The 65,195-nt window shown below is 51.0% G+C and overlaps 1 protein-coding gene across 1 annotated transcript; it reads right to left on the bottom strand.

Moving 5' to 3' along the window:
* Positions 1–9,747: 9,747 nt before the first annotated feature.
* Positions 9,748–55,133, bottom strand: LOC122382319 (rho GTPase-activating protein 100F-like). The gene is made up of 13 exons (XM_043367495.1): positions 55,076–55,133; positions 32,949–33,085; positions 24,114–24,284; positions 20,146–20,328; positions 18,629–19,907; positions 16,785–16,984; positions 15,471–15,696; positions 14,094–14,786; positions 13,689–13,849; positions 11,545–11,743; positions 10,649–10,829; positions 10,075–10,543; positions 9,748–9,987 (listed from the first exon to the last, which is right to left on the bottom strand). The coding sequence occupies exons 2-13, from the start codon at positions 33,033–33,035 to the stop codon at positions 9,748–9,750; spliced, it is 4,089 nt and encodes a 1,362-aa protein (XP_043223430.1). The 5' UTR covers positions 33,036–33,085; positions 55,076–55,133.
* Between the last annotated feature and the right edge of the window lie 10,062 nt (positions 55,134–65,195).

Genomic DNA, 65,195 nt, shown 5'->3' with positions numbered 1-65,195 from the left:
CTGCGTGCTGAGCCGCTGCGTGGCCCATCGCCCGGGGCGCTGGTCACGTGACCTCTCACCCGAGCCGGGCTGTCGAGACTGGGCGGCCGCACTCGCGAGCATCATCAGTTGACAGTGAACCACCGGACTTAGTGGGTGGTGCTTAGGCTTCCGCTAAAGGTAAGCAAACCGGTGGACGTCAATCACCTTTATTTTTTCGTTTTTGAATTTTGTTGTTCATTTTTTTTTTCAAGATAAGAATGAACGGCAACAGAAACATGGAGAGCATCGTCGTGGGCAACGCCGCCAAGTTCAAAAGGTAACTATACTTTGCTTTCGAGCATGTATACGGCCGACGTTCAGTGTCTGTTTCTCGGCGATATAATTTCCCATCTGTGCTCTCTGCGAGCATATGTAAGTATTGCGACGGCACTGAATCCCGTAGGCTCTGCTGGAGGTCACTATCTTTTTATTAGAGACGCGGAGAGCCGGAGCTAAGGCCAGCTCCTCCGTATAGTCTTGATCCCGACATCCGTGTTGGGCGTATATCCGATGGTACCGACTGTGTGATTGAAGACTCAATATCCGGCGGATAGCGCCGCGGCAGAGCCTCAGTAGATTTGTAGCGGCGTATCGGACGCTACGCAGGCTGACCTCGCGGCTGTAGCTGTACCATCCTCCATTACGATAAGCCGAAACAAAGTCTGGTCACCACATCTGAAGAACAACACTACACACGCGTTACGTAACTCTTCTATTGTTTTTATTTCAATGTTAGGCAATTTTGTGCAACTTGTCCGATAGTTGTTTTTCCTTAATTCCAGCAGACATCAATGTCAATGTTGGTCTTCATCTGAGGCCATCGTACCAACATTCAAACTTGTTTTGCAAAAAAAAGCAAGCCAAAGCTCTTGATAAGAGTTGGATCAAAGATAAAGGAAGTGGAAAAAGAACGAGGTCCGCTCACTGATCTACGTTCAATTCGTGTTTACAGAATCTCATATTGCTCCGGTTGTAACTGCCTGAGGACTCGCGTATGTCAAGATATCTTGTCTATTGGTGCTGTGTTTCGCTATACGCAGAAGAACGGTCCGTCCAAGTAGGTAAGCACTTACAGGTAACGGAAGAAGCTGTAGTTATATACCTCTTGCCGGAGCATCTGGCCGAGGTGGCTGCGGCGACGAACGGCGACCACCGTTGCCAGAGCGGGTCGGCGCCCGTCAGACGCGGCAGGACTGACACGGCCAGATTAGCCGTGTCAGCTCACAGCCGGCTGTCCTGCCCGGGGCAGTCGGCCGCGCCGACGGCACACAGATTTGTCACGATAATTCGATCACGCCGACTCGCTGCGTCGATCGGCCGATTTCGACGACTTGGACACCGCTCCGGCTCGGCGGAAACGATTGTTAGGAGATCGAATGGCCGGACAGGCCTGAAAACGCGCACCGGAAGAAGCTGCTAAATTATAATCTGGCGGTGGAACTGCAGGAAGCTGTCGGATCTGTGATAAATGGCGGACGCAGACGGCGATGGGAGACCGGCCTGCGCCGATCGGAGGCAATCAGCTGATCTGTGACGTCACTGAGGTAAGTTCCTTCCCGCCTAGCTGTGTCCGACGTGCTATTTGCGGGGCGGCTGCTCGACAGTTGATGCGCAGCTACGCGCCCTAATCCAACAAGAACAAGAAGACAGTTGATGCGCCAACTATGGCGCCTGGGGAATGTTGAGGAAGACATTGTGTTCTGTTGTTGAACAATACGAGTACCTCTCGCACAGTGTGGTTAGTGGCTACCTTTAGTTACGGTCATACTCGAGTCGTAGATACTACCTTAGTGACGCCATAGCATTGTCAAAGTCAGACGTGTTTGGAGTGGGGAACTTGTCCTTTTGAACCTAAAGCGGAGCTGAGATCAGCAATTCACGAATTCCCGCACCCTTCCTATTTCAGGATATATCTAACTCTTCTCCTGTTGGGGTTGGGGGTGAGGCACGTCCTACATCGTGTTACAAAAATAGCCTCCGTGAGAATGGCCTATTTGAACAGTTTTAAAAACTTGTTATGGAAGCGGAGCTGTTGTCCTGAGGTTTGTTGACTAGACTTCGACGATAAGACCACAGAAGAGCTTGCAGATATTTATGGATTATTTTTTGGCTATGCGGAAACATCATCTGTACCTATGGGACTTGAGAGTTCTGCCCATTAAAAAAATATCAAATTTGATAAATTTAGCTTCGATGATTACTCTTCACTTATGATCTACACTGAAAAAACTTACTCCCCATTTTCTAATCTTAGAATGCCAAAAAGCACTCCTGCAATCGAATAATTTTATGACCTGGCATAAGCGCCTAAAATGGGGAGTTTTGGGGAATAAAACTAGCATATAGAATATATTTAGTATCCAAACGCTTATATTATTCGTGCTAGGGAGTAATTTTATGGCGGAGGATAAAAGTATGCTATCTTTGGATAAAATTACACCAGATGATAATTTTATTAACTTAACACTAAAATTACTCTCATTCTGGGAATAATATTGCCATGCCAAAAAGCACTCCTTTTTTTGATAATTTTACCCCGGAGTAACTCCCCGGTAAAATCAAGCCCCGGTGTAAAAGTACCACCCCTGATAATGCGGGGTGATGTGATAATATTATGACCAATTGTAAAATAAGGAATGCATTTAAACAATGTATTGAAACACCAACAATTGATGAACGAATGGTACCTGAGCATCAGCAGGTACATCTTAGTTTGGACGCACTTCCAGTGATGGCGCATTGCGGCCGACAGGGACGTAATTTTGCTTCCTAGTTGAGAAGTGGCGTCTCAACTGGGAGGCAAAACTTCGTCTCTGCCGGCCGCAATGCGAAATCACTGGAAGGACGTTCAAGGTCACAACTCACAAGGGCGTTATGGTTAACACTGAGGCTAACGAATAACATCTGCGCACAGAACCACCGCCACGGATGGCAGATAAAACGAGCGTGTATGGTTAACACTGAGGCTAACGAATAACATCTGCGCACAGAACCACCGCCACGGATGGGGTATAAAACGAACGTGATCTGGGCTATGAAAGACGTACTGAGACTCATTGGCGTACTGAGACCGCCGCAGCTGAATTAGTCATAATACAGAGGCTCCAGTAGTGTGAGCCACACGTTGCGAAACACTTGAGCCACAGGTGAGCCACAAGTCACGAGTCACTTGAACCACAGGTGAGCCACAGGTCGCCAGTCATTCGAAGTGGGCATCTCCGATGCTGGTTCTACACTACCTGGGTAGCCTACCACACCTTCTGTGATAAGCCAGATAGGTTTACATCGAATCCCACACTCCGGTAAAGAATCTCGAACAGGGCCCTGCAGGGCCCCGTGAACTTTGTGTAGAAGACAGCGTGGGCGGCCGTCATTAGGGCCACGGTCTCCAACCTGGTGGCCGGCAGTTGGCAGACCACCACACCGTCCACCGATAGTTCCTCACCTGCCTGACGAACCCCGTTTCTCGGATCCGCCAAGGTGCCAATGGTTGTTCCACAACCATAGGCAAGTAGAGCTAGCAGCTCGTCGTCTGCCGTGAAAAAGAATATTGCAGTCAGTTGGCATCAATGCATATCGTACAAATAAACGTAAAGAAAACCTAGGAGAGAAACAAGGAACCGCGTTCGTACAGTAGCTGGCTATGCCATCTACAGTATCTGGAGACGATTCTTCGCTTCTTCCTGATTTCTTTTCACTCTCAAAATCGTAGTACGATGCGTAGTACGTTTGCGTAGTACGATACACTCTTACACCTAAACGTGGTGCATAATTACAAAATAATTATACGTCGTTAAAATATTTCAGTGAAATAAGAAATTAGTACCCGATGTTCCGCTGTCATGGTTAAGTATGGAGTGCAAGTATAGGTATCAAACTGCATGTAACTGTGGTATATTTGGATACAATGAAGACAACCATGAATGGAGACAACCTGAATGGAGACAACCATGACTTTTCAATATCACTAGAGTTAAACAACACTTTTTGACTAATAGCAAAACCAACGACGATTGCCTGTCCAAAGGTGAGGTACAACATGTTGTCCCGCCCGTCGTTAAAGTGCCACCTTTTTACGGTTTTCGGTTTAAAACGGTTTTCAGTAGACCTGACCCACCTATGACCTACCCTGAAGTCTGTTTCCCGAAATTCGTCCTAGTTTTCGAGATATCCGCATTCGAACTTCACATTGATGCCATCACAAAAAGTGTGGGAGATGGGATTCTAACATGGTAATGTTACATTCCCATATTCCACACATTTATGATGGCTTCAATCTGAAGTCCAATTGCGGATATCTTGAAAACTAGGCCGAATTTCGGGAAACAGACTTCAGGGTAGGTCATAGGTGGGTTAGGTCTAGTGAAAACCGTTTTGTGTAAAAAAGGTGGCAGTCTTCCTTTAAGCCAAAAAAAAATCATCAAGAAAATAAACAGTTGTCCTGCCCTCTGCTATTAATGTATTACGCCATTGGGATATGTGAAACGTCATTTCTCCATCGTGCAGGAAGAAGCATGCGTGGGAAATACCTTCCTACACTTGGTCTTGGCTAATGTTTTGGCCTGACCTCGTATTTATCGAAAATACCTCGGGCCTAACTTTAGATTCGCTAAAAAAAAATCAGTCGGATCTAAACATTATTCCAGCCCTGGCCAGGAATATATTGTCTACGATTATCGACTCGAGCCCAGTTACATAGAAGAAGAGTATCCCCCCCCCCCCGGCACGATGTGTTGCTAGCGGAACACCTCATCCGAAAAGGTGTGCTTGTGCCCGTTCAAAACTCACCGTCTTTGTCGGCCGGCTCCACGTTTATCATCGTCTGGGCATACTTCTTCGCGGTATGTCTGATTTTGTGCAGGACATGCTCCTTCACGTCCTCCTCGAGCCCGGAGCCCCATGATCATTCCCAAGTCAGTCCACACCTGGAAACATCGCAAAATCACATTAATGAATGGAATTAACATCAAGCAACATCAAGTGAACATTATATCATTGTGGAAGGTCAGGTCAGATAAGTTACTCCAGCTCACAAAAAGTTTGAAAGCGCGCCACGTCAAGTGTCAACCTCTGGTGATCTTTTACCTGATAAAAATGACTGGAATGCTTTCGTCATGGTTTGTGACAAGATTCCCAACTCCGCCTTGAGCGTTTCGTTACGGTTACGTTGCTTAGGACCCGCCAAGTTAGATGGGAGAGGGGGGAGTGACTTCCCAGCAGGCGGTAGAAAAACCAGAGGGAGTGGGTTAAAAATTATACAAATTTTCCAGATGTTTTCCTATCCAATTTTGTTCCCTGATAGCGCGGATATAAAATGGTGCCACTAATTATATAGTTAGTTCAGTTCAACCATCCCCCGTTAACGAGTTTCAAAATTCCTTTACCGTTACATCACGCTGCCGCGCTGGCGGGAAAAAAAGTTCCCACACATTCATAATACATAGGAACATGGTGATCATCTGGGTCAACTGGCCAGCTTATAATTGGGAAGTTTATAAAAAACACGTTTACATGAATGTTTGAAGCCCCGTTTCTCGATAATTCACCCTTAAAAGGCACAGATGTCAAATGTGACATTTTAACTACACCACGCTTACGCAAAGCCACTGTGACGTCACCGTGGCGGTCAAATTTTCCTACTGAACTACCCTGTTAGTAAAGGAATCTCGAGTTCAATCACACATAATATAAGACAAGACTTTTAAATACCTAATAAAGCAACACTTACGGCAGCTTCGCTGTACATATCCGGGAATATCTCCTTCATCTCCTCGCCAGTCTTCCGGTTTCGGTTGCTCGTGAGGCATATCCGCCGAGCCTCGAAGGATTCTTTGAGAACAGATGTCTTGTGAGTGACATCGGCGTGCTTTAGCTTGGCACTGAACTTGGCGGTTTCGGTGCAGATGTCTAGCTTCGACTTCTTCGTTTTGGGAAACATCCCCGGCATCCCCTCTTCAGCTGCCGCACGCTTTTTCACAACGATGCCCCTGGCTCGTCTTTCCGTGTCGATGACGGCGTTGCTCAGTGGCTTTCGACAGTTCTTGAATCTGTTCCAAAGTTTCTGTCGGAAGCTGTTCTTCCGCAGAGTCACGTTTGAGAAAGAAAAGAACCGTTTTTTTTAAATTTCATGGACAGCTTTATCAGGCAGTGAACACTGAACAAGATATAAATACGTTCATTTAACGTGTTTTCTTCTATCGTGATATTGGGAGGATAGAAACAACAAAAAGTAGATGTCCGGATATGACCGTTTTAATACGATAGGCAATGGGTACTGGACGACTATGGGTAACATCGACCACAAGACAGGAAACATCAAAGTGACACAGGAGGAAGCTCGGAGGACCCAATACGTAGCGGCCATGGGTGACAATTTGTCTTCCAGAATTTCATCATCGCGGAAATCTTCGTCCGCAAATCTACGTCAACGCATTTCTTGGATTGTATGGTCATACTACGGATTACTGTAAAGTCATACTAACAAAACACAAAGTATACAGTAATTTCAGCTTACCTTCGAGGACTGGGATGCTTGCTCGGTTCTCTGACAGAAGGCCTTGGTTCTGACGACTTGAGCACAATGGCGGTCGCGAATGGTCGCGAACTGCAGAGACATTCCGAAAATATTATTCTTGGAATAATACTGTGCTGGACGAATAGATTCATCACTTTTAGATTAGTTATGTCACAACGGAATAGGATTATCAAGAAAGTGATACAGTATTGCTTGAAATACGCTCCAGAATACTCCCGAAGAATAATGTTAGTAATGCTACCACATAATATTACTCCATGGTTATAAAATTATTGTCCGGACATGATAATTTTATCACGAAGGAAGTAATTTTTACCCCTACATGAGAATAGTTTTATTCTGTCGCGTCAATTTATCAGCCGTAATGGAGTATAAAAATTACCCTAATTACTCCACAGCGGTTTATTTTTATGCAGTTTTGATAAAAGTACTCTAGCTGTCAATTTTATTACCATCTTATGGGAGTTAAGCACAAATATATTCCAATGACCTTGTTTATCACTGTGAAATAAGCTAAAATTACCCCATGCCTCTTTGAGACTGATGTAAATTTATAACCCGAAAGAATAAAAAGGACACGTGATAAAATTAGAAGATAAAATTAGCACTTGCTAAAACACAAAAGAGATGATTATAGTACCAGGTTTAAGAATAACTTTCAAAAACGCCCTTAATGCAATGCAGAGAGTAACAATACGCTACAAAACATAATCATTATATGCCATTGGTGCGTGATTATTCGCCAAACTGGAGTGGAAAAACTCCAAAAATAACTCTCTAGGTGTAAGTTTTTTTCAGTGTACAATGACCCCAGCTATTATATACTGCTTGTGGCTTTATGACCCGAAAGACCGGATAGGGGGGCCGGGGGGGGGGGGCGTGAAAACGCCGAGGTCAACGCCTCGAAGTGTTGCGATTGGACCACCGTCACAACTGCGGTTAAACATTTCATTTAACAATTTCGACGCGTCGCTTTCTTTCGAAACAAATATGAAAATATCGTGATGCTCATTTCTTCATCATATTGGTTTTCTTGAACCCTTCTATCGGTTGTGACCCCGGTAAAGCAGGACGTCGAATTGCAGCAACTTTACCTACAGCCGGACTAAACCTTACATATGAAAAAGAAAAACTTAAAGCGATTGCTTACAGTGGGTTGTGACGTATGCTACCAGTTTTCCTACTGCCGGAAAACGGGTAAGGCAAATGTTTTTTCTTAAAGTCTTTGGGACTTTGATGGCAATAATTGTTTCAGTAAGATATTGAATGTCTTAGGCAATAGTAAATAACTTCCTTATAGGCAGTTGTGACATTCGAAGTGCGGCGATTCGATCCATCTTACAGCGATCAAAGTTCAAACTGAAAGCAGACGGGTCGCACGATCGTCTTCCTCCAAACGGTCAGGATTACCAAAGAACACATCTCATCAAACCAGCTAGATCACTTATGTTGCTCTATTTTACATACATCCACTCTTGTCAACCGGCCTTGGCATATATACGATCTTCGCCAACAACAAAACTAAGGTATATGAGCTGCCACGGTATAAAGCCAGTCATGGGATGCAACCGATGGATGGGTAACTACTGAGCTGATTCTGCACAGAGCATACCAAATAAACTGATTACAGCGTCCGAACAGAGCGGCAGATCCTCAGTGGCGTTTGGACATTATTTGTAGACATCATCACACATCGAACTCATCGCGACGCGCGCTTCAGAAAGTCGAGACGGCGAACGACGTTACAAAATAGTACAGAAGGCAGCATCACCATCCATGGATATGTCAAAGCACATGGCGTCGGCGGCGGAGAGCGGGGCCGCCCATTGAGTTACCCTGCGGCGGACGCTCCCTGCAGGGTGTCGAACGGCGAACCCTGCCGGCAGGCCGCCGAGCACCGGCCGCACGGCGCATAGCGGCCGGAACCCACGCGGTTGGCGGCTTCAAGATAGTACATACACAGTAAACGAGCACTGGCCAACACGCCGTGATGTGAAACTGGGCGGCAAGAGTTGTCACCACGTGGAGCCGGTAACAAAGTGACAAAAACGCGGACATTTTTCATCCGTCGGTTACGTACGCACATTTGATACCGGTGTGGTGCAGCCTGAGGTCTCTCTCGTATAAAGCAATCACTTTGCTCCGTTTTGCGACATTACAATTCAGCTAATTTCTGGATCGCCTTTGTCACTTTGTACCTGTGCTGCGACATTTGTCAGAAATTGACAGCTGATCAGCGCATCCCCGCCGGCGACGACCCCGGGTCACACTCACTCGGCAACACACCACCACAGACCCACACTCGCCAACAGCAGGCGCAGCTCGAGAGAAGGGCTTACAAAACGCTATAAAAACCGGCCAGCACGCTACCGTAACAGAACTACAAAAGAGCAAAAGATCGACGCGCGTACGACGCCGAACACACGCCTCTACCGGGCTCTGAGGAAAGGTATGCGGCACCTGACACTTGCCCGTGAACACTGCCCAGGCCTCTGAGGCTGGTCACCCAGCGGGGCCGCCTGGCCACGGCGCTGGACCCACCCACTGACCGGCAGTTGAATCCCCGTCCCTACCTAACGAAGCGGCCGGCCGACCGAGACCGACCGCCTCTCTGGCTACATCGTAACAACAAGGCAGTGCGTGCACGACATGGACTATACGGGCGCCGACACTGAGTATTTGGCAGTTGTGACGGTGGATGGAGGTGCTGCGCCGCTCAAGGGGAACACAACCGAAATTTACCAGTACTCTGCTCTGACCGCAGCGAACTTCCTACAGTTATCTGAAATGCGGGACAAATTTGGACAATGTTCGGTGCATGATGCGATAAAAGTTCCATTTATCGATACGAAATGCATCCAAGAGATATTTCGCCTCTAACATAGGCGCTATCAACACGAAGTGAGGTCGGAGAGGCGCTCTGCGGTACCTCTGGCGGCCGGGTACCGAACTACAGTTTCGGCTGTCAGCCACCAGGCGGCGCGCCGCTCCCAGAGGCGCCCCAGGAACTGATACTCTGGAAGTCGCGTCGCGCCACCTCGGACCGCACACAATTGGCAGTGGGATGCATACTGGGCGCCAGCTGCGCCTGTCTCCGGTGGCCCAGCGCTCGCCGTCGAGCAGCCGGGCCCCCGTTACCCTGTAGTTGGAATCGCGTTATTGCTAGGCGCCGGCGGCGGCTCGGCTCGGCCTCACGTGAGATCTAACCGCTCCTCCTCCTCCTCCTCCTCCTCCTCTTGCTCCTCCTCCTGCTCGCGGCGCTGGTCGCGGTCGGCCGGCGCGCCGTCGCCGTCCAGGCTGCGCGCCGAGAGCCGCTTGCTCTGGAGCTCTGAGATGACGCCCTTCATGAGCTCCTCGTGCGTCTCGCGGCCGCCGATGGTCGGCTCGGAGCCGGACGGTGGCCGGGGCCGGGCCTCCTGACCGCGCCCGTACTGCGGCGGCGTGCTCCGTCCGTACGGGTCGCCGGAGCCGGGGTACGCGGGCGGTGGCGGCCGGGTGTAGCCGCTCTCCGCCGGCGCGGCCCGGGTGTAACCACCCTCCGCCGGCGTGGCCCGTCCCTCGCGGGTGTAACCACTCTCCGCCGGCGTGGCCCGTCCCTCGCGGGTGTAACCACCCTCCGCCGGCGTGGCCCGTCCCTCGCGGGTGTAACCACCCTCCGCCGGCGTGGCCCGTCCCTCGCGGGTGTAACCACCCTCCGCCGGCGTGGCCCGTCCCTCGCGGGTGTAACCACCCTCCGCCGGCGTGGCCCGTCCCTCGCGGGTGTAACCACCCTCCGCCGGCGTGGCCCGTCCCTCGCGGGTGTAGCCACCCTCCGCCGGCGTGGCTCGGCCGTCCCGACCACCGCCGACCTCCACGTCCGACTTTGGCCGCATGTAGCTGGGGGCGGCGGGCGGGCCGGGGAAGGGCTGGCTGGGCGCGCCGGCCGGCCCCGCTCCCGAGCCAGGTCCGGGCCGTGGTCCCGCGCTGGAGCCTAGGTCGGGCTCCTCGCTGCGGGAGGGGTGCCGGGAGCGGACCCGACCCGGAGGCCGTGGTGGGAGCGCCGGCCGCTGACCGGGCGGCGGCGGCGCCGGCGGCCGGCCGGCCGGCGGGCACGTGTCAGCAGGTTGATTCGGGGAGGAATCGCGACTCTCTGAGCCACTGTCTGTGGCGGTAGTAGCTGGGTCGGAGCGGTGCGCCGGCTGCTGCGCCGCGTCCCGCCGCGCCGACGAAGGGGGGCGTGGTGAGAGACGAGAGCGACGAGCTGGTCCGGCTGTCGCTGCCGCTGCTTCCCGAACTGTCTGGAAAACGGCCCAGTAAAAGAATCAAGAAGCACCTTTGGGGGCGCTCTCTGTGCTTTGCGGTGAGGAGAGCGCCTCCCAGGCGTGGAAGCGGTGATACGTGATACAGCGCACAGTACGGACGTCTCCCTGCTACATATATTGCAGGAAAGGACACGGTGAGTGCATCAGACAATGCCAGTAATGCAGCGACTATCCAAATGCAGGCGGTGACTGTGCAATAGTGAGCGTGCAGACACTGGCAAAGAGTGGTGATTCTATCGAACTGGTTTTGCTATGAATGAGAAACGGTACCTTCAGAACGAGAAGGGCATACACATAAGAAAAGCAGCACATTTAAACCCATAATAATTGTATTTTCTCAATAAAGTCATAAGAATCGCACTCCGTAACCTTAGACGTGACTGGCTTAGGTAAAGAATCCCACTTGTGTTTTTATGAAGCAATGATGCAAGAAAATTGGTGCTGAAAATATCAGAAGAAATAACATTGCAGCAATGAGCAAAGCAAGGGAAGCACGACAATGAAACAGTTCGGCGGTGCGCTTTGGCAGCTGGTAACAATCAAAGCGGGATCTTGTCTTCCTGATATCGATCGATATGTTTTATAATGATTTATGTTTCTTTCTCTGACCCTGACATTCACTCACACCTACTGCACTGTTCGGGCTGCCCAGGGCCACTTCGCTACGGCCAGCGTCGCAAACATTACCTGACTTTGAGGGCCAGATGGTGAGCAGGTACTTGAGCACCGAGATGGGCTTGTGGAAGTCAATGTCGGTGCGGCCGATCTCCGAGTGTAGCATCAGCACCGGGCCGAAGCAGATGGCGACGTTCTGTGGCGTCATCTTGTTACACTCGGACTGAGAGGCCACCAGCCGCAGGTGGTCCATCAGAAAAAGCAGCGTGCACTGAAAGAGAGCGCCGGCTTACAGTCACTAAAGACTAGTGGTGTCAATCGGAACTTGAATCTTCGGAATTCCGATTTTGTCTAACGTCCAATTCGGAATTCGGTTGGACAATGACAGCAGGCTTTGGACAACTTTGGACAATCGCTTGCTACACCTCAACATTTTTATAAAGTAATCGTGTTTAACATTGATTGACTATTAAAAAGCCAAGCTTTCGATATGATCAACACTTTTGAGCTGGTAACGATACATTAACCCGCGCCCCGTAGGGCTACCGGCGGACCCTACCACCCGTAGGGGGGGGGGCGTTTCGGCCCCCCCCTAAGATCTCGGAAAGTTACCGGCCGATTTTCAAAATTCAAACGGCGTTTGATAGCCCTACCCGGGAACTACCTTGTGACCAAATTTCATTGACCTAGGTCAAATCGATGACGTCACAGGTCAGGTCAAAGGTCAGATTTTCACCGTTCACAGGCAATTCAAGAAATGTGCTGTGAAATCGAGTAAATTTGTAATTTATTGAAAACCATCGATGGTATATTGTTCGTCAAACACATACTTTGCTATCTGAGGCCACTGATACCAGGTCAGGTCACAGCGAGGTCAGGTCACCGGGGGTCACAATATGAATGTGTCGTGTGATACATGTTTTATGGTCCATTTTACATGACAAATGCGATTATGTGGGTTAGGCAGCCTTTGGGGCCAGCCTAGGTCACGTTTTGGTGAAGGTCAGGTCAAGGTCAGGTCAAATTAGGTCAAATTTCAAAGTTGATATTTTTGCATAAAATGGGTATCCATTCGATGCAGCTCATCACGGGGAGTCTAATGGTGGTCTTTGTTTTGCTCTACGAGTTCTAGAATTGCCAAAAATTGAGTTGGAAAATTTGACGTCATCATTTTTGAACAGTTTTTTCGCTATAACTTGGCCAAAAAACGAGGTATCGATCTGAAATTTGGTATGTAGATAGAAGACGGTAGGTACTATCACATATATTCCGGTTTTTTCGAAACTCAAAAAACTTTTTGGATTTTTTTGGCTAATATATCCAAAAAATGCTTTTTTGATTTTTGGGGATCAAAACTCAAAAATTTCACAAATCCGAGATAGCAGTTTTGTAGCCCTGTCAATTCTACATCTTTTATATCTGATCATTTTTCTGTATCTTCAAAGCTGTAGGCCTGACAGGTCTTCTCGCGAAGGTCTTTTTTCGGTCGAAAATGACAGAACATGACGTCACTCTGACGTCATTTATGGCCAACCTATCTTAGCCTCTGGAAAAATTTTTGGTCACAATGTGTAAAATTGATGCCCGGAGGGGTCCTGAAAGTTTGGTGGCGATATCTCCAGCCGTTTAGGAGATATCGACCAAAAAGGACAGGGGGGGGCCGTTTCGGCCCCCCCTACGGGGCGCGGGTTAACAGCAAATTAAATAACGGTGTTGAGTGTAAACTATTGCGTAGATGTCGGACATCTTTGGACAAATGGCTGGCTTGGACATTTTTGGACGGACAGTCGACGCCAGCATTGGGCATTGGGCGGACATTGGACACATGTTTTCTGAAATTGACATCACTACTAAAGACAAACACTACCATGCTCTTCACTGAAAAGCGGACGCTGATGCTGCTCTTTCAGTTGAATGCTTTGTTCAAGGTTCTGTCGGCTTGTTTCATCCATGCTTATATGTAGATGATATTTGTAAAAAAAACCGCAGGATCTATTGAAGTGAGGCGAATCTGCCGCGCTGTTGTGTTTTTACTATTAGTTCCTAGATGGCGTTGGCGACAAACGCCTGACATGTTATACTGTGCCGCAACGCACGAAAAGCTCTGCGCGGTCCGTGCAGTGTGAAACTTGGCAATGCTGTCATGCGGACAATGCAGGATGAAAATTCCACCTAAATGATTTGAACCACCCTTTTCTGCACATTGTGCGTCTTACCCTGTTGATTTTTGGCAGACAGTCGAGTATGGAGAACATGAGTTTGGCGTTGCCCTCAGGGTCGTCGGGCAGACAGACGGAGAGGGCGTCACAAAGCATCTGATACAGACATTTGGTGAACAGCGGCTCGGGTAGCTCGCGGAGGTAGTCCTTCAGAACACCTGCAGAGAGAAGCAGAAAATAGTCGGCCGGGGTCTAACGACGCAATGCGGTCTAATTAGATGCTAGCCGTGATCTAGCGGGTGATTATAAATTGATGATAAAAATGTATCAAAACATGCAAACGTTGATGTCTCCTATGAAACCCCGTATATTTTGCTTTCGCTTTGACAAGCGGTTAGGCATGAATCAATGACTTGCAACGTAAAAAATATGGTCAAATAAATAACAATCCTTTTCACTTACCGGTGATGACGTTGATGTCCGGCACGTTGTCGGGTGACAGGTCCACGGAGCGCGGGCTCTTCTCGAACGCCTCTCGGAGCAGCAGTTTTTTGGTGGCCGAGCCGCAGAGTCGGTACAGGCCGATGATGTCCAGGCCGCGCCGCTCCACCTCGTCCACACAGCGTTTGACGATCAGCGGCACGCTGAGACCCGAGTTCTCCCGCGCCACCACCGTCTCCAGGTCGACGCCGAACAGCGCCGAGCGGCGCGGGTTGGGCGCCCGCTCGAAGCACCGCTTGGGCTCCGTGTAGCGCAGCTTGACGTACAGTGTGCCGTGCGGTTCCACCTTGAGCGCCAGCTGGTAGACGCTGCTCTCTCGCAGCAGCGTGGCCACGCACACGGAGCCCTTGTAGCAGAGCTTGTGCCGGAACTGCGGGTCCCACGAGTAGATGAGGAAGTCCAGCTCGCGCGTGTTGATGAGGTCCAGCTCGAACGTCTCGTCCCAGTCAAACACCAGGTCGCCGGTGCGGATCACCGTGCGCGCCTTGTGCACGTGGTCACACTCGAGCACGCAGTAGAGGTCGCGCAGGTGCTGCATGCGTCCGGCCGGCTTCAGACCGCGCCCGGAGAGCAGGTGCACCCAGAGCATCCCCGAGGGCCCCTCCTCGGCACTGCTCGACATGGACGGGCGCTCCGACTTGTACCGCAGGAACTCTGCGGGGGGGGGGGGGGCACAACGTGAGTCAGAGATTGACTGGGCATTAGGCATTGCAGTCAGAATTATAAGAGTTGTAAGAGGAGGGTCACAAAATTGCAAATGGAGTCCAGCGACTGCTCTGAGAACTTAATGCGTTTGAAACCTTCTTGTACGGTGCCGATTAGAGGTGCCCTTTTTCGAACCACCAGCCCGCAATGAGCGGGTAGACAAAACTCGCATGGGTTTACGCGGGTTGCATCAGCAGGAAATACCCTGGTGTGGGTTTCATGCGGGTAGCAAAAATATCAGAAACTTCAATACTAAAACAAAACAAAATTTCCCCTTTAAAATGGAAAACAAATTTACTGGAGCATGGCCTAGAATGCTTCACATAGCAGTAAGATGTCCTGGAAAAATATGTCTAGAAAGTGGAAAAGCTTTTTGCCTGCATGTGCGGGTTGTTGCGGGCTGCTACCACTGAAGTTCCCCATGCGGGTAGTTGTGGGTACCTGGAGAAGGGTTGCGGGGCGGGGCCCGGCGGGTTACCTGGATCCCCAAAAAGGACACCTAGTGCCGATGCATGCCTAAAAGTATCCCAAAGTAAGGACAGTGTCAGGCCCTTTTCCTCCTCCCTCTTCCTCTCTGCCTCTCCCTTCCACTCGTCTCTTTATCCCCTCTCTTTGACCTCAATCAGTCCCCACCTGCCGGGTTGATGTTGAGCACGGAGAACCGGGACGCCTGGCCCGGCTGCGGGGTCGGCGTGATGCTGCGCTCCTCCAGCAGTGACCGCAGCCTCTGTGACAGCGGCGGTCCGGCGGCGTCCGCCGGCGCTCCGGCGGCCACCGGCGGCCGGCGGGGCTGCACCATACCGGGCGCCTGGGCCCGCAGCGTGCTCAGCTGGGGGCGGTACGAGTAGTACGGCGACTCCTGCGGGGAGGCGAGGGGAGTCAGAGACGGGTACAGTGACTCAGTCAGTAGTGCGGCGACTCCTGCAGGGAGGCGAGGGGAGTCAGAGACGGGTAGGGTGTCTCGGTCAGTAGTACGGCGACTCCTGCAGGGAGGTGAGGGAGCGTTACTGCGACCACGGGGAGGCGCGGAGACAGAGTTGTTACTGGGAGATGCTGCTCATTTATACTCGTATCTTCGTGTTCTTTTCACTTCCGTGTTGAGACGCATCCGCGGCTTATTAATCGATGGTTGGCTGCAAGATGAGCTCATGAGATTGACAATAAATAGTGGCCAGACGACTGAGAGCTTTTCTCAACGAACATAAATGCACACTTGAAGAACTCGTAAATGACTATTCGTTCAGCTCTGGGGAAGTGGGAAGTCGACTTTTCGTTTCCCGGCCCGCAGCTCCGTTAATACGGCCAACTGCATTAGCGACAATTGAATTGCTCTATAAGGGCCCCAATGGTGTCGACTAACAGCGCTTTTATCATCATTGAATAACGTTTGCCGACAGATTTAGAGCGTTTGTCATTGTTGACGCCAACAGCGACAATGTTTGAATGGTGGCGCCGACTGCGGTGATTGAGGAGCGCTGTTGGAAGGCAGCCACGCGAACAAACTCCGTAATGTAGGTGATTCGTCCTCTTTGACGAGGTTTGCTTTTTGCTGACAAGGCCAAATGTATCAAAACTGTATTTTTAATGTAGTTTCTAGCACTCTGAATATATCGTTAACCGCAACACAGATTCAACGCTGTTGGAAGTCCTCCTGATTTTAGTGAGGTCAGCATCAGACAGATCTGACCAAGTCTGAGAGATAAACTGTTAGATGGCAGCTCGGCCGAAAACTCGTGACTCACCTCCACTCCTCCGTGAAGTTAACTCCGGGACCTCTGCGGAAAAGTGGCCACTCATCTCCACTCCCGTGCGCGGTGACTCTACGGAGATCCTCTACTTACATCCACTTCTCCATGAAGTTAGCCCCGGTAACTCTGCGAAAGACTCGCCTCCACTCCCCCGTGCATTTGACCCCGGTAGCTCTACGGAAGACTCGGCCTTACTCACCTCCACTCCCCCGTGCAGGTTCTCGGCGCTGAAGGTGAACCGAACCCCGCGGTGGCTGGGCGGCAGGCCGGCCGCGTCCCGCTGCGACCGGATCCTCTCGTAGATGGCACTGGTGGAGGGCGCTCGCGAGAGCCACTGGCTGGCGTCGGCCGGACCTCCGCCGTACGCGGCTCCCGCCTGACGCATACTGGGCGGTCCGGCTGTGGACAGGGGCGTACATTATTAAAAATCTCCTGCAGGTTTACCCAAGGACCCCGCGCTTCAGACGGGCATCCTCTCGGGCGCAGGCGACTGAGACACTGCAAGTTCTGGAAGTCGTTTAATTAATTCGGCCGGCATGATCTGTCCCTGGGGTGGGAGCGGCGCGCGTCAGCTCGGAGCCCGGCCGGGCCGCCGCTCCAGCTCCTCCCGCCCTGGCGCCGCAGCTGCACCCGGCCCCGGAACTGAGCTCAACTCGGCCGGAGAGCGCCGGCCGGCCGCAGCCCGTTTGAATTATTCCCGACATCAATCTGACGGTGGCTATGTGTGGCTGCTGACATTCGAGAGCGCCAGGCGATATGTCGGACGTATGCGCCAGAGCACAGGCGATTGCTCATGAATTTTAATAACACAACGTCCGCAGTTTCCGAGTTTCTGAGTTACGAAACTAGAGCCAGTCGTCGAAACGTGTTTTGGGATTGAGGCTGCCACAAGCATAAGGAGAAAAAGAACAAAAGGTTAACGTTTGGGGTAGCTTTTGTCAAGGGTAGGTACTGACTTACATGAATTCAATCAATTGAGAAGTGAAGTTAATGGGCTGCGTTAATAACTGCAAAAGTTGATGGAACTCAGCTGCTGACGCCTGACTCACAAAGTCAGTCCACATGTTAACCCTCGCATGTGTAGGGGGGGGGTCGGATGGACCCCCCCCCCCATGGTTTTTCGCGAATAACTCGCGTAAAAAGCGGCCGATCGCGACGAAACTTTCAGTACCCTCACATTGATCAATTTTACACCTACCCTGAAAATTTCATGACCCTGACCCAAATGACCTTTGACCTGTGACCTCTTTTCCGAGACCATGTTTGGCCGGAATCGTGATTCTGCGTATGTCGGCTCGCATTAGCCGCGCGTTTGCAAGCTTTTCGTGGTTTCAAACGTTCAAACATGTGATTTGATGTTGCTTCCATGCATTAGGGTGGGTGTCAAGGTCACCTGAAGGTCAGGTCAGGTCATTGACCTTTGGTGACCTCGGGTGACCTCGGTTCACTTTTTCGAGCTGTACATGTTTCTAGGCTAGTTTTTGGAGCTGAATTCGAATTTAGCAACCATTTGAACATTTACGAAGTAGTTTTGGTGCCTTCGTAACATGTTACGAAGCTGTCAGAGGCGGTTGACACGTACTACGAATACCCGTCACGACGCCTACTGGTTGACCTGACCTGACCTGACCCGACCTGGTCTAAATGCTTAAAGACATCATCTGTGATCAAAACTAACACGATATTCGTGATCAGCACCCCGAAAAACCCCTCAGCAGCCACGTTTTACGACTTTCTAACAGGTCCCGATTTTCCCGACTTTGGGTCATTGACCTGACCTGGAAGGTCAACCAATGACCTAGGACCTTAAAATTGGGTATCATCGGCTTCCTCTCGTCACGGGCAACACGCTCGTTTTTTCTGCGAAGCTCTAGCTCGATCAGGGGCCAAACGGCAAGGGGGGGGTCCAACCGACCCCCCCCCCTACACATTAGAAGCTGGCAAACGCCGCACACATGCGAGGGTTAAATCCCCATTCAGTGAAAAAGAGCCCTCCCCCGCCATCCTCCTCGCTGCCCTCTGTTCCCGTCCGCCCGGACCCACCTCTCCTGGTGAGCAGCTCGGGCGCGCTGACGGCCCCGTCGCTCTCGTCCTGGCTGTCGGCCGTGCCCGCCGAGCCGTAGCCGGAGACGTAGCGCGGCCGTCCGCGGAGCACGGCGCGCCCGTCCCGGGGCAGAGAGTTGCTGCGCGGCCCGCCGGCAGCGGCCAGCTGCTGCGGCCGCGTGCGGTGCGCCAGCGGCGGCCGGCCCGGCGCCACCGCCTCAGAGTCCGAGGCGTAGTCGAGCGAGGCCGTCCGGCGGCGCATGGCGCTCAGCCGCTTCATGGTGTCCGTGTAGCGCAGCGGGTACTGCAGCGAGGAGGTCTTGAAGTTGGGCCGCATGGCCGGCGGCACGGAGAGCTCGGCCGGCTCGGTGTCGGTCATGGGCAGCCGCTGGTCGCTGTAGGTGCGCGTCACCCCTCGGCCTCTCTCGGCGCCTCGGCCCCGGCCCCGGTAGTGGCCGCCGCCGCGCGGCAGGCTGCCGTAGCCGCCGCGACGCGCCGCCGCCGCGTACAGAGACTCCACGTTACCGGCCAGAGAGTCGAGCGGGCCGCCGTGCACGCGCTCCGCCAGCGACTCGAGCGTCTTCGGGTGCGGGCCGCCGCGCTCGTAGGGCGCGAAGAGGGGCGCCGAGCCGCGCGGCTGGTCGGTGACCACCGGTGGCGGCGGCTGGTACGAGGTCACGGAGCTGGCGTCGCTGTGCCACGAGTCGCTGGGCGGCAGGCTGCGGCTGGCGGCGCCGGCGAACTGGGAGCGCCGCGCGCGGCTGTACGGGTCCGGGTAGGCAGCCGCCGCCGACGGGTCCCGGTGCACCATCGAGCGCGTGTAGCCGTACGGCGAGTCGTCGGCGCTGCGCTGCCGGCGCGGCGGCAGCGGCGGCGGCGCCGTCGACGGCGGCGGCGGCGCGCGCTCCGGCTCCTCCTCCTCGAGCTCCTTCTTGATGACGACCACGGGCGGCGGCTTGGGCTCGATCCGGGCCATCGGCGGGCTCTCGGCGCCCTGGTGGAACCGGCGCTGCCTCGTGGTGAGCACCAGCCGGCGCGGAATCGACATGATGATGACCACGTCGTCGAGGCCCATGCGCGTCACATCCACCAGGTTGACGGCGAGCACCTCGTCACCCACCCGCAGGCAGCCCGAGTTGTACACGGCCGACTCGAGCGCAATCCGGGAGACAAACACGCCGTCGGAGCGGTCGGCGCCGTTCCCCTCGCGGATGTAGAGGCCCAGCGTCTGGCCGGGACGCTTCACAATCTCCACAAACTGGATCGTGTGCCGTCCGTCCTGGGGGAGCAAACAGAGCGATTGACGAGCGAGTCGAATGAGATATTGAGTATAACTAAGGTGTAGGTATGTTGCTTACATTCAGTGCACATTTATTATCGTGCTTCATTAGATCAAGGTGTAAATAGTTGGCGGCTAAGTGCTTCGTAAAACTGGTTGCCGGGGCACAGAAAATTAAAAAATTATTATCGATAAACCTAACTGATAGACGGAGCATAACAGGGCTTCGACGGCTCACCTGCAGGGAGAGGAAGCGCTTGGCGCTCTCGAAGGCCTTCTTGGAGAGCCGGTTGGGGTCGAGGATGCGCACGAGCATCTCGCCGCGCTTCTCGACGGCCTGCAGTGCCGCCGCCGTCGACGCGTCCATGTCGTTCTCGATGGTCTCGATCTGGCGGAAGATCTCGGTCGAGATCCCGCTGACCTGGTGAAGAAGGGAACGGATCTGTCAGTCAGGCTGGGATTTGGGAAGCGGGATGTTGCCAGAAATATAAAACAGTGGTCTTGATGGTCTAGCTTGCAATGGTTGAACTAGTTGAACTCTGAACTTTGGTGGCTGAATTACAATGATTGTTGAGTTTACGACGACGAATTACAAGCGCTACGACGGCTTCTCATGCGACGATATTGTATACCATTGCATAGATTGCATTTCTGCATGCTTTCCCACACCACAACATGTCTGTGAGCTTCTCAGAATAATATCTTCTACGGTTGTTTTCAGCTGGCTGGTTTGACAGTGTCCCAGGCCATGACTTCGTGACCTTATTTGATACAGCTGAAATTCTCTGCAGAGTTTTTCATTGCAACCCGTCTATGAACATAGACGTAGTGGCAAAGTTTCTGTCCAATTTAACTGCTCAGTGGTCTGACGGAAGCTCTCATATCGCGGCCCAAATCTGCGTCCCAAACAGCTGCTCCTGCCTTTGTGGCATCGGCATGTTCCGGGAGATTTATCTTCCGAATATTACATGCATACCTACGTACAATATCTCTCCATGCTGCATCAGCACTCAGCAGTCATATATTCTTCACGATCAAACACAGTACGCATATAATCACTATCCCATGTTAACGTATCACCAGTATAACGCCTTTTGGGGCGACTAACGGAGCGAGCGAGAGAGTGGGCCTTGCACGTGCGAAATTGCGAGGGGTACCTCCAATTGACTTGTGCAAGGCACCCTACAAACCGGTCTCTAGCGATGTGCCAAATTTGAGCACAATCGGCCCAGCCGTTCTCGAGATCTGGAAGCGACACCCTGCACGTGCGCACGTGCAAAATGGGTCCCGACTGACTTTTGCACGGCACCCTACTAACCGGTCCCTAACTGTGTACCAAATTTGAGCGCAACCGGTCGAGCCGTTCTCGAGATCTGGAAACGACCCCTGCACGTGCGCACGTGCAGCAGCACCCCAACTCTGGCACGTGCATATGCATTGCCTAGTGGGTGCCTACCTACATGCCAACTTTCAGCGCAATCGGCTCAGTAGCTACCGAGATATTGCAACAATTGCAAAACTGACACCTCTTCGTTTTGCACGTGGCACGCGCATAAGGGGTCACCCACATGCATCGGGAATAGTCTAATACTTGGTAGAAGGAATGAAGCTACCCTACAAAAATTACCGCGTGTAAATCGGTCAAGTGGTTGCTGAGATATAAGCCTCGCAAAAGCGTGACCACGGCCGGCCGGCCGGCCGGCCGCTCATACTCAGAATTAATCTAAGGAAAGGCTACGCTCGCTTCGCTCGCTCCGTAATAAAATCTGTGAATTATTTTCCTTGACACGTTTTTTTTTTGGCGATTGTGCACCCGACGGTTTGTGAATTGCTAGTCGATAGTCGATAAGATATTTATTATGAATAACATATGATAAAAACACGAAACCGAAAAGACGATGTGCACACACGAAATCAACCGTAACCTCAAGAGCATCGGCCATTCATTATCAATCCATGAAAGCTGTAAAGCAATCGTTACGAATTGATAGAAATGAGAGCATTTACTCTTAGAGGTGAGGTCACTATGTGACCTGGTGACCTCATGATTTTTTTTTTAACGTGTGCAAAAAATGCCTCCCATTTAGTTATTTTCTCGCCACCTAAACATGACGTGCGAGCTGGATGTATTTATCATCGTCAAACGGGAGCGCCCCGTTAATTACTATAAACTAAACCGACAGTCCCATTCGCCGCACTGCACGGTGACCTATAGCGAGCAGCAAACTCAAGTCCCAGTAATCCCCCGGGAAAAAGATTACGACATATTTCAGGCACCCGGAAGGGTAGCTAATTTGACGCCCTGCCAGACCTGTGCAAATTGTACGTAGATCGTAAGAATTTTACCGGGGTAGTTGGGGTCGGGATACGAATGAAATGACAGAAGCGTCAGAGGTACGGGAAAGGTACGGGATCTTGGGAAAATGCTCTCATATCGCCTTTTTACTTTTGGCTAGAAATTCAATTCAGTATTTTTTATCAAAGGTTTGTAGGAATGTATTGCATTGCATATATATGTATTTAATATTATATGTAATGTAGGAATGTGGGCATGTATTGCCCCCAAGCGGCGTCCTACTCACACTGATTCCTTTTGTTTGCTTATTCGGTTTGTTTCCGAAGGGAAAGACGTGCATGTCGATAGCTTGAAATTTGAATCATTGAACACTCTACAAATATTTGTGGTATTTTTGGATGCTTATAATGGTCTATGATTGCTTTTATACCTCTAACACTGACATAAGATATCATGCAATTTTATTAGCATTTCAATTTACTTTCCAAACGTTAAGATCGAATGACAGTCTTCATAGTTATGCTTTATTATCAAAAGCGCATTTCGCAATTTATATTGTGAAGTGCTAAAAGTCAAGTTTGCTGTCTGGATTTCATTCGTTAACCATTCATCACAGTTTTATGCACTTCATGCAAGTACAGGCAAATTAATGACTTGGGCGGTTGCAGAAGGATGATGAATGGCTTTCGACTGGTTTATCGGTAGACCCTCGGAGTATACTTTATCAGTTTTATAGCATCGGACTTGCATTGTGTAGTATTCTGCTTGACTATTTTATGCAATGGTGTGCCGTTTGTGTCTACAATTTTTTTGGAGTTAAAATAAGCTTTAAAAACTATACTATTCATGTGATTATTTAGCTTGGTTAACCCTCGCCCGCACATGCCATTTTCCCATCCTAGAACGCACATGGGGGGGGGGGGTGGTTGCCACCCCCCCCGCGCCATTTCGTTCCTGTTGGAGATAGAGCTTAGCAGTAAAGACCAAAAAGATTCTTTGGGAAGAGACGAATCCAATGATACCCAGTTTTACCTTCTCAGGTCAGTCATTGACCTTCCAGGTCAGGTCAAACTAAAAAATGTTGCTGTTTTGGGTCACCGTTGGATATCAAGTGTGCTGCTTATCAAATACCGATGACGATGCTGTTTTCTGGTGCCAAGCCAGCTAGAATCTCTTTTTCACACTACCCGACCAGAATTTTGCTGCTGAGGTCATTTCAGGTCAAGTTAGGTCAAGGTCAATTATATGTGTTTGTATGTCTGTGTGTGTCTGTGTGTATACTGATGTGTGCACCGATTGTTTTTGGGTCCATATTACATGAAATCATGATCTGAGAAGCTTTTACCAAAAATGCAGTCAAAAAACTTCAAAAAAAAAGTAAATTCAGCTTGCCTAAAACGCAATTATCTTAGGTGACCTAGGTTGACCTTGACCCTGACCTTGACCCCTGTACATCGTCGAACAACATGTTCCATAATAGGTAGGAGGTAAGACTGGCAAAAAAGGCCGAAATCAGGGTGTCAAAAGCTCATAAGGCCCATGGCAAACGCAAAATGATGAGAATTGGCCATTTGGGTCATGACATGACCTGAAAAACAAGGTCATATCTCCGAAACCAAAAATCACAGAAACTTGAAATTTTCAGTGGACATCAAGAAAGGATAGAGGAGCAGCTATACGAAAAATCAGCCTTCTAGCTCTAAAAATGTTGAGTGCAGAGCAGAAAGACTACCTGGGGGGGTGGCAACCACCCCCCCCCCCCATGTGCGGGCGAGGGTTAAACCTCGTCAGCCCAATTCCCTTTCGGTGCTATGAACACTGATTCTTTGGAGTTTAGATTGCACTATCATGTAGCACATTTGCCAACCTAACCACTTGGCCATTGAACGGTTCGACAGCGTGGGACCCACCTTCCTGAAATCCTTTTGGACGACCATCTGCGGCATTCCGCTGGGGCCGGGCTGTGGCCCGCCCTGCTGCTGCTGCTGCTGCTGCTGCTGTTGTTGTTGCTGCTGCTGCTGCTCCTGCTGGTGGTTGTGCCGAGGAGATCGTCCCATGTCCACAGGCTGATCATTGCCATCCTGCGAAGAAGCCGAGTCTGGGTCATGTTCCACATAAAGTGCGATTAGATCAATCGTGTCTCGCACTTTGGGACGAGTCGTGCTTTGAACCACGGCGTTAGAACCTTTTGTGATCAGTAATGGTTCGGGGTGTCTTACCAGAAGCTGATTGTAACTAGGTTGGTACCCACCAAAAGACTCGTGTTTTGGAAAAAGCTCATGGAGCGTTGTCTTGTACATAAACTACTATAGCTGATTTCGGAAACAAACAACAAGCGAAAGCAATTTAACATTGTATTATCCCCCTTTACAACTATTTATCCCACGGCATTCTGTCTCTGTTTCTCTGAGTGCACAGGCCATCCTGCCAGTGTGTGTCTGTGTGTCTGTCTGTCGGGTCGGCCACATTGTCTGCGCTCCACGTCACACCGCGGCCGCATTGTCCGCGCTCCGCGGCCTCCACCGGCCGACAAATAGCCAGCATCAGTCGGCGGCCCGGCCCACCAGCCATTGATCACATCGACTGGACGGCCGGAGCGAGCAGCTCACCCGGCGCGGTCCGTCCGACACCGGCCCGGCAGCCCGCGCGGCGCCCGGCGTGCGTGAGCGTGAGCGTGTAGTGGGCCGGTGGCAGAGCGGGCAGAGAGCGGGAGCGCCGGACCGCCGAGCGCCGTCGGAGCGAACGACCGACGCGACGACCGACGTCCTTACGCGAGGTGCTGGAGTGGTGTGAGGTCGAGGGCCGGCTCCTGAGTCATGGCGATAGTAAGGACCGGCCATTGAGTCAGCGAGGGGTCGAGGGACGTCCCCCGAGTCAGGAGGACGTAAGGAGTCAGGAGGACGTCCCTTGAGTCAGAAGAACGATCAGAGGCCGGGCCGATGACACGACACGGCCGTCCCGGCGGACAGCGGCCGTCGGACGATGCCCGCGGGTATGTCGGGTCACCCGGCTGGGCATCGAGCGTCGCTGCTCGCCGCCGATGCGCCGCTGCTCGCCACCGGTGCGCCATCGATCGCCGCGGCGCGCCGCGTCCGCCGCGCGTCCCGTCGCTACGCACACTAATCTTGTGTTCGGGCGCCGGCAGAGAGGACCGGCCAACAACGCCTGATTAGCGGCTGGCGCCGGCGGTCATTTGCGCCGCCCCCGGCTGCACGCTGCTGGTTCCCCTTCCCGCCCCGTGCTCCTCTCCGGTCCCACAGAGCTCGCGTGTTCCTCCGTCGGCCGCCGGTGAGTCTAACGGTGTCTGCCGCCGGTCAGACATTGCCGCCGCCGACTCCGGGGCCGCCGTCACCGTCAGGACGTCATCATCGCCGCCGACGGCTGGCGCGACGGGGGGAGGGCTAATGATGCGCCTCGGACGGAAAGTGTGCCGAGAGACGGACGGAGCGCGGCCGGGGCAGGCAGGTCGAACTCAGAAACACAGCAGCCATAACACATAGCCGGCAGGCGGGGTCAGAGCTGGCGTGTGTAGTTGGGATATAGTATATAGCAGACTGCAGAGGTCGGGCAGCGGCGGCTATAAGAACTTACGGGACTGACAGAGGATGAAAAAGGAATTTGTTAGACTGGAGGCGGAGAATTACGGGCGTCGGACGGACGCCCGTCCGTCTGTTTGGAGACAGACGGACCACAGAGGACGGGTGTCGGACGGACGAAGGTCTGTTTGGAGACAGACGGACGCATGGAGGACGGACGCCCGTCCGTTTGGAGACAGACGGAACACAGAAGACGGGCGAAAGACGTACGGAGGACGGACACCCTTCCGTCTGTTTTGAGACAGACGGAACACAGAGAACGGACGAAAGACAAGACGTACGGAGGACGAACACCCTTCCGTCTGTTTTGAGACAGACGGAACTCAGAGGACGGGTGAAAGACGTACGGAGGACGGACGGAGGTGGACTAACAGAAAACAGGAAAACAAGCTCCGTAGGAAGATAGCTGGCAAGTGGGCACTGCTTTAAACTCCGCACGTTGCCAGGATGATATGCGCACTAAAGACGGCTACTGATCATATGGCGTTTTTTCCCGCCAGCTTTGTTGGAAGCCAATCCCGAACCCCCAGCACGAAACCAATGAGGCGTGGCTGCCACATATGGCTGGGATGAAGTTCACTGTTGCAGAAATAAGCGACTGCATGGATGTGTGTAAATTAGATTTGGGGAAATTATGAATGCATTAAGAGGTGAAAATGGATATTATCTCCTGACTGACGGAATGTATTGTCTTTATAGTTTTTCTTGCATTATCCACCGAATCACATGCTCCATATATTGGCTTTCTGTCGAGAAACGCGGCAATATCTCTGATCCCGGGGCCGCATATATCAACATTATTGCTCAGCCTCCTTCCACATACAGAAAGGCAATATAGGGTGGCTCCTCCTTATCCTATGGTGGCGAGAAACTGGTGAGTGCCTCGAGAGCGAGAGCTGACCCCTGACCCACTGGCGGATGATAGTTGAAAGGGATGTCCAGAAGTCAGAACCAAAGATCAAATTTCACAGTTTCGCGTGATCAGCAAAACTTTAATCAAGCGAAGAACTAAAACAGTCCTGCCTGAAAGGGTTCTCATGTCAAATCAGTCACACACTATTATCCTCCACCCACAACCCATGCACCCGTTCCAGTTCATCAGTCCCCACCTTCCCCCACCATCCCGCGCCCCAGATGCCCGCTCCCTCATCATCCCGCCGGCCGCGGCCGCCCACTTCCGGTGCTGCTTCCGGTCAGTTCCGGCGGCGGCGGCCGGACGTCCGGAGACGGCATCTGTCCCCCTCTGCCCCCCCCCCCCCCACGAGCCCCTGGTGACCTCAGGCCAGCCGCGGACGGGTGGCCGGGGCGGGGAAATGGGCACTGGGAGGGAGACTGATGGAGACATGAAGACGATGTGAATACCATGAGACAGGCCGGAGAGCGATGAAGATGGAACGGGTGGATCCTGACCAGTGCTCTGCCGATAGGCGACCCCATCGGCAATCAGATATCAGGCTGTGGAAGGAGGGGGTACCGTCAACATTGTTGGTACCCACGCGCCTGTCACACATCTAAATTTTCGGGTAAGTAAGACGTAGCCCGAATTCATTGCATCGCATGCACTTCAAACTCTTAGCAGTCCTTGTGCCACGGAAAATGAGTTTCTGTTAAAACAAAAAATAAATGGTGATTTCTGGTTGAATTTTTAGGTAACAGGCTGTCTGCCGTTTGATAAGAGATATATTTCAAGTCTGAGTGGCATTTTGGAGTCACTCTCCTCCAAACACATGGATAATGCTGCATCGTGGCTTGGTGCCCTGTTCGCTGCTGCTGCCCGGCACGCGGCTGCAGCTGCACTGGCGGCCGGTGTCGGTTACTGGCCTCAGTCTGGCCATCAGTCTTCTGTCGCTGACCTGCTCGACGCTGCAGCTTGGTGCCGGTTAGTGCCTGTCAGTCATCCGGTGCTCCACGGGTCCCTTCTGCTGTTCGGTGCCGGTTAGTGCCCCTCAGTCATCCGGCGCTCCACGGGTCCCTACTGCTGTTCGGTGCCGGTTAGTGCCCCTCAGTCACCCGGCTCTGACCGGGCGCTGACCGGGCACGTGGTGCGACTGAGAATCGCCCCTCGCGCCGAGTTCGGACCGGCCGGCCGGGGGGGGGGGGGGTCAGACGGCCGCCGGGGGGGGGGGGGGGTCGTAACGACGGCCGTCGGATGGCGGCGGAGATGGCGCCCGTCGCCGGTCACGTGACCGTCTCCATGACAACCGTCGACTGGCGGGGCCGTAACCGGGTCGGCCGGCCGCCGGACGCTGGGCGGCCGCCTCTCTCGGGCCCGGCCGCCACGGGTGCCGACATAGAGCGTGCAGTTGACTCGGTGTTCTCAGAAGCGGGCCCAGAATACGGTTAGGGATCGCATTATGAGCTAAAGTGATCACGAAAACGGCATTACCCAGGAAACGAGCTTCCGTGCCTCGCTACCACAGCGCTTGCCGTAGGTCGTGCTCACTCGTATTTCTCGCGTAAATGTCAGCAGTTCGGCGGAATGATAAGCGGACGGAATTAACGGGTAGGTACGGTTTCGGTGATATATTCCGTAGCAATGGCGCTCACCTCCATTCGATAATGGGTGATGTCAGTTAGTCAGTCAGCGCCAAAAGGACTCTCAAAAACAGAACTCCCTGATGACATCGATACTTCACTGACCATAGGCGGCGGAACTTGGAGGGCACCGGGGCACCGTGCCCCCTTTGATTTTGGGATTTTAACATTAACCCTATTGGCGTTGCATGGAAAGAATGGGACCAAAAGTCGGCAGTGCCCCCCCCCCCCCTAATTGAAGGTGTTCCGCCGTCACTGTCACTGACGACCTGCACAGGCTAAAAGCGATTTTCGGCAGACGGGTCAGGTGGATCCAATGGAACCAAGCGTTAATATTTTAGACGCTTCATACGAATGGAGAAATCTTTGCTATGGATTACCATTGATCTGAGTTTAGCTGTAATTAGACAGCACATAACGTGTAGCACGGGAATATGTTTAGCGCCGCCGCTGCTGCGCCGTACCATCAATCACCGGCCGGTGTATGCGTCACCGTCTGCTCGCGCTGCCGGTGACACGGCCCGGCTGGAGGGTATCGCTCGCCATTAGAGCGGTCGATGTATTGAGCCGGTCAGTGTCGAACGGCCGCACCGTGCTGACGGCGTTACCTTCCCGGTGGACTGACCACACTTATCGGAGTCGATCGGCGGACACTGCCGACGGCAGGCTGCCGTACTTATCACCATACCAATCTTCACAGCTGTACGACACAACGAATCCTCACTTCTTTTACCTCAGAGCTGTATTCTCAGCAGTTTTGTAGTGTTTCAGCTTTTAGAGCCTTTAGCTAAGCGGATTTTTTCAAGCAATAATGATGGATCAGGATGACCAGTTCGTGTTCACTGTTCATGTTTTGCACTGATGCCGTTACAATTTACCAATATACCTATCTCAAAAGAAATAACCGATGCTTTTGCACACCTCTTGCAATGTCTAAGGACTGCTTTTGCGCACAAGTTTGTGCGGCGCATATGTTATGTCACACAAAACCGTGTGTCATATTACATTCTTCGGCCCAGAAACCGTATGTGCTTGTTTCGTGACTCCAGCCGATCGCGCTGGACGGACATGAGGCCACGTTTTGCCTTACGTCGCACGAGAGAAGTTGAAAAGAATGTCGGTCGCATGGCCGTCTGATGCAATTATGTTAAACTATGCCATAGTAGTCTGTGACTATGCAATGTATAGTTTGACCTGCACAGGTTTACCGCGTTCGATCACATTACTACGTTGACGGCTGAAAGATGTCGTTAATTGCAATGAAGGTTAATTTTGTGTTGGTTGTTCACTGGGTTTTGCTTCATTATTGTCTGTGCATTTTTGAGCGTAAGCAAATGAGAATAAAATGATAAAATTCAAAGCAGCTTTATCTAGACCCGCATGTTCAACATACCAATAACACACATAACTCAGGAAAATCATACAGCACACGTTGTCCGTACCATACCGAACAGCTCGTCGGTATAGGCGCTGGTAGGCTATGCCGCACGGCTCACTGCGCTGGTAGGCTGTGAGGCACGGCTCACAGCGCTGGTAGGCTGTGCTGCACGGCTCACTGCGCTGGTAGGCTGTGCCGCACGGCTCACTGCGTCTTTAGACTGTACCGCACGGCTCCCTGCGCTGGTAGCTGTGCCGCACGGCTCACTGCGCTGGTAGGCTGTGCCGTACGGCTCACTGCGGCCTTAGGCTGTACCGCACGGCTCACTGCGTCTTTAGACTGTACCGCACGGCTCACTGCGCTGTTAGGCTGTGCCGCACGGCTCGATGCGCTGTTAGGCTGCGCTGCACGACTTTACTATGACGAAAGACTGCAGGGTCCGCTCGGGCTTACTTCTAGTTTCGAGTCGCAGTTTCCTCATGCTTAGCCCGGCAAATGCTCATTAGTCGGAGTGTTTTAATGCTGACATGAACTTTTCATTCTTTTCATTACAAGATTCATGCATAATAATTACTCGCGCTGGTGAACTAAACAACACAATACGAACAGTCAGTGAGCCAATTAGTGCCTAATCAGCACTAATTAGTGACTAGTTGGCAGACCAGTCGGCTGGTCGGGAAGTCGGGCGCGGTGTCAGTGTGCCTGCTGTCAGTGACCGATACTAATCCCCCCTGTCGCTCGGTCCCGCCCCCGCCCCGCCACCATTGCTCAGCCAGACCGCGAACGGCGTGGGACGAGCTAGTGTGTCGGTGACGGGCGTGGGAGGGAAGGGAGGGAGAGAGAGAGAGAGAGAGAGAGAGAGGGGAGGGAAGGAGAGAGAGAGAGAAAGAGAGAGAAAGAGAGAGGGAGAGAGACATAGAGGGAGAGAGAGAGAGAGAGAGAGAGAGAGAGAGAGAGAGAGAGAGAGAGAGAGAGAGGGGAACAGAGAGGGTGGAGAGGGAGGAGAGGGGACGGAAGGGAGAGGCAGAGGGATGGGTAGAGATGATAGAGAGAGAGAGGGGGGAGAGAGGGAGAGGGAGAGAGAAAGAGGAGAAGAGAAAGGAAGAGATGGAAGGAGAGAGAGGAAGAAGTAATGGGCAATGTTAAGGGAGAGGTACACTGAGGTCGAGGAACGGATGACTTTTAAACATTTTGCAACCAAAGTTGCGCTCAAAGCGTGCAAATATGTTGACTCACAAGTCACATGTCAGCGGGGTAATGTTTTGACAGGACGTTTACAAGCATGGCTAGACAAATGAGATCCTCTTTGTTGGTTAAACGAGCGATCATTCCGAACCCGTCTCCAAATGGGCTGATCCAATAATGCGTGCGCTTAGGCCGGCAGCAGCGCTGGTCCACCGCCGGTCGGGCCGGTAAAATTGGACGCGGCTGACACACGACAGATGGGCACTGACTGAAAACCGCGCCCGGCAACAGCAGTGGCCGCCCGGCGGCGCCGGCGGGTCGGTCGCCTGCCGACGAGACGTGTCGGCGCCGACCGCCAGACCAGAGCGAGCCGTCGCCATGGCAACGCCGCCGGCGTGGCCCGATCGAATACCTGGCGGCAATCGTCCGCCGGGCTGCGGCCGTCCGCGACCCGCTCTCCGCGGGCTGATGTCCAAACGGTGAGCCACATTGGCCACGATCGGTGACAACGACGCGGCCAGCCGGTCACGGGATCGGCCGAACAGGCGGTACTCAGCGCCGGAGCCTGTTGATTGCCTGGAAACCGGTGACGTTCGGCGCCGGTAACGCCAACAATGAGCCCATTGTCGTCAGGCGGACGGCCGTCTAGACAGGGTGTGCCGTGGATTCAGAGGTGACACACTTTGGCCCGCGGCGGCGGCGCGACCGTTCGGGGCTGTCGCCGGTGGCCGCTGCAATGGCATCGACCTCGCCGGCTCGGAAATGACCTCGCTCATCCTCGGATACAGCGTTCGGAGGCCGCCGGGGCCACGGCTGCCTCGGCAGCAGCAGCGCTCGGATACGAGAGAGAGAGAGAGAGAGAGAGAGAGAGAGAGAGAGAGAGAGAGAGAGAGAGAGAGAGAGAGAGGGAGAGAGAGAGAGAAGAAGAGAGAGAGAGAGAGAGAGAGAGAGAGAGAGAGAGAGAGAGAGAGAGAGAGAGAGAGAGAGAGAGAGAGAGAGAGAGAGAGAGAGAGAGATGAGAGAGGAGACCATGGGAGTCGTGAGGCCCGTGGCCAGCCGGCAGTACTGATGGTGGGTGATCCGCGGAACTTCTGCTCCTAGACTGAAATAAATCACATCCGAGAGAGTTCCGGCAACCGCTCAAAGGTGGTAAGATGGGTCTGAAGTCACCAGATCGAGTTATTGAATCGTGGTACTTTTTACTGTTGTGCGCAGATCGATTAAGCTAAAGAAACTATATGCTAGACGCCAGCGAATGCTCATAAACACAAATGTGCAAACTTATTCGCAGAAGTAGCACATATGGCGTCGATTACTGCAGTGGCGGATCCAGGGGGGGGGGGCAAAATAGGCATTTGCCCCCCCCCAAACGGCATAATTTTAACATTACGCCTATGGACGAGGCATGGAAAGGATCGATAAATTGTTATGGTTTGCCCCCCCCCCCCCCAAAAAAAAACTCCGAGCTGGATCCGCCTCTGGATTACTGCCAGGTGTCAAGCAGGTTTCCATACCTAAGAATGCATGATAGTCATCACCATATACACTAGGCATACGATTATGTGTACATAATTAGGATAATTGCTTTGAAGAAGGTCGCTGTAACTTGATTTTGGATCATTTTGTTGTCGTTGTTACCATTTAGCTGACGGTGCTTTGTGATGGAGGAGGAAGGGATTTGAATGAGATTGCAGGATTTCTGTGATACTCTGAGTGTTCGTTTATTACAGTTTTGTTTACTGCTGCTTCAATGATGATATGGTTTCCAAGCTCAATATTTCGCGCTTACTATATCGCATTTAAAGTATCACTTCGCACATTTGAAAGTATCCTCGGAACACTTCGTAGCTACATTAACCTGTTGAAGGAACTCAACAGCTGACATTGAACAATAAAATGAGCTTTCCGTCACTGGAATCGATCGTCGTTGAAGTAGCGAAACGACGCAGTCAGATATCGTAATGTTCCGTTGGCTTGGACCACTGCGACGTTCGCTGTTCCCTGACAAGAGCGCGCGATACCGGTGAATGTATGTGCTCGTAGGAACTGACCTTTTTCCGTCCGCAGCAGAGCATGGCTTCGCTGGAGATGCGGAGCTTGTGCCTGACGCGTCTCCTGAAGCGGGGCACGGCGACCATCTGACACGACGATCAGACAGCGGCAGAGTGCATAGCCGGACAGGGGAGGCCTGTCGGAACAGGACAGTGTGTCAGACACAGACAGACAGACAGACAGACAGACAGACAGACACAGACAGTGTCAGACAGCGGCAGAGCGCATAGCCGGACAGGGGAGGCCTGTCGGAACAGGGCAGTGTCAGACACAGACAGACAGACAGACAGACAGACACAGACATTGTCAGACAGCGGCAGGGCCCATAGCCGGACAGAGAGAGGGCCAGAGGCCTGTCGTAACAGTACATACAGTGTCAGACACAGTGAGCACTGAGCAGACAGTGTGTTGGACACAATGTTAGACAACTACGTAAACAACTCGAACAGAGAGAAGTCTATCGGAACAGAAAACATGATGTAGTAACAGACCAATTACATAGGGCACCGATGATAGACATTTGAGAATGGAAAAATTAAAAGTTGCATTGCATAAAACATTCAGCCTGTCTTTGAAAGATCACACTTGTCTAACCAGCCTGGATTGAGTCCTGAACTCCTGAATACCTCGGTATCAAAGTGCTTCACTTAGCTAAAACTTTTTGGCTATTTGAATAGTGATTCTTTCTTGCAGTCTATGTCTCTGAGTCCCTATTGCATGTACATGTATTCATTTCAACTATTGGCTCGCATATTTATTACAGTTACCATTAATGATATTCATTACAAGACGTAAATAACGGTACAACTTTCCTTTATTTCAGGACGTCAGGTCAGGATCCTAGTTTTTGCCATGTCATCTTTTTTCTGTCGTGTTTTTCTTCCCATGGCCACGTCGGTGACAGATCCCATCAACTATTTACCGTGTTAAGCACGATCGGCGCGTCGACGGGACATGTGTAAGTGTCTCGCATACATGAATCGGTAACGACCTGGCGCGCGGGGCCGCCGGGATAAGTGGGCGCCCGTCCCACCGCGCCGCGCCGGCCGGCCGCCAGCCACCCATTGGCTCAGGGACGCTGAATAACATGGCTAAACGAATGAATACTGATGGCGGCGGCACGCACCACCGCGGCGGCAGCGCGGCAGCCGCCGGCGCGTCAGCGCGTCCGAACAGGGGAGCGGGAGGGGAGGGTCGGTGACTTGATGTGGTGCGTGAGGCGCGTGACTTATTCCGTGTTATCCCGCTCTCGGAGCAACGCTCTATATGTACTGTTGTCATGTACTTTTTTATATCTTCTCTGCTGTTTATCAAAGCGTTGCTTCGTTTGAAGTGTATTTCTCTTTGTCATTAGGCATCCTAATTAAAAATAAACTTAAAAAACATCTCAAAACATTTATTATAAATTTAGGCAGGTACCTACTACATAGCCTGCCCCATAGCTCGGTTGGTAGAGTTTGGACTCGTAAGATCCCGTCGTAAAGTAGCCCCGGCGATCGGTATGTGAGACTCCTGACAGTAATGGTATGACTCAGTATGAGGCTAGTGGGACCAGCCGCAGTCAGCTGAAGTCAGGCTGTGGGTCAGGCTCAGACCGTGTCCAGCTTTTATGGACGCGCTAAACACTGGCATATAAATTCTTCTGTTACTCGCAATCTCACGCTCACACGGTAGGGATATGGGCCTACGCAATAAGCATTGCTCGGCGGGATTCTGGCTTCGACAACACGTGATTTTCAATATTCGAGTTAAAATTACAAAGACATATAATATAAGGCCTCATTAGAAAGTCATGCAATAACTATCGTTTGATTAACTATGTTACATATACGAGTATTCAAGAAATATTTCATTCAACGATCCTTTCCGACGATCATCGGTTGCAACACGTTTGAAACGATACAATGCGATGACGTTATAAACTGCAAATGAGCCGCTCTCTTTAGGAAATGAAGCATCCTATTGGATGAACCCAAATCAGTATCATTCATTAGCTTCAGTGGAAAATATAGGAAATAAAATTCAGCTGACGTTCGTCCCCGAAGTGAGTAGACCGTTTCGGTGAGCTTATCAGTGAAATTCCAATGAATGAGTGGCCAATGGTTCAGGTTCGCCACCAGTGCAGTGGCTGATGCTTATGCAGAGTATCTGCCATGTTTCAGTCTATAGAAAAAACAAACATGAATACGCGTTTTTCGGGCTTAGCCTAACCAAATAAAACACCGTTTAATTTACCCTAACGAAACTTAAGCTAACATTTTTGATCGTTTAATTGCAAGTTAGCCTAAATCTGGCTTATGCTGATATGAAGGGAATATGAAGGAGCCGTTGAAACAGAGCCAGAAAACTTCGCCACGGTTATCATGCGACCAGCTGAACTTTCCGCAGATTGGGAGACACTGCTACGGAGTTGAAGAGGCTAGTCCACGGGCGTAAGTAATTCTTTTTTCCAATCAAAGGAAGGCGCTATACGGAGTATATCCCAGTGCGTCATTGTCAAGTGACTTACAACACCTTTATCCGGCCAGCTGTCTGCGAGGTGAAGTGGTTGGTTAGCGCACTAGCCCCGTGTTCAGAGGACCGAAGGTTCGAATCCCGCCGGCGGCTGAAATTTTTGGCGCGTTGTAGGTTTGTAGGCTGTAGGTTAGGTCAAGTTAGGTTAGGTTAGGTTGTTAGTTTTTGTTTGGTTTGGTTACAAAGAAGCATCTTCAGGTATAGTGCTTACCTTTGGTTGGAAAAAAGAAACACGCAGTCCATGGATGGCTCACGCCGCGCTACATTTATGAACAGGCATTAGTGACGCAGTTCCGAGTCCACGGGTCCGGCACTAACATCAAATTCGGTTGATACGTTCAGAGCATATTCCCAGGAATATTCACCGCGGACGGCAAATTTCCCGAAAATGGCCGATCGGAGTCGTTCCCGGATGTAATAGGTGTTCTCTATGTGATGCCACAATGCGTGCGTGGTCCTCGGCATCAGTATTTCGGCTCGTGGGTCGTTCACATAAATCTGAGCGAATGAGGGTGGCTGGTCTCCGTTGGCTTCAAGTGGTTCAAGTCGGTCCCGCAGTCCGCACCACATGTACACGGCACGTACCCGCCGGTGCCAGCAGGCTGTGGCACCCGTCACGGCTCACGCGCAGACATCGACGACAGGGCCAGCGCCGAGTTCAGACTTCAGATGCCTGGAAAACTGACGGAAGGTACGCGCTTCCACACCGTCGCCAGCCCAAAGATGGCGCAGCACAGGTGGCGGGGCCGGCACGGGGTCAAGGAGGACCTCCCCCACCCCACAGCAGAAGGTGGCACGTTCACCCAACCACCGTAAGGCCGCACGCGCTACGCCAGCCTGCAGCCGCTCCCCTAGCATCATAGCATTAGTTTGCACTAAAACATACAGGGTGTAACGAAATTATCCGGACATCTATTTTTTTTTCGCCATATCTGCTCGCACAGTTTCTTGTTTAATGTGGAAGCTGGAAAATTGGATGACTGCATATTATCACAGACGGTGTCTCGGTCCAAACTGTATTCGAGCCGGCCTGGTAGCCCCCGGGTCACAGAGGCAACGCCACCACGGTTCACATACGAGTGTCATGAGCGCATGTCACGAGCGCAAGTACGCGTGCACCGGCGCGGTGGCCGCCAGCTCAGCTCCATGACACTCCTCCACCCCGAATACTTGCACAGCATGGACAAGCAAATAAATACGCACCTCGCAGAACAAATAACAACTGAAACAAAACGCCTACTCATAGCTCGCCACGTATCGGTCTGGGGGCCGCAGGGTGGACCGGTCTCTCAGCCGGTACCGCGGCGCGCTGGGAGAGGGTGCGGACGGCGGGACGGTGGTCACACCCGGCGCGGGCACCGCTCCGGTCAGCCCTGGTGGCGGCGCCGGAACAGGCGGCCGGCCAGGAGCAGGCGCTCGATCAGGAGCCGGCAGCCGGTCGGGAGTGGAGGCCAGTTGTCCGGGAACGGGAGCATGCCGTGCAGATGCAGCGGCGCTCTCCGTGACCGGATCAGGAGCAGGTATCGGTGTCACTCTGGAACGGAGAGGATCGTTAGCGACATGCGGAACAGCTGAATATCGCTCACGAACCTGGTCGGCGTGCCGCACAATCACCCTTACGTCATTTAGCTCCACAGTGACCTTAACTCCCTCTACGAACACTACACGACCGGGCGCCCACCGACAACGCTCCAATCCCTGCAATCTATCGACAGCAGGCACATACACAGGGTCACCCGGGTTCAGACATCGTTCACGGGCATTTCGATCACGGTACGTCTTTTGAGCCTCCTGCTGTCTCCGTATACGCTCCTGCCTATCTGGTAGCAAACCATCTAAATGAGTGCGTGGCACACGACCCAGAAATAATTCGGCGGGCGTACATGAGGTCGTAGTATGCGGTGTTGTGCGGTACCTAAACAGAAATCGAGAGACCTTGGTCTCAATGGACCCCGAGATCTGTTTGTACAGCCCGTTTTTGAAGCTTTGCACGCTTCTTCCGGCTAAGCCGTTTGATTTGGGTGATAGGCTGGGTGTCGTTAAGTGCCTGATCCCATTTACACTGCAAAACGTTTTGAATTGCTGTGATACAAAACACTGGGCGTAGTCTGTCACTAGCACTGTTGGCACTCCCCAGCACGCAAACGACGCTCGTAATTTTTCAATCGTGATCAGTGAGTCGGAGGAACGAGTTGGGTAGACGTCCATCCATTTGGAGTGGGCGTCGACTATCACCAGAAACATCTATCCGTTAGCCGAGCAATAGTCTACATGGACTCGCTGCCAGGTCGAGTCGGCCACTGCCAAGGATGCAGTGGAGCGTCAGGGGCCCTGCCCTTCAGTTCCTGACACTTCACACAACACTTCACGATATCACGAATGTCGTCATCGATTTTTGGCCACCAAACATACATTTTAGCCAACATTTTGGTTCTACACTCGCCAGCATGACCTTCATGTAATAACTTTAACATGGCACCCCGTCCCTGCGGCGGGACCACCACTCGTGACCCCCACAAAACACAGCCATCCTGCACACTCAGTTCACCTTTACGGGACCTGTACGGCTGAAAATCAGGGCTGAGGGAAACACTATTGACATCCGGCCAGCCATCTCTGACATATCGATGTACCGCTGACAACACGGGATCCAGAGCGGTCTACCGCTGTATCTGGGACACATTCACTGGGGAAGGGGGATGAGTCGATGAACTCAAGTAAATGGACAGTCTCAGCCGGAATTGGAACGCTCGAACAAGCCTCCTCGCACGAAGGCAGCCTGCTAAGCGCGTCACAGTGGCCTTGCTTAGATCCTTGCCGGTACTCAGTATGCCCCAAGCATCAGAGCCCAGCGGACCATCCTAGGTGACGCCATCACGGGCAAAGGTTTCTGCTCTCCTATGAGGCCTATGAGAGGCTTATGATCTGACTGTATAGTGAAAGTTCGCCCCGCTAGGTAATAGTGAAATTTCTTAACGCCGGTCACTACAGCTAATGCCTCTTTATCAGTCTGTGAGTATCTAGTTTCGGTGTCATTCAACGTGCGCGAATAGAAGGCCACAGGTCGCTCGCCCTGTGACGTCCGCTGACTCAACACACAGCCAATGCCGACCGGTCCCGCGTCACAGGCGAGAACCACCGGAAGGGCGGGATCAAAATGGGCTAGTACAGGAGGGCTAACTAGCATCTCTTTGGCTTTCTGAAAAGCAGACTTCTCTGCCCCAGCCCACTGCCAGGGCTGATCTGCCTTTAGAAGACGATAGAGCGGAGCCAAGACACTCGCCAGGTTCTCAAGGAATTTCCCATAGTAGTTGATTACTAGCCACTTACGCAGTTCCTTAGCATCCCGCGGTTCCGGGGCCCGGACAATCGTGGCCGTTTTTTCGTCGGTGGTCTCCACACCATGGCTGCTTATCTTAAGCCCCAGATAGGTCACGCTGCTGACGCCGAAGCTACACTTGGCCTTGTTGACCCTAAAACCCGCTTCCTCCAGCCGTCTAAGAACCTGCCGGAGGGCCTCGTCATGCGCAGCGGCATCGACACCCGCGACTACAATGTCGTCCAAGAAGACCCGAACGCCAGAGATACCAGCCAGGACAGTTTCCAGCGTCCGCTGGAAGTTGGAACAGCGACACTGCACTCGAATAGGCGAAGGTCAACCGAAGGGGTCGAAGAAGACCCCTCGGGGTGTCTACCGTGAGATACTCGCGGGCCTTTTCATCTAGCGGAAGCTGATTATACGCGTTTTTCAAGTCGATCTGTGAAAATATGGTACATCCCGACAGTTTTGAGTACAGTTCCTCCACACGCGGCAAGGGATACTGCTCTGCCTTAGCAGCCCTGTTGACGGTCAAGCGGTAGTCCCCACACACCCGTATTGACTGACCCCCAGCCTTGGGGACAACCACCAAGGGAGCCACCCATTTGCTGTGCCGTACCTGTTCCCAGAGTCCGCCACGGATCTGGTCCTCCAGCTCGGCGTCCGCAGCTTCCCTGAAGGCTAGCGGTACGGTGCGAGGCTTGAAGAAACGAGGCTGGACGTCCGGGTCTACGTCGATGCGACTTCCCCGCCTCGATAGCAGCCCAGCTCCTCCTTGAAGACGTCAGCGAACTCGTCCAGGATGGGCTGCACACGGGTCTCCGCAGTCACTCAACAGATGGAGGGCCAGTCGAGCCTGATGTGTCCCAGCCAGTTCCTGCCAAACAGCCAGGGCCCGCCACCTTCGACTACGATGAGAGGTAGTCGCTGAGTCTGTCCGCCGTACTGAACGTTCACTGCAGGCAGCTGCAGTGAACGTTCGAACGAAGCAGCTGCCCCATGACTGGCAGCTGCTCACCGCTGTAGGTCTTCAGCTTCAACGAACACGGTTCCAGCTTCGGCCCTCCACAGGGCCAGAGCTGCCGAAACCCGGCGTCAGAGCAGACCGACAGCGTCGCCCCGGTGTCCAGCTCCATCTCGACCTTCTGACCGTCGAGCGCTACCGGCACCATCAGCGGCGGTCGCCTGACACCGAGGCCGGTCCGGACGGTGAAAATGCTGTACACCTCCTCACCGGTCCCGGGACTAGAACTCCTCGGTTGCGTAGTGCCGTCCTCTCTGCTACCCTCCTGCGCGTCCGACCCTTGTAACGCGTCGCCATCAGCCGAGACATGGCGGAGGTGCTGCTGGTTCTTCCTGCAGGCAGCTCGGACGTGACCCCTGAGGCCACAGCTGTAGCACACCTTATCGATGAACGGGCACGTGTCCGGCTGATGATACCTCAGGCACCTGAAACAGCTCGCCGCCGTGCTGGCCCGGGCGTCGTCCTGTCATGCTGAGAGCGCAGCCGACCACCAGCTCTGGAGTCCGCTGCGCCGCCACCGCCGTCCCTGTAGCCGGCAGGAGCGCGGGCAGCACCGGCACCCCTAGAACTGCTACGCAGCCGCAGCGGACCCCGGGCACCAGTCAGCCGATGAACGAAGGCTCCATCTGCTCGCTGCTCAGCACCGCCGTTGAGCTCAGCCGCACTCGCTGCCGCCGACTCGTGTGCCTGGGCCAGCTGCTCCGCCGACTGGAGCGTCAGCCCCGGCTCACTGAGAACCAAGGTTGCAGCAACTCGTTCCGTATGCCACAGACCAAACGGTCACGCAGCATTTCATTAAGGACATTAGGTGCGAACGAACAGTCTTTAGCCAGCTTACGAAGCCGCGCTAGAAAATTAGCAACTGTCTCACCGTCATTCCTGAAGCACGAATGAAACCGGAATCTGGCCACTATTTCAGATTTATCCGGCTCGAAGTGACTTTGCAAAACGCTGACCAGCTGATCGTATGTTTTCTCACTTACAGTGGCTGGAGCAATAAGATCTTCCAGCAGACCGAACGTTTTTGCGCCGATCGCACAAAGCAGCACGGCCCGCTTCTTTGCTTCTTGATCACTGCCGATATCATGCGCCACAAAGTACTGATTTAACCGCCGCGTATAAGCACCGAAGCACTCAACGACCGCATCGAACTCGGGCGCCCTGCCCGCCATCGCCGCGTATTCGAGCCGGCCAGGTAGCCCCCCGGGTCACAGAGGCAACGCCACCACGGTTCACATACGAGTGCCCCCAGCACGGATGTCACGAGCGCAAGTACGCGTGCACCGGCGCGGCGGCCGCCAGCTCAGCTCCATGAGACATATCTCTGGTATCTGCTCTCAACTCAGCAGTGACCTGACCTTGCGAAATGACTCTTGCTCTGAGTAAGAGTCGAGTCGCCAACGGTTTCATTTGATAGTTCTCGTTCAAGGAAGTGGAGAGAAGGGAGTACAGTCTCTCGTTTCGTAGTAAGGCTAAGTGTTGGTGGCATGGTGGCATGAGCCAGGAGCTGGTCTGCCAGCAGCTGGACATCAGCAGCAGCCAGTAGCACATCTGCTTGAGGCGTAACAGACTGGGACTTGGTGGCAGACTCAGTCCGGCCTCGATCGCAAAAGGCGCCCTTTGCCAAGTGGTGAGAAGAGTTGTCAAGATAGCGACAGGGAAACGCAAACAGACTCGAATTCTTACCAAGGCAGATAATAAGAGGTCCCACATCATGATTCACCATTACCCGCCCTTTAGCTTGGTTTTGCTGCCCTTCAAACTGAAAAAGACAATGAAATTGACGGGAAAACAACCAGTCCACCACCTTTGGACTTAGGCCAGGGCGTGTCCACTGGTCGAAGGAAGAGATGAATGAGGTGGCCTGGTCGGATGTGAAGCCGTTCGAGCTGCGATATCCGTTGAGCCGTCAAATTGACCATGTGTGGGCTGCCAGCAGCTCAAACGGCGTCGCCCGGCGTCAAACATCCGGCCAAAATCTAGACCTGAAGCATGTTCAGCTGCTGTGTAATATTCAAGCTGTTCATGACGCCACAGAAAACCACTATCAGTGATAAGTATTACCGGCGCAACATCCTGGCTAGCGATTGGTTAGAGCCACTCAACCAGGCTGCACAGGTGGGCTCAGTTTCTGAACGTGTACTGATGCCTGATTCAAGCCGCGCAGTTTTCATGCGGGGCGGCGCACCACCATGAAGTCCCTAGCAGAATGATAAGTGATGCCGAGAGGACCTATTTTTCTTTTCAGCTTCACTGGGGGGCCAGCGGCATCACTGCGGGGGCCACGCCCCCCCTAACATCTCAGAGGAAGCCCTGGGGGCCAACCATGTGTTTTGCCCCTCCCCCCCACCCACTTTTTACTCGAGGCCCTCTCGTCTAGGACGTGGTTACCTTACAGAATAAACAAACTCGGTAAAAATAAGTTCCACGAATCCCCACGCACAGAGTCCAAGGGACCCTTGTTGATCCAAGGGGGCCCTCTATCCATACTCGTCAGCGGAGGCCCCTGGAACTGATGCCCTGAGAGGCGCTAGTGGATCTGAGGAGGCCCCAATATCCACACTAGTCTGGGGAGGCCCCTGACACTGGCGGTCTGAGAGGCTCGTCTGGCGTCTCTCCACACTAGTCAGAGGAGGTCCCTGAGACTGGTGGTCTGGGAGGCCCCTCCATCCACACTAGTCAGAATTGGCCCCCGACATTGGTGGTCTGGGATCCCCCTACCCTCACTAGTCAGAAGAGGCCCCTCTATCCTCAATAGTCAGAAGAGGCCTCTGAGACTGATGGTCAGAGATACCCTTTTATTTATACTAGCCACAGCTGCACAGGAGCCCCCTGAGATAAATGGTCTGAGAGACTCTTCTATTTATACTAGCCTAAGGCGCCCCTGGGATTGATGGTCTAACAGGCCCTTATATTTATACTGGCCGGAAGAAGGCCAATGAGACTGATGGTCTGAGAGACCCTTCTATTCACACTGGCCAGAGGAGGCAATTGAGACTGGTGGTTTGAGAGGACCTACTATTCATAAAAGGCAGAGGAGGCCCATGAACTTAAGGGTCTGAGAGCCCCTCCTATTCATACTAACCAAGAGACGACCCTGAAATTAATAATCTGCGAGACCCTTCTATTCATACCAGCCAGAGAAAGCCCCTGGGATTGATGATCTAAGAGGCCCTTCTATCTATAGTTGCCAAAGGAGGCCCCTGAGACTGACGGTGGCCAGAAATGGCCTTTGAGACTGATGGTCTGAGAGGCCCTTCTATTCAAACTAGGCATGGGAGGCCCCTGAGAATAATAGTCCGAAGTCTCAGATACTATACCTCCTCTGACTAGTGTGGACTGTGGATAGACGGGCCTCTCAGACCCTCAGAGGCCGGTATCCCTCAGAGGCCGGTATGGGATATTAGAGCTCAGTGAGAGCTTGTGTGGTGCCTTCAGTGGCCTTGTGGAGCCGTTAGTGTTCTCTGGCGCCGGTGTGTCCTCACTCCTCGTCACCGGTGTGGGGCATTTAGAGCTCAGAGATACTGGTGTGGGGCCCTCAGAGGTGTCGGTGTGGGTCCTTCAGATGCACCTATAGAGCCTTGAGAGTTGAGATGCACACGTGTGTGGGCCCCAGAGGCGCCGGTGTGGGCCCTCAGAGCCACCGATATAGGGCCTTGAAGGAAATTGTTCATTTTCCTGAAATTTGTATTTTACTACAGATTAATGATTTTCATGATCATAATTATCAGAAAATAAAATAAAACCTTTTTGTATGAAGGATTATTTTCCATATTTTAATCTAGGAAGAACTATATTCTATATAAAATTATGTTTATCGCGGAACCTTACAACGCGTTGACCAATCATATTGTGTAGTTCAAACCTGCCCATGCTGATTGGCTGACGATGAGGTGACTGCATTCCTCTGCAAAGCGCGCATTCCTCTGAAAGGAATTGGATTTTTTTTGGAATGAGAAATGGAATATCTTCGTCTAGGGTGATTGTTGAGCCGTAAAAGCCACAAAGAGCCAATCATCTTTGTGCTAGTCTCAGCTCAAGCTACAAAGTACGAAACTGCTATTCCAGTAAAAAAAAAAAAACATGTGAAAAGTGAACTATTTCCTTTAAGAGACACTGGTAGGTATGACCTTCAAAGGCGCCGGTGTGTGGCGCTCATAAACACTGGTGTGGAGCCATTACATGCGGGTGGAGCCGTTAGAGGCCGGAAGGGGCCCTTAGGTGCCTACAAGGAGCCTTCAGAAGCTGGTGTGGCACCCTTAGATAAGCGTGTCTACTTAGCCAGTGTACTAAAATCATATTTTTGCTTGGGTGTCAGAGGGGAAAATTGCTGACCAAAAAAAGGATGAGAGTGAAAATTGTCGGTCAGGTAAGGCCCAAAAAGAGTGGGAAAATGATCAAAAACACTAATCTATCTACAATTGTGACAGATGTAAAACAAACATTCCCGCAATTGCTCCATCTCGGTGGGATTGGGAGTGGAAAATTGGGCTTGAAAACTGGAGGTGAGAGTGGAAAATGATTTGCATTTCGATGTCGTTTCCCACCCACATCTACAAATTTTGGGACACTGTTAGCAGCCCTCGAGGTGCTCTCACGAGCTCTGTGGGGCCCTGCCGAGCCGAAATATGGCCAGATTTTTTTTTTTAACGGCCAGTGCCGCCGCAGAGCTCTTAGGACTTTTACTCTCAGGGACCTCCTCTGCATAGTTTGAATAGATGAGGTCCTCTCAGACCATCAGTCTCGAAGGCCTCTTCTGGCCACCATCAGTCTCAGGGGCCTCCTTTGGCAAGTACAGATAGCAGGGCCTCTCAGATCATTAACCCTCGTCCGCACATGGGGGGGGGGGGTGGTTGCCACTCCAGGTAGTTTTTTTCTGCTCTGCACTCAACATTTTTAGAGCTAGATGCCTGATTTTTCGTATAGCTGCTCCTCTATCCTTTCTCGATGTCCACTGAAAATGTCAAGTCTCTGTGGTTTTGGGTTTCGGAGATATGACCTTGTTCATCAGGTCATGTCATGACCCAAATGACAAATACCCAATATCTTGCGTTGGCCATGGGTCTTGTGAGCTTTTGACACATTGATTTCGGCCTTTTTTCCCAGTCTTACCTCCCCCTATCAGTGAACATGTTGTTCGACGATATACAGATGTCAAGGTTAGGGTCAAGGTCAACCTAGGTCATCTGGAAACATTGCGTTTTAGGCAAGCGGAATTTACTTTTTGTGAAGTTTCTTTGACTGTATTTTTAGTAAAAGTTTCTCATTTCATGATCTCATGTAATATGGACACATAAACAATCGGTGCACACATCAGTATAGTTACACACAGACACACACAGATATACAAACACATATCATTGACCTTGACCTAACTTGACCTGAGATGACCTCACCAGCAAAAACCTGGTCGGATAGAGTGACATAGAGGTTCTAGCTGGCTTGGCACCACAATACGGCATCGTCATCGGTATATGATGAGCAGCGCACTCGATATCCAACGGTGACCCAAAACAGTAACATTTTTTAGTTTGACCTGACCTGGAAGGTCAATGCCTGACCTGAGAAGGTAAAACTGGGCATCATTGGATTCGTCTTTTCCCAAAGAATCTTTTTAGTCTTAACCGCAAAGCTCTATCTCCAACAGGAACGAAATGGCGCGGGGGGTGGCACCCCCCCCCCCCCCATGTGCGTTCTAGGATGGGAAAATGGCATGTGCGGGCGAGGGTTAATCCCAGGGGCTTTCTCTGGCTAGTATGAATAGATCAGCCTCTCAGATAATTAATTTCAGGGTCTTCTCTTGGCTAGTATGCATAGGAAGGGCTCTGATACCCTGAATTTCAGGGGCCTCCTCTACCTATTACGAATAGTAGAACCTCTCCAACCACCAGTCTCAGGTGCCTCCTCTGGCTAGTATAAATAGAAGGGCCTGTTAGACTATCAATCCCAGGGGCCTCCTCTGGTGAGTATAAACAGGAGAGCCTCTGAGACCAAAAATCTTAGGGGGCTCCTGTGGTCAGTATAAATAAAAGGGCCCCTCAGACCATCAGTCTCGGGGGCCTCCCTAGAACAATGTGGAGAGGGGCCTCCCTAGATTCACTAGGACCTCTCTGACCATCAGTCTCAGAGGCCTCTTCTGACTATTGAGGATAGAGGGGCCTTCTCTGACTAGTGAGGGTAAAGGGCCTCCCAGACCGCCAGTGTCAGGGGCCTATTCTAACTAATGTAAATTGAGAGGCCTCCCAGACCACCAGTCTCAGGGACATCCTCTGACTAGTTAGTGTGGATAGACGGGCCTCTCAGACCACCAGTGTCAGGGGCCTTCCCAGACCAGTTTGGATATTGGGGCCTCCGGCCTCCTCAGATTCACTAGCGCCTCTCAGGCCATCAGTCTCAGGGGCCTCCGCTGACGAGTATGGATAGAGGGCCTCCTTGGATCAACAAGGGTCCCTTGGAGTCCGTGCGTGGAGATACGTGGAACTTATTTTTACTGAGTTTGTTTATTCTGGAAGATTACAACGTCCTCTCAACTCGAGACGAGAGGGTCCCGAGTAAAAAGTGTATGAGGGGGGGGGGCAGCAAAACATATGGTTGGCCCCCAGGGCCCCCTCTAGCATGTTAACTTGGGGGCCGTGGCCCCTGCAAGTGATGCCGCTGGCCCCCAGTGGAGCTAAAATCGCGTCACTGTGCAGGCAGTTAACACTTTTAGTGGCAGGGGAGTTGTTGTTTTCATCCATCCCTCAGGTTTTTCGAGAATATCTTCGAAACGGCTTAAGATAGGATGGTGAAATTTTGTGACTTTTCTTAGAACTAAACTAGGCACATCATTTGAAATTTTCAAGTTGATACCCTGTTCAGGGGCGGTTCCAGGGCATCGGAAGGTCCATTGGGAGGTCCTATTCACGAAGTGAGTCATTTGGGTGAAGATCACTATGCTGGTGCACTATAACTGTAGGTATTCATTCTGTGGGTGGATCAACATTATTTTCGGGTATTAGAGGTTCACAAGTGATCACAAGAGATGGATCATAGGCGGTTCCAGGAAAGCAGAAAGGGAAGTCGATTTCACCTCCCAACTTCGGTGCTCTGACGCCGCCTATGAATTGCCAATCTACTATTAGTCATTCTATCACATATTTTGTAACATCAAAAGACCATTGCAAATCCGTTTTGGTAATGGTATTAGGCCCGGTGGCCGCGCCGGGCCTGCGGGCTCGACCTTGACATCTCTTAACAGGACCTCGGGGAAGGGCAGGACACAGAGTCTGAGCCTTAAGGACAGGGCAGGCACTGGCCATGAGGCTAAGATAAGACACATTAGGCACGTGAGGACTGGGTAGGTTGCAGGGTCCGAGGGCAAGGCAAGGCGCGGGTCTGAGGCTGTCATTACACAGGGCTGGTAAGTAGTGCAAGATTCAGGGCCTTAGAACACCTGATGAACACCACACCTGATGGCAGGGCAACACACACACACAGGATCTTAGAGCAGGGCAAGAAACAGTACCTAAGGGCAGAGCAAGATATAAGGACACAGGTAGGGCACAAGGCCTGAATGTATGACAAGACAGGGTATAGGGCCTGAGTTCAAGACAAGGCTCAGGGCATGAAGGCAGAACAAAGCACAGGTTGTGAGGACAGGTAAGGGCATGAGGACGGGAAACGGCACGGGACCTGAGGACGGGGGACACCACAAGGCCTGATAGCAGGGCAGGGCACAGCGCCTGAGAGCAGTGGGACACGAGACCTTAGGGAAATGCAGTGTGCAAGGCTTGAGGGCAGAGTAGGACACAGGGCTGATGGCATGGGACAGCACAAGGCCTGATGACAGGGCAGAGCACAGCAGCTTAGTGCGAGGGCGGGGTCTGAGGGCAAGACAATGCACAAGGCTTAATGGCAGAATACGACAGGGTCTGAGGGCAGGGCATGCACATGGGGTCTGAGGTAGGGCAAGGCATCAGGCTTGAGGAAGGACGCTGGGCCGGGGCATGAGGGCATGGGAAGGCACAAGACCTGATGGCAGGACAGGGCACAGCACCTGAGGGCAAGGCAGGGCACGGGGTCTGATGGCAGGACAAGTGTACGAGGCTTGAGGGCAGAGAAGGGCACAGGGCCTCAAACTAGGGTAGGACAGGGCACGGGCGTAAAGATGGGAAGACAGCGCATACAACTTCAAGGCAGAGTACATAAGGTATCGGATTTGAGGGCAGGACAGGGCGGGGCACAGGGCCTGAAGGAAGGGCAGGGCAAGGTACAAGACGTAAGGACAGGACACTGGGCAGGGCACATACCCTAGGGGTATAGTAGGGGAGGATATAACAAGGTGTACGACTTCAGGATAGAGCAAGGCACAAGGAATGGAGAGGGTATGTTTGTGCTTAGGCACATAGTAAATCAGGGCACAAAGCAATCGAAAAGCAACATCTGTTACACAGTAAAAGACCGAGGCATGTTACTTATTTTTGCTAGCACTTTTCTGCTGACACCCTGTCATTTCAGTGTGGGACGCAGTGGTTCAAATTTCGCGAGGGCTACGTCCCAAAGGCAGGGGGCTGCGTCCCCAAATGGGACGCAGTCAGTTTGTTAAAATATACCCTGAGTGTTTGAGAGAAATTGAACGTCGCGCTTATTGGGAGGTCGGATAGACCCACCCATGACCCTCAGTTAAAAAAAAAAACTCGTAAAAGGTGGCCGATCGCGGCGAAACTTTTCGTATTCACGAGCTAATCAAAATTACACACATCATGACAATTATATGACCCCGAACCCCATGACCCTTGACCTATGGCGTGTTTCTAGAGACCATGGCATGGCAGAATCGCGATTCTGCGTGTTAGCGCACATTATCGACGCGTTTTCAGACTATTTGTCTTAAAAAAACGCGCAAACTTGTGGAATGATTGTAATACCATGCCTTATGGTAGGTGTCAGGGTCGCATTAGGGTCAGGTGGTCAAGGTTACTGAGCTTAGATGACCTTGCTTCACCTTTTCAAGTTTCAACATGTATTAGTGTCCTTTTTGCAGATGTCGAATTTAGGATCCATTTTCAAGAGAGGTTTTGGTGCCAAAAAATATGTTACGAAGCTTCCCATGTTACGAAGCTCCCTTTCAGTGGTGATTGACACCTACTTTGGCTACCTGGTATGACACCTACGCTAGCTACTGGACACTGGTTGACCTGAGCTTACCTGACCAGACCTACCCCCAGGCCCCAAATGCTGACAGGGGATTCAGGTTCAGCGCAAAATTTTGAGCAAGATAGCATTAAAATTGGGAGGTTCGTATTTCCTTTGTATTTCATTTTTGTAACCACCTGGTCGGGCAATGTGAAAGGGTGACAAATAAATATCAAAGCATGGATAAGATAGGCTACTATTTTTATTTTTCTTAGTTAAGAAAAGATAATCGTGTCAGGGCTATGACTAAAAATAAGTGGCCTAAATCCAATGAGAAAACAGGATTTGAGGGAACCCTAGGTTTGGCTCCTTGAGCCTCTGCCCCCCCCCCCCCCCCCTCCAGCGAAAATCCCTTACAGGAGGCCCTGAAGCCCCCGGCCCCCACCTCAAAAAGTAGGTGGGCACTTGCCCACCTGACCCTCCTGTTTCTACGCCTATGCAATTTTGTTAATAGCCAAACTATCAAAAATAAAACACAAACTAATGTTTGTGGAATCAATAGTTTGATTCTGACACCAGATTGCCTCCATAAAAAATCAATTTCCTGATTGTCTTTTAGCATGCTTTGCATAAAAAACAGTCATTATTTTGGCTGTATTTTTGTGTGTGGTTAGCTTCATCATTTTTCTTTGCCACCTGCTAGCAGCACTGCCAATCAGTGTTTTACAAGAAGCATGCCAATTGGGGAAACTATGAGGCAGAAATAAAAACATTGATCGATCAATAAATGGATCTTGTACCTATAACTATATATGGGCATAAATGCAGTCCCCGCTATGACGGGGTGCATTCAGTGTAACGGGACAATACTTGCAGTATTGAGTACACCCACTGAAGAGAAAAAGCTTCCATTACCAAAGGAATGATAGTTAACGAGTAATACTTGGCGAAAGTACGCACATTCACCCGAAAATGACGATGTTTTTTGCAGGTTCTGGGCGTCCACTTTGGCAGACAATCAGCTGGCCATTCCATAAATGGATCGGCACTATGTAAAAAGTTTAGAAATTTATTTTTAAAACAATAAATACAAAATAGTAACTATTGAATAATTATTTTGCTATAATTAACAACATTGTAAACAAATTAATACAAATAATAACTATTTACCAACCATCTCTTAATTACTCACTTTTTCTGGCACGTTTCTGTCAATCAGCAATTGCCGTCAAACGTCGGTTGGCCTGGAGTCACAACTTACTTCATTAGGACCGCCAGCTAATTGTGCGCTGAGTGAGTACAGGCCTTGTGTGAATTACAACTTGCTAATGTCTTATTTTTTCATTTGAAAGCTAGGATGCACAAAATCACATCCATTTTTTCGTTACATGGTCATGGCCCTGCCCACTCCAACCTCTCATTGGTAGATCAATATTTGGATTTGAGCCTCGTCCTTTACCCAACTGATGCACAACCTAACAGAACAGCTTCCAACAAAGTATGGTTAGTTTTACAATTGTAAGAATGCCCTGCTCCTTCATTTCAAAATGAAAAGTGATGCAACCATTAACAACACATGAGCCTAGTATCCGCCATCTTCACACAACTATATAGCCGCCAAGATAAAGCAAAAAGGGATACCGGTATGGACTCTAGTCATGTCATGGCAGGCACAAGCTAGCTACAGGCAGTTTTTGCAAGAAGGTAGGTGGAAAAACAAAACAAAACAAGGAGACAAGTGACAACAATATGGGTGGGTGGAGTTCTTCTGGCTGTTTACTTAACCTGATCTATCATATATTAGGGAGAACAATATTCAGCTTACCTGTTGTAGACACACAACGACCACCATCCTTGAAACTGCACGTGTAACAACAATAACGCTCAAAGTCAAAGATATTCCGGCGTGCAAACAGCTGCGCCGAAATTGTAGCTTAGTCGTGCTTCCAAATCGACGTGGCACATCGCTGCCAGATCTTTTACTGGACGAGGAAGGCCTTTGAGTATGAAGCAAACCCTGGTGGATAAAATATGAACTAACAGAATCGTTTAATTGGCCGGGTTAGGGTAAATCTGGTTTAGGCTAACGTGCTCCAAAGTTAGTATAAACTCGGATCTGGGCTGTTCCTATCAAAATACACTAGTTTTAATTTATGCTATCCAAAAAGTTAGGGTAAATTAAAATAAATTGAAAATCGGGTTTAGGCTAACGAAAAGTTAGCCTAAACCCGTTTCACAAAAGCAAAATATAGCAGAGCATTGAGTATGCATAAGCTAAGCAAAGCAAATTAGATTTCGGCCGCACGGCTGTCAATATTAGCTGAATGACAGCCGCTCCTCGTGGCTTTGACAGCTATAAGGTCACTGTTCCTAGTTCACACATATGGCAGCTTTTATGAGAACGGGATATTCAGCTTGTAGTTATTCCGCCATTTTCTATTTCCATCGGAGCGATGATCTATCGCTGCCAAAAACAGCAGCCATGAATGGAGAACACGACCGAGGAGTGTTAGTGTGTTCACACCAGGGCAGCGACTGAGCGTCTAGGTGACCCTCGGGCCTCGAAACTTGTTGGTTATCACGTCGTGATAGCCTCTGGTATGCACGACCGAAAGGCTTCATACAATTGCAAAAAAACTCGGTCGGCAAGCGCTGACGTAGTATTCAGTCAAAGATCCTCGCCCGATGGAGCTTAGGTACTTATGCCACTGCCGCTAGATGGCAGCAGCTGTTATAACCTGGAAGTTAGACTGTGCCGCACGACTCTGGGTGCTTCCGCGCAGCCGGCACGGCGCTTCGGCCTGGGACACCCGTGCCAATAGCGCCCAGCGAGTATTTAGAAATGGGCGTGAGGGAAGGCCGCTGCACTTTAGGGGCCGCCAATGACACCTGTATGAGCTTTTCAAAACACCACATCAATTTCAGGACTAAGATTCAGAGGTCAATGACTACCAATATTGTGAAAAGCGATAATGTGAACACATAGGGTAAGGGCGGGTAAGAGTACGCGGGCGATAAGAGTACGCATCAGCTGTTTCGGTTGCTTAGCAACGCGGGTTTGTCGAGTTCATGAAGTGACATGAAGCCGCCAGTGCGTGCATGTCACCAACGGAACATGGGCGTTGAGCGGCGACGCTGTTGAGTTTAAGGCGATGAATATTATTTTCGAGCGTTATGATATTATTATGATATGGTACAATAATGTTGATACTTGGCAGTTGAGATAAGGTACATTTCCGTGATTGTTGTGGGAAACTTGTGAGGTTATCTGGGGAAATACTGTACACTGCAATATTCTGTTTGCGAAGTTTTGCACAACGTTTCGGGGTTGTTTTGTGCGCGAATTGCATGTACGGTAAGAGGACGCACTGTTCAGGAGGGTAAGAGTACGCAGAATTATACATTAAATCGAATATACAGAAATATATAATCATTAATCTATCGCTCAATGACGTTTGTTTTGTAGGTATATCATCAATGGAGCACTGTGATGCAGATGCGTACCCGAAATTCTTCCAACTACGAGTTATTCTCCTTTTTGATTGTGCATTTTTTAAGAAACACACGAAATGATTATTTCCTGATTTATAGACTTGAAAGGTTTATTTTATGTTTTTCTTTTTAGATACTAGAATTAACTTAAATGCCTTCTGAGTTTGAAGTTAAGGCATTTGGACAGTGCAAGCTGCATAGGTGTGTGTTCATATGCTTGCGTACTCCACCCGCCTGGCGTGCGTACTCTTACACACCCCATATGGTAAGAGTACGCAAGTGCAACGGTTCAGAAAATGTCATTTTTAGACCACTTCCATTTACGCTGAAGGATCGTTGCCCCATGGGTTGATGGCTAATTCAATGAACTTTAATATTCCCTATTTGTGATTTCTTTCCTTCAAATATTAAACAAATGAGAGCAAGAAATCCACTAAGTGCGTACTCTTATACGACTTCACCCTATATATTGCACAAGTTTCGATATTACTTCATCAGTGTGCAAATATATAAATAAAACACACAAAATACAAAACGGAGACGAAATAGGTGGTGATGATGATGAAATAGATGATGAAGTAATATCGAAACCGGTTTGTGCAATATATATGTGTTCACATTATCGCTTTTCACAAACGTCAAACTGTCATACCACACTACCAATATTGTAAATAGGTATCTGGAGACTGCACACTTTTCTTTAAGTCACGGATCGTGGCAGGAAAGGCAGCTTTCACGTAGTTCAAGATTAATCATCATAAGATAAAGCGATATGCCCATTGCTCAATAAGCAATATGCTGGCAATATCTGTAATAGAAGGTAACACATTAGGCACCATGTGCCTGAATGTTGCGGGTTAAAGCGAAACCCGAAAGAAGCGCAAGATGAAGACGCCTTTTTTCTTAAATAGGATTCAGTGCGAACTGCGAGTAGATGTTTGTTATACATAATCGTTACTTCTACGCTATTTGAAGTAGCACTCAACTGGAGACCATTCTGAACCAGTGCGGCTGCTGTTTTAACCAAAAGTTTATTTTTGGCAGAATGTGTAATCTAGTTGGAGCTTAACAACCAAATGTGTTTCCACATGCTGAATAGAACAAAGCAATTTGCATCAGCGTCTCGCTCTCACCCAGGACGCCGCAGCGCGCACCTCGTCCTCACGCCTCGGTGAGTCCAGGCCACATCTCTGCCGCAGACAACTGAGAGCTCCGGCCGGGCGGGCGCCTCCCCGAGCCCCTGCAGCCGCGGCTCTGGGCGAGCTGTTTTAACAATGCCACGTGAACCGCTCCCTAATGAAGCCGGTGGCCCGTTTGGCTCGCTGGTGAAGTGGTGTGCGCCGCTCCTGGCGAGGCCGCACGGCTCGCTGGCAGACCGGTCCGGAGGAAAATGAGCGGCACTTACCGAGACAGCGGCACGCTACGTCTCCCAGCGACAGCCGTTAGGCGCATCTTTAGGGAGCAGAGGGAGGTTACCACCGGAGTCCGGAGTAAAGTATTCTTATACTTTGTTCATATTATCAACTTATTCGTAACAATAACATTTAAGCGGTAAATGTGGAATGTTGTACGGAGGCTTGTAAGTTCAGTTCTGTCTATGTAGTTCTTTGCATATGTTGCTAGGGGCTTAGAAACTTTCCTGGCAGATAATGCTATTCCGCGTGAAAATAGAACAAAGATCTGTAATAAAAAAGCAACATATACCTATTTTGGTAGGAGGGGAAAACCAATAGCTCTAATTAGCACGCATGTGTATCCCCATGTCAGTGGGCTTCGTCGATTTTATTATCTGATCACGAGCGAACGCGAGCGTTTTCAATGCGAGTATAAATGAAACTATCAGTACAGCGGTCTACAACCTACATAGCTGAGAAAACACATGGAATCATTTTGAACATATGGTCAATGGCTTCATGCCAATGAACCCCACGCCAACCGATTGTCCTAAATTTTCACTTTCCAGTGTGCTTATTCATGAACCAATAAGCAGACGAATCTACAAATACAGCCCATCTTATAGTCGGCATTACACCCGAGGCGGAACATCGCCTTTTTATCAAATTGTCAACCCCCGCATTCTTCCAGTACCAGTCACCATTCTCTGGCCCTTATAACATTCTACTGCCCTCTCTCATGTGCTATACCTTGACTGTATCTTCCTTTGAACCCCTTATTGTCGACCCCTGCAGCATTCTGGTGTCCTTCCAGCACCCCTACAGCTCCCGTGAACCTTTCCAATATATCTGCACCTTTCCAGTGCCCCTGTAAGTTCCAGTACCCTGATGTACCCTTTCATCGTCGACCATTTCACCTTCCAGTGCCCCCTGTACCTACCAGTGCCCACCATTGCCCCTATAATGCCCCGCTGTACCTTCCAGTGCCCACCATTCCCCATCTAGTGCCCCGCTGTACCTTCCAGCACCAACCACTCTCCTTCCAGTGCCCCGCTGAACCCCTCCGGCACCCCGCTGTACCTTCCAGTGGTGACCACTCCCTCTCCAGTGCCCCGCTGGACCCTTCCATTGCCCCGCTGAACCCCTCCAGTGCCCCGCTGAACCCTTCCAGCACCCCGCTGTACCCTCCAGTGCTGACCACTCCCTCTCCAGCACCCCGCTGTACCTTTCAGTGCTGACCACTCCCCCTCCAGTGCCCCGTTCACCCACCTGAGTCAGCGGTGGAGCGTGGCGCGCGGCGCGGCGGTGGCGAGGCGGCCCCGCTGGCTCTCCACGGCCGGCCCACCCATCTCGTAGTACGCACTATTGATTGGCACCGGTTCACGCACACCGCCGGCCGCACTCGACCGGTCACTGCCCCCGCTGGACGACGGCGCACTCACTGCACGGGACGGCCGAGACGTGCGCGCGCGATCTCCGCCGTGCGAGTCGGGCGCGGGATGAGGTGCACGACTGCGCGGCGTGCACGGGACGGCGTGCACTGGTGGCGGGCGGCGGCGGGCGGTGACGAGCCCGGCGGCGGCGGCGGCGGCGGCGGCGGCGGCGGGACGGAGCGGTCGGCGGCCACGGCGGCTGCGCCGTCGGCGGCGGCGCCCGTCGATCAATAATGGGAGCGGCGCGCGGCCGACCCGCCGGCCCGGGCAGGTGGTCGGAGGCCGTCTGAAGCCCGGCCGCCGCGCCGCCGGTGGCGACACTTTCCCGCGGCCGCCCCGCCGAGCCTCAACAATGGTGCAGCCGAGCGCCCGGGGCCAGACGACTACATGTGGGGAGAGCTAACACACACCATACGGCATTGTTCGCCTCGGGCGGAGACGGGCTGGAGGCATTCCAGAGGCCCCGCATAACAGTCCATCCCTAAAATAAACGTACAGCAGCAGCCTCTGTTACCTATTGATTTAGATTTTGCCGTAAGTTAGAATACTCATCGCATTATATGGAAAATCGTCAAAGCATGTTACGCTAAAAAGGAATCACGTCAATACTACTTACAAAATTGGTATATATTTACTAACCGTGCCGTGAGGCTGGGGTAATTTTTAGCACTAATTCCTCGTAATTTATTCTCGTACATTTTTCGTTATGCGCAATCCACAAGCAAGTCCAAAACCATTTTTGCTTACCAGATGACAAAGAACACGTATTATTTGCTACATTGTGCCACATGACACATAGGCACTTTTGCTGAAACACTTTTCTAAATGTTTTGAGCAAACATAATGAGATTGTGGAATGATTACTAAAATTATGGATGGGCGTTTTTTTCATGACGTGCTCATGAAAAATAAAACTAATTTTAAAACAGAACGTATCTATCCGATTATATACGAGGTCCAATATGAGCTTCGTTGGAGGTTCTCGTATAGGTCCAATATGAGCTTATTTATGTGTCTTACATATATCCGTTCAGCCAGACTATGGACAATTGTATTATAGATATGGAGTAGCCTCAGACTTAAATAATTTTGTGTGACCATATTCTGTCATGGTCATTTCTAACTTGAAATATCCATAACATGGTAAGGCTCTCAGGCGCCTGACACTTACTTGTTTCAGACAAATTTGTCACGAAAGAGCCCCCCCCCCAAAAAAAAACCTGCAGCCAAACGCGGTTCCTGAGGGCCGGTTCAACTAGTTTAGCTCTCAGATCAAGCTGCTCTCTTTGTTTCTTCACCCGTTCACAGCTTCTGGCCTTCACACCTGTGCAGGTCAGCATAAACGTTTACTAGACGCGATAAACTGGTTTCTTTTGCACTTCTGGAATGCAGTAAATATTGGTCCATGTTGCGGACATTTTTTCATAACCTGAAGAGGAGCCAAATCTGAACAGGAAGTTTAAACTTCCTGGTAGTGTACTGTTACTCTCCCCGGCTGAGGCAGGAAAAAGGGTTTGTATTTGATGTCATCGAGGTTATCGAAATTTCTCGGCACCAGCCGCCTGTCAAATTTAAAGTGACCATCCCACCTTAACATTAGTTTTGAGTTGTGATAACCAAATTGGTGGCCATGGTCTGCAAATACCGGTTTGGGCACTCACAACATCGAAAAATGTTTTAATTCGGAGATATGGAATTTCAAACTTGCAGTTTTCGGATTCTAAGGGGCTAATGTATTGAGATGCCCCTTAGAATTTGTGACGTCAGCGGTGATCTAACGATTTTAAAACCTTATACTAACATCTTTGTAAAGCAGTGGTGGTATATGCTATTTGCGCGCAACATCTGCAGCGAACGCCGCACTTCCAAAATGAAGTCGCTAGGAACAGCGGAGATCCCAAAAAAGTAAACAAAAGTAAAAGTAAAATATCTTGAAAACCGGTGAATATTTTTCGGTGAAATTTGGTAGATATTCGTTTTTGCTCTTTCTGAATGGAGCGACATCACTTTCATACCAATTCATTAAATTTTTTGAAGGTGGGAACTGGGAGGGTCCCTTTAACTATCGACTCAGCAAGTCACAAAAGCCTTCATTAACCCTATTCCTGGCGGGCTCCGCCGGGACAAGAAACTGGCGGGGGGGGGGGGGCCGATTCGGCCCCCCTTCAGATCTCAAAAACTACACATCGCAGCGACAAACAGTAAACGGCATCGGATACGCACGGTCAAGATCTACAATTTTTACTAAGGTCATTTTCAGGTCAGGTCAAAGATGACGTCACAGGGGTCGAAAAAGTCCAAATGGCGGCGCTAGATATGGAGAGAGTTTTTCTCGAATAACTTTCGAATTAGTCAAGATAGGAACAAACTAAGGGCATCATCGTGATCCTCTCGTCAATCCGCATCGAATGATATATATGTTGACCTCGAAAGGTCAAGGTCAAAGGTTGACCTCAGGTCACGTGACCTCGAGGTCATCATGTATATCATTCGATGCGTCTTGACGAGCTGAACACAATGAGACCATCCACGCGTCTGTATCTTGTTCCTGTACGGAGTTATTGGCCAAAAACCTTTGGTGATCTTTGATGACGTCACATGATCTCACAGCTGCCCAACAGCAAAACAGACCTCAAGGTAGTGAAGGTTGATCGTATATGAAGTCATGTATGGTATATGGGGCCATTCCGACCCGTTTTAGTGGTAAAAACAGGGAGTTGATTTTTCCCCCATTGACTTATAATGGGGAGGTCGCGAAACTGACCTGACCTTAGGTCACCGATATCAAAATTCCGAGATATACAAATTGCACATACTGGTACCCTAACTAAAGCCTGAAGAGAAGAAATTGATCGGTCAAAAACTCTAGCTCTGGCGTGATTGCAAACTTTTCTGAGGTAGGGTTACCAAACCGCCTCTGGTGACCTGACCTGAGGTCAGATCAACTCAAAATTTTCAGACATGTTGCGTAGAAGCCTTTTAGGAAAAGTCAGAAAATTTGAGCTTCCTAGCTCAACCGTTTGGGAGAAATAACCAAAAAACCTCAGGGGGGGGCTCCTGAGGCCCCCCCCGCAAGGAATAGGGTTAAGTCAGAACGTAGCAGTCAATTCAAATAATGCATCACGTGATCTCCCTTGACTAACCTCCTGATCTAAACGACTTTGACCTTCCCTGACATTAGGTCAATGCCCAATTTAATTTCTCCCAAACAAAACTCGCATTTTTATTAGACTGCATGTGACAAACGCTCTAGGTACTAGGCAGCATCTCTGCCCTGTGACTGTGTTGGGGGAAGTTGTCTACTAGCATTTGTATCTTTCCTTGGGGTCTTTGACCTGACCTCAGAGGTCACCACCCCGGTTGCACTGAAATCTTGAAATTGGGTACCAGTCGCTGCATCTAGTCATGACGCTCACGATCATCTTTTTTAGGCGAGTCTCTAGCTTCAGTAGGGGAGAAATGGCAAGGAAGGGAGCAAGGAATAACGGATCGAGTGGTAAGATACCATTGCTTTTTATGTTGGGATATTGTGCGGCCAGGGCCTCGTTTCATAAAGCTCTGCCGTAACTTACACCTTTCCGTAATTCACACCCTTTCAAACTACGGAGCGCAAATAAAGCCGTTTCACAAAGCCACTACTGGAATTGTTTACACCTCCGTAACTAAGCACATTTGCGTAGTTACCGTAATTTATCAAGCGTCCTACAAATTACAATTTCATGTCAACACTTATTTTTTTACGAGAAATTATAAAACAATTATGTTAAATTTAGATCTTAAAAATTATTTATGAAAAAACAAAATTTATATTGATGACCATCCTTTATTAAAACAATATATTAAAAACAGCAGAAAGCCAGCAGAAGCAGAAGTCCCTAACTACGAAAGTGGCGCGGCGCGGCGAATAAACAAAATTCCGATAGTGGCCACAAAAAGCGACTGGTACAGAAGATTTGCAGTTTCTTTTTCTCATTTTGGCTGTTCTTTCTTCCTCACCGGGCTCAACGTTATAAAATATATTAAAAACTAGCTTCAAATCTTCACATTAATTCAAAATCACGCAACATTTTTGTGCGTAGTTTACACCACTGATACCAAGAGCTTGATAAAATATTTGGCGTTAATTACGTCGTTTTATGAAACCCAAATGGCATCAATTGGTCCGGAATCGAGCATTTGCCGTAAATGAAGCTCCGTACTTTCGATGACGTGAATTACTCCGGTCTCCGGCTTTATGAAACCGAATTGGCATCAAATACGCCAAATCTGGCATAATTGACGGAACGCCGTAAGTAATTCCTTTTATGAAACGAGGCCCTGGGCCTCGTTTCATAAAACTCTGCCGTAACTTGGACAACACTATTCGACCGCCACCCTTGCAGCCATTCTATAACTCAGGAACTACTGGACCGATCGGAACGAACGAAACACCATTCGAATCAGGGGGCACGATTTTATCAGCCGTTTCGAAGCTCGTGATCCCAGGTGACCTCGGTGACCTCAAGAGGTCAACTCGGCATTGACGCCTATTGCAGCCATTCTATAACTCAGGAACTACTGGGCTGATCGCGACGAAAACACCACCAGTCGAATTAGCGTATGCGATTTCATCAGCCGTTTCGAATATGGTGACCTCAGGTGACCTCGGTGACCTCAAAAGGTCAACTTAACGTTTTCGCCTATTGCAGCCATTCTATAACTCAGGAACTACTGGGCCGATCGTGACGAAAACACCACCAGTCGATTCAGCGTATGCGATTTCATCTGCCGTTTCGAATATGGTGACCTCAGGTGACCTGGGTGACCTTGGGAGGTCACATGACCGATGTGGCCTATGGCAGCCATTCTATAACTCAGGAACTACTGGGCCGATCGTGACGAAAACACCACCAATCGAATCAGCGTATGCGATTTCATCAGCCGTTTTGAATATGGTGACCTCAGGTGACCTCGGTGACCTTGGGAGGTCACATGACCAATGTGGCCTAAGGCAGCCATTCTATAACTCAGGAACTACCAGGCTGATCGTGACGAAAACAACACCAGTCGATTCAGCGTATGCGATTACATCAGCCGTTTCGAATATGGTGACCTCAGGTGACCTCGGTGACCTTGGAAGGTCACATGACCGTTGTGGCCTATGGCAGCCATGCTATAACTCAGGAACTACTAAGCCGATCGTGACGAAACCACCACCAGTCGATTCAGCGTATACGATTTCATCAGCCGTTTCGAATATGGTGACCTCAGGTGACCTGGGTGACCTTGGGAGGTCACATGACCGTTGTGGCCTATGGCAGCCATTCTATAACTCAGGAACTACTGGGCCGATCGCGACGAAAACACCACCAGTCGATTCAGCCTATGCGATTTCATCAGCCGTTTCGAATATGGTGACCTCAGGTGACCTCGGTGACCTCAAAAGGTCAACTTAACGTTTTCGCCTATTGCAGCCATTCCATAACTCAGGAACTACTAGGCCGATCGTGACGAAAAAACCCCCAGTCGATTCAGCGTATGCGATTTCATCAGCCGTTTCGAATATGGTGACCTCAGGTGACCTCGGTGACCTTGGGAGGTCACAAGACCAATGTGGCCTATGGCAGCCATGCTATAACTCAGGAACTACTAAGCCGATCGTGACGAAAACACCACCAGTCGATTCAGCGTATGCGATTTCATCAGCCGTTTTGAATATGGTGACCTCAGGTGACCTCGGTGACCTTGGGAGGTCACATGACCAATGTGGCCTAAGGCAGCCATTCTATAACTCAGGAACTACTGGGCCGATCGTGACGAAAACACCACCAGTCGATTCAGCGTATGCGATTTCATCAGCCGTAGCCGTTTCGAATATGGTGACCTCAGGTGACCTCGGTGACCTTGGGAGGTCACATGACCGTTGTGGCCTATTGCAGCCATTCTATAACTCAGGAACTACTGGGCCGATCGCGACGAAAACACCACCAGTCGATTCAGCGTATACGATTTCATCAGCCGTTTCGAATATGGTGACCTCAGGTGACCTGGGTGACCTTGGGAGGTCACATGACCGTTGTGGCCTATGGCAGCCATTTCATAACTCAGGAACTACTGGGCCGATCGCGACGAAAACACCACCAGTCGATTCAGCGTATGTGATTTCATCAGCCGTTTCGAATATGGTGACCTCAGGTGACCTCGGTGACCTCAAAAGGTCAACTTAACGTTTTCGCCTATTGCAGCCATTCTATAACTCAGGAACTACTAGGCCGATCGTGACGAAAACAACACCAGTCGATTCAGCGTATGCGATTTCATCACCTGTTTCGAATATGGTGACCTCAGGTGACCTCGGTGACCTTGGGAAATGGGAGGTCACATGACCGTTGTGGACTATTGCAGCCATTCTATAACTCAGGAACTACTGGGCCGATCGCGACGAAAACACCACCAGTCGAATCAGCGTATGCGATTTCATCAGCCGTTTCGAATATGGTGACCTCAGGTGACCTGGGTGACCTTGGGAGGTCACATGACCGTTGTGGCCTATGGCAGCCATTCTATAACTCAGGAACTACTGGGCCGATCGCGACAAAAACACCACCAGTCGAATCAGCGTATGCGATTTTATCAGCCGTTTCGAATATGGTGACCTCAGGTGCCCTCAGTGACCTTGGGAGGTCACATGACCGTTATGGCCTATGGCAGCCATTCTATAACTCAGGAACTACTGGGCCGATCACGACGAAAACACCACCAGTTGAATCAGCGTATGCGATTTCATTAGTCGTTTCGAATATGGTGACCTCAGGTGACCTCGGTGACCTCAAAAGGTCAACTTAACGTTTTCGCCTATTGCAGCCATTGTATAACTCAGGAACTACTGGGCCGATCGTGACGAAAACAGCACCAGTCGATTCATCGTATGCGATTTCATCAGCCGTTTCGAATATGGTGACCTCAGGTGACCTGGGTGACCTTGGGAGGTCACATGACCGATGTGTATGTATGTATGTATGTATTGACCATCAAGAGCAATCCACAATCGGCGTGGCGATTACACTCCGAGTCCGAGCTGGTTGAAGATAACACAAGAAATAGGTACCTACACAAGAAAACGCACACACTTACGGATACGAAATACACAACGCGAACGCCGAACACGCACATACTAGGTGTAACCCGCACGAAGCCGCGTTCATAACTATGTACACACAGACTCGTTTGCCTTTCATAGTCCAAGAGTCATGAGGCTAGCTACTATGGCTACTCTGGCTAGGCTTAAGCCCCTTTTTTACAGCACGGGCAAATCTGGCTGGAGGCAACTGCGTTAGCTCGAAGGGGAGAGTATTTAGGAGCGCCGCGGCACGGTAGGCGAATCTACGTTTTCCGGTCTCTAGTCGGGGTCGCGGTAAGTGGAAAAGGTGGTCTTGGCGAGTAGACCTTGCTCGTGTTTGGGAATTTTTGGAAAATAGGGTCGCGATCTCCTCGGGTTCACCTCTCTGGATGGCCTTGTGCGCCGTGATAAGGGTATGGTATTCAGCCATTGTTTTAGGTGCCATCCAGCCGAGTTGGTCCCGGAGATGGGAGACATGATCAAATTTACGGCGACCGAAAATGACTCTAGCGGCAAAGTTAAGAATTTTCTGAATGCGATCGAAGTTCTTTTGGCTACCATTACCAAATACGGAGAGACAGTACTGGATCCGTGACATGACGAGAGCCACCACTAGTGTCTTGGTGACACCGTCGGGGAGGTAGTGGCGGACATGGGAGAGGCCAATTAGGAGACCCGTGCATCGGCGACTGAGCTCGGACACATGCGCGTCCCAGGACAGGGTGCCGTCGAAGATAACGCCCAGGTTGCCCACCTGCTTGCATGGCACTAGTTTGGTGTCGCGAAAAGAAACGGTGAAAGCAGGTATGCTTCTCAAATTTTGCCGACTGCCGAAAACCATGAGCTGAGTTTTAGCAGTGTTTACTTTAAGAGCATTTGCACTGAACCAATGGTCGAGAGACGCCAGTGACGCTTCCAAGCGCGAGATGAGTCCCCTAAGGTCGTTTAAAGGGCCACTCACCAACAATTGAGTATCATCAGCGTACTGGAAGACTGCTGCATCCTCAGAATAGAGTGATAGATCATTGGAAAATACCGTGAAGAGTAAGGGACCGAGTGCCGAGCCTTGAAAGACGCCCATAGAGTTGGGGAGAGGTTGTGATAATACCCGGCGACCGGACTCGTCCTTCAATGACACACTCTGTGTGTGACCCTGGAGATAAGCGGCGAACCAGGATGTCTCTATGCCGTGCATTGCCAATTTAGCGAGCAATAACTCATGGTTGATGACATCAAAACATTTGCTTAAATCAATAAGGCATAGCATAGAGACATCCCCCCTATCGGTGGCGGCCATGTGGACTATGGCAGCCATTCTATAACTCAGGAACTACTGGGCCGATCGTGACGAAAACACCACCAATCGATTCAGCGTATGCGATTTCATCAGCCGTTTCGAATATGGTGACCTCAGGTGACCTCGGTGACCTTGGGAGGTCCTATGACCGTTGTGGCCTATGGTAGCCATTCTATAACTCAGGGACTACTGGGCCGATCGTGACGAAAACACCACCAATCGAATCAGCGTATGCGATTGCATCAGCCGTTTCGAATATGGTGACCTCAGGTGACCTCGGTGACCTTGGGAGGTCACATGACCAATGTGGCCTATTGCAGCCATTTAATAACTCAGGAACTACTGGGCCGATCGTGACGAAAACACCAACAGTCGAATCAGCGTATGCGATTTCATCAGCCGTTTCGAATATGGTGACCTCAGGTGACCTGGGTGACCTTGGGAGGTCACATGACCAATGTGGCCTATGGCAGCCATTCTATAACTCAGGAACTACTGGGCCGATCGTGACGAAAACACCACCAGTCGATTCAGCGTATACGATTTCATCAGCCGTTTTGAATATGGTGACCTCAGGTGACCTCAGTGACCTTGGGAGGTCACATGACCAATGTGGCCTAAGGCAGCCATTCTATAACTCAGGAACTACTGGGCCGATCGTGACGAAAACACCACCAGTCCATTCAGCGTATGCGATTTCATCAGCCGTTTCGAATATGGTGACCTCAGGTGACCTCGGTGACCTTGGGAGGTCACATGACCGTTGTGGCCCCTATTGCAGCCATTCTATAACTCAGGAACTACTGGGCCGATCGCGATGAAAACACCACCAGTCGATTCAGCGTATACGATTTCATCAGCCGTTTCGAATATGGTGACCTCAGGTGACCTGGGTGACCTTGGGAGGTCACATGACCGTTGTGGCCTATGGCAGCCATTTCATAACTCAGGAACTACTGGGCCGATCGCGACTAAAACACCACCAGTCGATTCAGCGTATGTGATTTCATCAGCCGTTTCGAATATGGTGACCTCAGGTGACCTCGGTGACCTCAAAAGGTCAACTTAACGTTTTCGCCTATTGCAGCCATTCTATAACTCAGGAACTACTAAGCCGATCGTGACGAAAACAACACCAGTCGATTCAGCGTATGCGATTTCATCACCCGTTTCGAAAATGGTGACCTCAGGTGACCTCGGTGACCTTGGGAAATGGGAGGTCACATGACCGTTGTGGCCTATTGCAGCCATTCTATAACTTAGGAACTACTGGGCCGATCGCGACGAAAACACCACCAGTCGAATCAGCGTATGCAATTTCATCAGCCGTTTCGAATATGGTGACCTCAGGTGACTTGGGTGACCTTGGGAGGTCACATGACCGTTGTGGCCTATGGCAGCCATTCTATAACTCAGGAACTACTGGGCCGATCGCGACAAAAACACCACCAGTCGAATCAGCGTATGCGATTTTATCAGCCGTTTTGAATATGGTGACCTCAGGTGACCTCAGTGACCTTGGGAGGTCACATGACCGTTATCCCAGCCAGCAATTCGCTT

The sequence above is a fragment of the Amphibalanus amphitrite genome, unplaced genomic scaffold (genome assembly GCF_019059575.1).
Source record: "Amphibalanus amphitrite isolate SeventyFive unplaced genomic scaffold, NRLGWU_Aamphi_draft 000137F_arrow, whole genome shotgun sequence".
Taxonomy (NCBI): domain Eukaryota; kingdom Metazoa; phylum Arthropoda; class Thecostraca; order Balanomorpha; family Balanidae; genus Amphibalanus; species Amphibalanus amphitrite.
The sequence above is the reverse complement of the archived record's forward strand: the minus strand, read 5'-3'. Positions and strand labels throughout refer to the sequence as shown.

Excerpts from the sequence above, each read along its gene's own strand:
- LOC122382319 (XM_043367495.1), bottom strand. The coding sequence starts at position 33,035 with ATGGTCGCCGTGCCCCGCTTCAGGAGACGCGTCAGGCACAAGCTCCGC. Across the intron at positions 10,544-10,648 it reads CCGAATCAACCTGCTGACAC|CGAGGAGCCCGACCTAGGCT; the intron begins GTGCCCGCCGGC and ends CCCCTCCCGCAG. Across the intron at positions 9,988-10,074 it reads AGGGTGGTTACACCCGGGCC|TACGGGCGCGGTCAGGAGGC; the intron begins GCGCCGGCGGAG and ends ACGCCGCCGCAG.